This window comes from Euphorbia lathyris, chromosome 2 (genome assembly GCF_963576675.1).
Source record: "Euphorbia lathyris chromosome 2, ddEupLath1.1, whole genome shotgun sequence".
NCBI lineage: Eukaryota > Viridiplantae > Streptophyta > Magnoliopsida > Malpighiales > Euphorbiaceae > Euphorbia > Euphorbia lathyris.
Genome location: NC_088911.1, coordinates 54415312 through 54487400, shown reverse-complemented (window position 1 = coordinate 54487400; position 72089 = coordinate 54415312). Strand labels below are relative to the sequence as shown.

The following is a 72089-nucleotide window of genomic DNA, read 5'->3' as shown; positions in this document are numbered from 1 at the left end:
TTTAATCCCTTTTATTTATTTTTTGGATTCGAGTAGAATTTTTTTCTGATGTGAAGTTGATGCAGGTTGCTTCATTGCATTTGGAAACATTAATATAGGGGTCTGGAATGTATATTTTCAGATTTTGTTTCTTTCTCCATTCTTAAAACAGTGGCCTTAACTATTTTTCCTTCCTATGATGTGATAATTTGTGCTATTTCATTTGGCTACAGGAAAAGTTATTCTAGAATCAGTGATTTTAACTGCTGTAGTGGTGTTGAGTCTCACACTGTATACATTCTGGGCGGCAAGAAGAGGCCATGACTTCAATTTCCTTGGTCCATTCTTGTTCGGTGCCATCATTGTGCTTATGGTCTTTGCCTTTATCCAGGTATTGTTATTTTTCAAATTCTAGATTCCTTTGTTGAATGTCCTTCCTCTAATGCTCTGGATTTCTAATAATCGTTTCTGGCTGCAGATTCTTTTTCCATTGGGTAAAATATCAGTTATGATCTACGGGTGTTTGGCTTCAATTATATTTTGTGGATACATCATTTATGACACTGACAACCTAATCAAGCGATATACATATGATGAATACATTTGGGCTGCTGTGTCTCTCTACTTGGATGTCATTAACCTCTTCCTCTCGTTGCTTACTGTCTTCAGGGCTGCTGATAGTTAGACCAATAGCCCCCAAATTCTTTTGTACATTCTACCTCTCCAGTCTGTTACTGGATTATATCAAATTATTGACTTATTTATAAGTATGTAAAATAAGTATGTACTTTATTTTTTCTTTAAATTTCAGTGCTGTTGATCTGGTTGGGAAAATATTATTAGAAAGTAAGTTACTAGTATTTAATAAATGATTCTTTGTTGATAAAAATATTACTACGAGTTATCTGAGTAATATTTGCAGTTTGCTTGCGCTGCGTGCGTGCTAGTATGTGGAAGTTGTGGACTTGTGGATTGGGATTTGTCAAGTCTACTCTCGAGTGGTTCCGACTTGAAGCATAAAGAGTAGATATTAATATCCATTTGAAGCTTATTCTGAAACCCCTTAGGTGGGAAGGAATGTTGTAATGGGAAGAATGCATCTTGTGATGCCTATTTTGTTGGATGAGGAACAACATACCTTCCCCTTGGAAGAAGCAACATCAAGTAGACATGGCTGCTTTAAGGTCCGATTGCATCGTAACTGAATGGAATAACCAAACGTTTCTCTTCATCCTGGTTAAGAAGTGACGTTAAAGGGCCCTTCATATGTCGGGTGCTTACCCTTTTTCTTCTTTTAAGTGGGTGAGTTTTATGAGAAACTGCCTTGCTCATGTAGCACTATGCAGTGTTATAACGGGACCACTAGGAGAAAGAGGCCCATGTAGTAAGGTGGATCCAAGTAAGAACCCAAAAACAAGCAGCTTTTTACATGAAAATATAAAAATTACAATTATATTTAACTATGTCATTATTTTTTATATTATCAATTACTCTAATTTATAAATTATATACACCTTTGAAAATTCATAAATTCTACCTCTAAAATATATATCCTACAATCCTTTAGTTTCTGTTGCTATTAAATTAGAGATTTACAGCAGGGAAATTTAATATATATATATATATATATATATATGAAATTACTATTAAATTAGATTATAGAGAAATTTAAAAATATATATATTTTTTAAATACTTGCAAAAACCTTTAATGAGGCGGACATACCTGAATAGTCAAGTTCAATCACAATACAACTCATGCATGCATAAATACGGTGTTTTTAAACAGAGATCGAAGGAACCATCGAAGGAAATGCCTAATATTTGCATTTCAAAATCCGGAGTTTCGATAAATATTTGTATTTCCAAAATTCGGAGGTTCGATAGAGTTTCAACACCGAGATGGAAGGAACCAGAGTTTCAACACCTAATCATTCCTCTTTCTCATTGAACAGCTTTTGCTGCGTCAGTTCAGGAAGCCATCGATCCTTGACGTGTTATGACGGCCGCTATCTCAATGTTCAAGGGTATTTTTTGAACTAGGAGAGGTTTCCCACTTGTACCTTTGTGTTTCCTATCTCTTCCTCATTCGCTTACATTGTTGAATTAAAGTTGCATTACTTGGAATTAAAATGACTTGGAATCTTTGGCACAAGCTATAGTTAGAAGCTGATTGATGTTCAGAAATAAATCGTTTACAGTTCTATAGAGCGTCCCATAAGAGTCGATGCAATGCTTGGTCTTGTGCTCTATGATGCAGTTTATTGTTTCCTACACTTTTCGAGAATGTATCATGGGTGTCAATACCCTAACTCAACGTGGCATGACCGTCTCTCAATCCAAATGGTGATCTCCAACTGCTGATTTTTATAATGTATGATTTCTGATGATGTTTCAAATCTTTAACAATATAGATTTCATCAATCTTCTTGTCATTGTACTTTTTTAACTTTATTTCTTTTTAATAACATTTGGATCGGATTTAGTTATGTGTTTCAGATGGTATTAGCTTAGTTGGATATTAAGTGCTAGTTTCCTGGTAGGGAATTTGACAAAAGACGAATACTGTGTGTTGAACAAGGATTAAATTAGCATTTCATGAAATAGAGAATTAGGAGGAAAGTAAGTAGCTAAAATAGCAACAACACCATTGGCTTTATAGGACAAAAGATAAGTCTTATGCATGCATCCATTCCTGGTTACCTAACAGCTCTTTCAATAGAGAACTTTCTTCAGCTTGGTCAAAACGACATGGAAATGACTACATATATATATATTATAAATCACCTAAATCTCAGCCTATGCTCCCCTCCTCTAATTCTTATCTCCTAAACTCATAACTACACTATTAGTTAGCAGAAAAGGCCAAGGCAGTGAGTGCTATAATGTCCTCTTCTTCCTTTGGGATACAGTGGAGAGAAGCTTTGAAACCCCTTCCGTCCACATATCATGTTCTCTTTGGTTCCTGCACTCAAATTCTACAATCCCTCTTGCTGATGTTTTCAACCCAAAGTATCTACGCTCATCTCCCCCATCCAACAGGTGTCTTCCTGGCCATGCTGCCATGTCCCTGCATACATCTGTCACCACATCTGCACTTGCAATTACACTTAACTCTGTCAAAACCCCATTTCACTTTCATATTTTTATGTTCAAAATCAAAGAAAGACTCACTCTTTTTCTTTTTGGTTATAGTCCCTGCAACATGTTTGCTCTTCATCTTCAGCATCACCTGACCTGATCGGTGGATGTAAACAGACACAATTTTCCAGTGCAAATCACCTGCAAAATCAGATTGACATTCATTATATTATATTGATAAATACAAAGAAAATGCACAAGAAAGAACAAGCGAGGGTTAAGATATGCCTTTGCGGGTGCGTTTTAGAAGATCACTGCCTCTGGCTAGGAATTCAAGGTTACAGGCACCGAGAAAGTTGTCTGCACAGGCAAGCTCCCCGCTGTAATTGTTGTTAGGATTAGCATTAATTCCTGCACCGCAGATTCCCATACCCTTCTCTGTTGGTATCACAGCCGCCACGTTTAGAACATCTTTCAATGCTCTCGCCTTCAATGTTGCTGCCCCACGAAGAGCTGCATTACATGAAATGAAAACAAATTCAATTTAGGATTCAAGAGTTCGAAAGCTAGCTGCAGACAAGTCTTAATTACCGGTTGCAGCTGCTGCAGTAAGAGTGGTGATATCATCGTGGGATTTAACATTGACAGCAGAGCTAACTACTGAAGCAAGATGGTCACGCTCAGCCCCCATAGCCTCTGCAGCCTCCACACACTGAGCAGCCACTAAAGTCGCTGCCGAAGCAACAGCCATATCAGTCTTGGCCAGCTGCTCGTTTCCTCCTGATGAAGAAGAAGAAGCCGTGGCCGCTGCTATAGCAGCTACGCTTGCAGCCACTGCAGCTACTGAAACAGCAGCATGAAGTTGTGCGTTATGGGCTCTGGTTTCTTCTTTCTTCTTCTCTTTTCTCTCCTTCAACCATCTTCCAACAGTCTTCGTCCCACCACCGGCAGCTGTGGCTCCGCCTCCGTTACCGGCGCTGGCGCGACCGGTATTGAATAGGGAGTTTATGGTGTTGCGTGAATGCAAAAACTGCATAACAATGCAATGATTCATCAGAAAAAAAATGAAACAAAAGTACAAAGCGGGGTTTTGGGAAAGTTTGAAACTTTTTTTTATAGTTTTGAGCAAGTTAACAATGTTCATTTCTATAGCTACGAAGGGTAAGAGATGGAAGGAAGAGAGTGATGAAAACGAGGGGGTTGGCCAGAAAATGCAATCTTTAAGCACGCAAATTGAATTAAAAGAGTGCCCTGCCCATACCATACTGATAGTTTTTCGAGTTTTAAGTGAGCCAGGGGAATTAGAGTGTGCATGTGGTATTAGCTGGAAGGGGAAATGATTTACCAAGGAGTCAATCAAATTGCAGTTTTCTTCAAATGACCAAGACAACCAAATATTACTTAATAGACATGACTACACTATTTCTTGCTCGATACTCGCCCTGTTTATTAAATTACTCTTTCACCATTATTTTCTTTCCAAAATCCATTATTTCCAAAATTTTGTTTATTTTCAAAACCTAAGTGGCACAGCAAGAGGTGTTTTGATTAAATTCAAATCTACATCATTTTAAATAAGTTTTTTGGGTTAATTATATAGTTAGTCACTTTGAATTCAAAATGGTCACCGAACTTCATTTTGTTTCGATAAAATATTTGAACTTTCATTTTATTCCAAGTAAGGGATGTTTGTTTCAACTTTTCGGAAAAGCGTTTAGCGTTTCACTCCAAACCGAAAAAACTATAGCGTTTGATTAGATTTATATAACCGCAGCATTAAGCATTTTATCTGTATTGTTTTAGAGTTTTTCATGAACAACTGTTTTGTAGTTATTTGTTATTGACAAAATTATATTTTTTATTATTAATTCTATTTCTATAACATAACTAATGAAAGAACAAGAATTTTGTTGAGTTGAATAATTTTTTTTAATATTACTTTTATTAATTTATGTAATACATTTTTTATTTTATAATTTATTTATTAATTAATTTAAAACATGTGCGTAATCAGCTATCCGCGAGCAATGGCAAACAGCTGAACCAAGCAGACCTAATTGTGAGATGAATAGACCAATCGTTGGTTGGCGCAGTGGTAGCATGGGGCTGCGCTTGGTAGGGCGGTCTCAGGATCGATCCCCCACAACGGCGATTGGGAGGGGTTTAAATACCGTAATCCTTGGACCCGCCCTGAATCCGGATTAGTCGGCCAATGTGGTTCGAAGTACCGGATGGTTTAACCAAAAAAAAATTGTGAGATGAATAGACATGAACACATGCTTTCAAAGTCATTTAAAGTAGTATAATGCATTGATTTTATAGATGTTAACTAATGTAAGTAACATGTTTAATTTGGAATAGATTGAGTTAGGAATCTTCAAAATCCGGGAAGGAAAGGGTTCTTCTCTTAGGATTACTTTTGAACCTAATGCTTGGGTGAACACAGTTAATATAACCGAATTATCTTTTAACCAAGTCTTACTCTAAATATATTTGTAGAACGAGCATCATTGAGACGAAAATCCTTGAAATAAAGAATGAACACCATTAAACTTTTTTTTTTTTCTTTTTTGAAAGAGAACAGCATTAAACTTAGTTGACAAGACATTTCAAAAAAAAAAAAAAAGTTTCATTGGAAGAAGACAAAAGTTTCTCCCTTGATGAATAATAAAGTTAAAGAAAGATGAAGTGGCAGTGGCAGGCAGATGAAGGAAGCAAACAGAAGCGTTAAAAAGAAGGAAGAGATTGTTACCTTAATGACATCATCAAACTCTTCAGAAGGAGAAATGGGAGGACTATCTGATTCTGTCAAGTTTAGAGGTCCACTACTGTGTGAGAGCCTACCTGAAGCCAGCGGTGACACTTCCTGCAAAATCAATTTAACCCATGAAATGAAATGAAATAAAAATCAAAATTAATTAGTAGGTAATGAACTCACGGATTGAGACATAATACGTTCGAGAAGAAGCTGGGAAGTAGCAGAAGAGGCGAAAGAGAAGTGGAGGTTGGGATTATGATCGAAATGGTCAGTTTCAGAGGCGATATCTTCGAGAATAGAAGAAGTAGTGCAGGAAGATGTAGATTTATTAGAAGAGAGAGTTTTGGAAACTTCAAGAGCAGAAACACTCCATGACCTTGACAGGAATTCCATCGGAAGTTTAGGGCTCTCAGGTAGCTGCATTATATTAATGGCCGAGGAAACAGAGGTACGCTCTAATCTTCGAGGGGTTAAGAGAGGGATATCTTCCATCATGAGCGTTTTAAGAAGAAGAAGAAGAAGAGCTGGGGAACCGAGCAGCGGGGAGGGGATAGCATAGGGGTGGCTTTATAGACAGAGGGCAGGGCACAGAGGGGGAAACAATGCCATTGGCTGGGATTGCTCTTTTTTCCAATGGACCCCACCTTTTATGCCAGGTACATAGCCGTCTTAAGCCGTCGCCGTAAATTTATTTCTATTCAATTATCTTCAAAGTTTTGCTCTACTTTTTAGATAGAAACTCCTTTCTAGTCACGGTGCACACAGTTTAGTGTCCATTAACCAAAATTATTAAGGAATCATATTTTAGTTAATTTATTATTTCGGTCTGTTAATTTATATTTCGGTTTGTTAATTATTATTCTCTCTGTTCAATTATATAGGTCATTCTAGTAAATCAGTAGTTTTTTTTCCTAAATATAAGTCATTTTAGGATTCCAATAACTTTTAGTTTAGTTTTTAGATCCAAATATTAAAATTTTTGTATTGGTACATGTGTTTTTTAATATTCCAATGCTTATTCTCCAATAGTGACATGAGAGATAATTTTTTAGTTAACCAATATATTTCTTGAGCCTTGGCGCAACGGTAAACGTTGTTGTCGTGTGACCAAGAGGTCACGGGTTCGAGTCTTAGGAGCGGCCTCTTGCCAAATAAATTGGCAAGGGAAGGCTTGCCCCAGTACACCCTTGTGGTGGGACCCCTCCTCGGACCCTCGCTCAGCGGGGACCGCATGACTTATATAATGGAATGGAGGGAGTAATGATTTTTCATAGCCAATATCATTTTAAATTTATAATTATTCACTTTAAAATAAATACATAATTAATTAAATAAAAATATTGAAATTCAGATTTAATTAACAAAATAGACAAAATAAATAAATTTTAAGTTATTTTACTATTTTTAATTTAAAAATTAAATATATATATATATATATATTTACATATTAATAATTAAATTTCTACGTATATTTATATTAGTTATATATATATATATATTGTTTATTTTTCGATTTCGGTTAACTATCATTTTTTGAATGATTTTTTAGTTCGGTTTCGGTTTCGGAAATCATTTTTTTCGATTTCCGGTTAGTTTTGTACAACCCTATTTTTAGTAATAATTTATTAGTAATTTAGTACATTTTATGTAGGGTAAATTATAAAAATGGATCAAATGGGAGGCTCATTTACATATTTAATCTATTTACTCAACCTACTACATATCTAGATTGATTTTGTGTGACTTTTCCATAATACCCTCAATATTTACGCGCGTCTGTCTCCCTCCTGTCTGACTTCGCAGATTCGATCTTATGCGAAGCCTGCGAAGCTAATGTTTGAGTTTACTTGATGAATTTAATCAGCATATGTGAAGCCTGCGAAGCTAATGTTTGGGTTTAGTTGATGAATTTAATTAGCATATGCGAAGCCTGGATGTGTTTTGAAGCTAGTTCATGAAGTGGTATATAACAAAAAAATGTCAAACAACAACGGATTCTAACATTAAAATCATAACATTATCAAAATTTACAACAAGATTGCCACGATAAACTCCTAACAAATCGCTTCATAATACATAGGCTCATATTCACTACTAATGGATGGATGTGTCTCACAGTACAAAACAAGATTGCCACAATAAACTCCTAACAAATCACTTCATTATACATAGGCTCTCATTCACCAGCGATGGATGGATGTCTCACGATACATAGGCTCTTATTAACCACTGAGGGATGGACGTGTCCCACGGTGTAAACTCCTATTCACCACTGATTGTTGGAAGTCCATGCCTTTTGGAATGGATGTCTCTCATGGCACCCTAGCACGCCGGCTTCTAGGAATGAATATTATGTATTCAACCACCTTCAGAAAAATTTAATCGTGTTAGTCAGAAAAAAGGAAGATTTGGCTTCGCGAAACGATGATTCGCTAAGTATGCGAACATAAATGTGCAAGGAAGAGGGTGATTTTACTTAGCGAAACAATGATTTCACGACATCTGCGAGGAGGAATGTCACGCTCTGACTTCGCGAAATGATGATTTCGCGGAGTCTGCGAGGAGAAATGTGACGCTCTAACTTCGCGAAACAATGATTTCACGGAGTTTGCGAGAGAAATTTATCGAATTACCTCACAAACTTCGCGTAATCATCGTTTCGCGAAGTGAAATCGAGAAATTTCTCCCCACAGACCTCGTGAAAACCGCATATGTTAAGTGGATTTATGGAAAAAATGCAGAAAAAACAGTATATACTTACATTTTTTTAAGAAACCAATATGATAAACTGGGAAAAACGATGAAAATAACGTAGAATCACCATTTCTTCGATGGTCACAAGAAGAAAGAAACCAAGAAACGAGCAGAAAATGGAAGAAGAAGAACCATGGCTTCGTTTTCTAAGATTAGAAAGTTACAGAATCAAGAGATGAAGAGAGGAAGAAGATAAATACATTGTGATTTGGAGAAATGGTGCAGATTTCGTGCAATTTAAAGGAAGATATGAAGATCAAAAGTCTTGAAATCATTAATGGAGGAGCTGCCACCCGTCTCGCGCAACCAAAGAGAAGAGGGGAGAGACCGTTCGCGTTTGGGGAAGTGGGAAGGTTAGGGGTATTATGGGAAAGTCACACAAAATCAGTCTAGATATATAGTAGGTTGAGTAAATGGGTTAAATATGTAAATGGGTCTCCCATTTGACCTAGTTTTGTAATTTTTCCTTTTATGTACTACACTAACTAGTTAATCCAACAGTGTAATCCATTTCATTGAAAACAAACTAAACAATTCTTAGTTAAAACTATAATAAATAGATTATTCTATGGCTAAATTTGGACCTAACTGCTAATTTAGTCTTAATGTATGAAACAGTCTAAATTTAACTTTAATTTTATCACAACGTTATCGAAAATTTGAAAAAATTGGTTTTACTGTTATTTAACTGTCAAATCGGACCTTCCAAACATCAATTACGTCTAAAATATTTAATGTGTCACTACCACAATCATAAAAAAAACTTGTTAAAATGCTAACAACTAAATCTGACACATACAAGTTAATTATAATAAAAAAAATTCAAGGGATAAGTACAAAAAAAAATGCCTGTGGTATACGCGTTTTGCGAACTCGAACCTGTGGTATTTTTTTTTGCAAACAGAGATCTGTGTTACAAACCGTTAGGAAACAGAGGCTAAATTGACTAACGGTGTTAAAATTCAAAGAGAAAAGAGTTAATTTGGTCCTTGTATTTATTTATTTTATAAATTAACCCCCCTAATTATCTAATTATCACAAATAAACCCCAAAATCAAAAATAAAAATAAAAAATACCTTCTTCTTCTTCTTCTTCTTCTTCTTCTTCTTCTTCTTCTTCTTCTTCTTCTTCTTCTTCTTCTATTTTTAAGTTCCGAAATCTGGAAATTCCAGATTTCTGGAAATTTCCAGAAATCTGGAATTTCCAGATTTCCGATTTGATGAGATGCAGATCTGACCCTGTCAAAATGGCTGCTCTTGCTAACAAATTCTAGGAACCACATCTTCTTAACGATGGAGATGAGCAAGACAAAGTAGTTGAACAGAGTACTAATGCCGTAGAAGAAGAAGAAGAGAGGCAAGTTGAGGAAGAAGAAATGGAGTGTATCAGTAAGGAAAAGTGGGTTCCCTGTGATACTGTTGAAGAGTGTCAAATTCAAGAAGCTCAAGTTATTCCAGAGACTGAAGATATCCATGAAAGAAACACCGACATTGAAGAAACTCAAAATGAAAATTGAAGAGAATGCAATCGAAGAAATTGTAGAAGAAAGCAATTTGACTGATAGTTCAGTGAATTTACAGTTACAATTAGAGTCCGTAGAACCAATTTCAGAAGAAAATGGAGTAACAGAGCAGGAATTAGAAGACCATGAATCCAAATCAGAAGCAGAAAAAGAATCAGCAATGGAAGAATCAGAGGAGCATATAGAGGCAACATAGAATAACTGCGGCGAGGAAGACGAAGAAGAACAAGAGACATTGACATTGACCCATGAAAGATCTGAATCCGAAGAAAACCTAAAACCCGAAGACGGTCAAGAAGGAATCAAGTCAAGAAGAAGAAGAAATTAATGGAAGAAGAAGAAGAAGTTAATGGAAGAAGAAGAAGAAGAAGGTATTTTTTATTTTTATTTTTGATTTTGGGATTTATTTGTGATAATTAGATAATTAGGGGGGTTAATTTATAAAATAAATAAATATAAGGACCAAATTAACTCTTTTCTCTTTGAATTTTAACACCGTTAGTCAATTTAGCCTCTGTTTGCTAACGGTTTGTAACATAGACCTCTGTTTGTAAAAAAAAAATACCACAGGTTCGAGTTCGCAAAACGTGTATACCACAGACATTTTTTTTGTACTTATCCCAAATTTCAATGTGTCTAAAATATATACTGTGTTACTAATTTAGTTACAAATAATAAATAAAAAATATATGAAACTATTCAAGTTTATCGATAAACTGGTTTGGAAGTTCCAATATGAAAGTTAAATCCTAGTCAAAGAGCTTTTTCAAAATTTCGGTAAAATTGATCTTGTTTTGGAAATGTTATAATTAAATTTGTATCATTCTATACGTTAAGACTAAATTTGCATTTCTTCAAAAACATTCGAGTCACATTTAATCCTTACCTCATTATTCTTATATGTTTAACTATTAAATCACTTAACAACGATTTAGATGGGGTTTGAGAGAGAGACGCCATTCCTTCACTCTTCCTTCTTTCTCCCAAACCCAGCTCTCTTCCTAAAAAAAAAAAAAAATCATTGCCCCACTCGTTCATTTTCTCTTTTTTTTTTCTTTATTTACTTTCACTCTAGCCTTCTAACTGAATCTACTAGAACTATGTTTTAGGGTTATTTTTAACTTCACATTTGCATTTTCTTTGATTATAGCTTCAGCTGGTTTAAAATCTATTATCTTGTCGTATTTCTTTTTCCGTCATATCTTTCAGTTATACTTCTTTAAGTTTTATTAGTAAGAACGGAAAAGTTCATTTTATTCGTAGATCTATAGATTTGTGTGGTTGCAAAAAAAAAGGAATGTCCGGAAAAGCCTAAATGATGAAGAATGGATTGCAGCGGCTTTTCAACGGGATTTGACAGACGAGAAGTGTATGATTTATATTCTCTTTGTGTTAGTTTTACCTTTTATGGTTTTTATTGCTCTTTATAGTCTTTTTTCCATTTATGGATCTTGTAATGGCTTTGGCCTGTATGGTTGTGAGGTTTAAATCCTCCTAATTTCGTGTTATATTTGTACTTTTTCATCTAATGAAATGATATATGGCATTTTATAAAAAAAACTATTAAATAACTCTGATTACCATATTTGTGGGAGAAATTCTACTAGGTTCACAATTCAATACATTTTATCAATGAAAAATTAATGATGATGATATCATACAATTTATCATAATACATGTGAATTAATATGACATCCCCTTCTCAACAGTTTTTTATGGAGCCACTAGACAAATTAAATGAGATCTCAAGGTTATGCACATTCTTATATGTATTTGACGTCATGATTTGCGGAATCATAGGTGTTACCATTACAGCTGATTTTAATTGACACCAAGCTATCACCATTGATTAACTGTCATGTGGATCTCTATCCTTATTTAGGACACACCCTGATTCTCATATAAATCCAAAGTACACAGTACACTAAAATGTACTAAATTCATTCCCTCTTCTCACCAAAACTGTACATACTACTTAATAATCTTTTTCATCACTGACTTATACATCGGAGCGGGATCGTTGATGTCTGGCCCCTCCTTGCTCATTTTTTTTATCTTATTTCAGGCACTAAAGAGTCCCATCAAGCGCAACTCACATTATATCAGGTGAGGTGAGTGTGATCCGCAAGATTTACACCATTACTTAGTTAAGCGGCTTCATGATTCCACCACCCTCTGACGTTACTTCGATGTCAGCTCCGCCATCAAGGAATGGAGTCCCAGTGGATGAGAATGACAACCCGCTAAAACCTCTTCAGGTCACTCTAGAGTTTGACCAACAAATAGAAGCATGTTTGTGTTGGTCCCGTGTAATGTAATAGGATTAGTTCCAAGGGGGGGGTTAGGAACTAATATAACTTTTTCGCTTAATTATGCTGACTTAATTTAATTCTTTAAATAACTTCACTCAGTTTTGGTCAGCAAGGCTGAGCGTGATGTAAGACAGCTTTAGTCAGAGGCTGACTAGAACTGTTTCACTTGTGAGTTGGGAAGTAACGCTTAAGTTAGTTTCCAACTCAGCACTCTGATTACTCAGCGTCGGCTTTTATAAATTATATGCTGAGTAGATTAAGCAAGCAACACAAACATATATATATATATATATATATATATATATATATATATATATATATATATATCAAGAGAAGGGTTAGAGATTACTCAGCAGTCTTATCCTGGTTCGGCCTCACCGCCTACGTCTAGTCCCCAAAATCCTTCCGGGCTTTTTCAATCCACTACTGAGCTCTTTAAAGGTAGAGCACAAACCGTTCACAAAGCAATTGAGTATGCAAAAGTACCGTCCTCTATTCGTCTACTCAACCCTACTGAGCGTTATGACCGAACACTCAGATTTTCTCTACCGCTGAGTACTAAAACCGAGTACTCAGCACCACTCTCTCAATCTTTACAATTGATACAAATTTGTTCTTTTTAGATGAAGAACACTTTAGATGAATACAAATTCACTCTAGACTTTTACACAGAGATTGGATTTGGGTGTAAGAACTTGCTTTTTCTAATCAGACAGCTTCTCTTTTGGATTTTCACTCTTGTGAAGATTTTCTTTTCTATCTGTACTTGCTTTTTCTTTTTGTGATTTGGCAAAGGATCCAAGTGATGAACTTGTCCTTTTATAGTAAAATCTGAAGCTTCAATCATTTGAATTCGGACATATCCGTTGAATTCAAACGATCTTCTTGCGTCATTCATTGGTCAGCATTCAGATTTGCCAGTTTCATCTTCTTGCGCCAGGTTTGTCTTCTAGCAAAACGCCAGTTGATCTACGCGTCTCGAAAAGGTCTCTTGGCGCAATTCTGAGGCTTCTGAATTGGTGCAGACCTTTGTCTGGCTTTGTCTTCTAGTTAACGGATCATTGGTGCTGTCCTGAAGAACACTCAGCTTGACTTGACGTTGCCTTCGATCTTTATCTTTGACGAGGCTGCGTTACATTCTACTCAGCTTATTTGGTCAGCTTCGTCTTCAAGCGTTTGTTCTGAAGAAGACTTTTCTTCTATGATGTTGAGTTGTGTTCTACTCAGCTTCTGTGGCTCATGCTGACTTCGTTTTGTCTTACTTTTTATTCCTGTTCTCATTTATTAATATACTCAACATTGAAAAACACATTAGTACAATTAAATCAAAGCACTTAAATTTAATTATCTTAATCATGGGATTAACTTAAATAATTTTGTCAAATCAAAATCATGTGGAAAGGTGTTTCAACAGTTTGGGCTCTTTATATTCAGAAATAATGAAAAGTTCATAGATGGAATAACCAAACAACTCATCTACGATGTAAGTTCAGTCTAAGAGTCGATGAACGTTCTTAAAATCGAACATGCAACATAAATGACGGTTGTTAAAGAAAAGTTAAAGGAGGCAAGGGAAGCAAAAAAATGTCTTGATAGGCTAGATTTCACCATTTGTTCTACTAGACACTATGTCATTCGTACTTGCCCGAGAAAGAGGGATATATCCTCAGATTCTCGCTAGGATGTAACTAGAGGTAGATCAAAGGGACAAGAATCCAACCTTTACCATAAAGGTGACATAATTCCGGAACACCACATTGTAGGCATCATCACTACTACAATGAACCCAATTCCTCTAGGCGCAAGAAGACAGCCCGTCAAAAATCTACTGAATCTCACTAGACATACCAAAATGAGAACTGATTCAAAACTCCATGTCCAAATTTTAACGATCTACAATAATCCAAATCGGATCAAAGAGCTAGAAGTGGTGAGGCTCATTTTGTCAAAGAGGAAATGTACTGTTAAGCCCAAAAATACCTAAAATATCATTAATATTCACGTCAGTTTTGTCATGAAATCGTGCTAATTATATCTATTTAGAGTACTTTTACGTCCGAATATGTTTCTTTGATGCAAGGTACCTAAATATTTGGTAAAATCCAAATAGGAGCTAAAACGGATCAAAAACGAAGGAAAAACCCTAAGTTACGAGCCGAAAGTACGAGAAAATCAGCGCACTGATATGAGGAGACGGGAACGAGGCGAGATCGGGAAGAATAACCCGTGTCGCGACCGAGATTCCCATATCTTGGTCGCGACACGCTGTTTTCAAACACAGAAGACAAGTTCGTTCTGAGGAAATTTTTACTCCTCAGGTCGCGACTGAGATTCCTGAATCTCGGTACGACCAGCAGCCAATCCAGCACTGATTTCACATGTCAAAATTCCAAGAAACGCATCTGTTTGGGTGGATAGAAACGACTCTTCACAGCAGACACGACCCTTCAAACATGACCCTTCAACATCTATAAATAGAGAGTTGATTTCAGAGTTCAATGTTGGTTAAGTTAATTAAGTTTTTAGAGAGCAGAATTTATGTAGAAATTCTGATTCAGAAGTGATTCAGAGTTAGATTTCGATTATGTAAAGCAAACTTGCTGGTTGTTCTTAGATTATTACAAACACAGTAGCGATTAAGTTTAGATTAAGAATTGTTCGAAGACGAGTTTTCATTCTGGTAGTAGACGATCCATCTCTATTCTGAAGATTCAACAAGAAGAACTAATGGCTGAAGCGACCCTGAGTCTGACAAACTCCACGAAGTTTGAGGAAAGGATTGACAACCCGGAACTCAAATTAGTTAGAGTGCTATCCATGTTTATTTTTCTCTGTTAACTTGTGAAGATTCACAATTCTATAATAAAACGTTTACATAATTCAATAAATATTTATGTTGTTACTTTGATGTTACCTTCGAAGTAAGGTTTTGGTGTTTTCATTAAAACATATTTAATTTCATATAATTACAAGGAAACTTAGTTGAACACTTGAAAGAATTAGTGTTTACGGAAGATATGATCGTTAGGTCGGCTTATCGGAAATAAATACCAATTTGATTAAGGTAGAAATCTACTCCGATCCAGAGAGATTTCTACGGTTCAAAGCATGTTAATTGAACGAATTTACGATTTATTACATGCCCATAATCTTTCCAAAGTTAAAGTTGTTTTCTTTGCTTAATGCGAATAAGTTTTATGCTTTCCTTATTTTAAATGCTAAAGTTTATGTCTCGTGATCAAATCTCAGATAGAATTGTTTTTTAAATTTCTAACATAAATTTCTCATCTGATTCTGATTAATTCAATTCAATTCAATCCAATTCAATTAAATGATTTTCTATAATATAAACCTAAAGACGTAGTCTAAACTGTATTAAAATAAGTTTTTGTGAAAAAACGTTCCCTGTGGGAGCGATATCTTTTTATTACTACAAGCGAAACCGTGCACTTGTGGAAATTGCTCAACATGTACAACCTTATTTGTAAGGAACTTCATAATGATATGGTGATATTTGAATCCCTGAAATTACCATGGTTATCAAAACCGAACCGGTCAAAGAACCGAAAAGGAAAAAGGGTTAAGGGGGTTTAATCGAGGTTCAACCGGTATTAAAAAAAATTATGTAAAAAATAATATTTTATCCATATTTTAACATATAAAAATTATATAAATAAAATTAAAAATATTAAATTTATAAATTCAATCATGAATTAAAGATATAATAAAAATTCAATTTATAAAAAGACTAAAAAATATAAATAACATATTTTTTAAAACTAAATAATTAGTATTATGAAATATTTAAATATTAATAAAATATTATGAGTATTGAAATGATAACATAATATTTGTATAATATTTATAGAAATATAAAAAATTTGATAAAAAAGAAATATAATAAATAATATCTTAAATATTTACTTTTTATAATGATTATATATATATCTATATTGTTAAGATTAAACACAAATTAATAAGTGGTCTAGTGGTTAAGCAGTCATTTCAAAATGTAACCCGATCAGTCCGGTTAACCGCGATCGGTTCAGACGGGTCACGGTTTAACCGTCCGGGTTAGACGGTTCTGGCCGGTTTTCAAGCATTTAAAAATCGAACCACCTCCGGCCCGGAATGATGATTGGTTCCGGTCGAATCGGGTTGAACCGGTCGGTCCGGTTCGGTTTTCAAAACCATGGAAATTACAGACACTAAATTAATAGACTGGCAGATCATATTGTTCATGTCAAAACTTTTTGAAGGTCTTTAGAAACTACCACTGTCACATATGCTCTTATGTGCAGACTTTTTCTTGCCACACTCAAAGAGGTTGTCGTTTACTCGTATGAGCAAATCTTACTCGAATCTATTTGGACGTTCAATCAAATGGCAAACGGTTTTTTGGAACACTTCATTACATCTATACTAGAGAGAAAAATCATGCAAGACTTAATTTATTTGGTGCTAGAACCAATAGACCTTCAAAAGTGGATTGAAATGTTCCAAAAGATTATGAGTCAAATTTGTCAGTTGAATATAGACAAAGCTTTTGATGCCATGGAGTCTAATGGTAGAAGAAAAGAAATGTCGAAAGAGCTCACAACCCGATGACCTAAAACATTTCCAAATATCATAAAATAAGATAAGGACTTCGTGAAATAGGATGGGATAGCCTAAACCCTTCTTTGAAAAACAAGTCGAGTCTAGTTAACACCTCAAAATAATCCAGAAATGGCAGAGATAAAGACTAAATGAGACCACGAGATTAAGTGGAGCGTGACTTTGAACCATTGAACGCTTCACAAAAATAAATATTATATTAAATTAAAAATAATACCAACTGAAGCTCAAAACCTCTAAACATCCCCATAATGGGACGTACTATGAGTTTCTCAAGAGTGATGGCCATGAAACTGAAGATTGTTAGCAGTTGGCTATAAAATTCAATAAAAGGCAGAGCATGGTAAGTTTGATAAATTCTTGAAGAACCCAAAGAAAATTCTTAAACAACGTGACAAATGCCTTGCCAAATGCACGCCCAGGGGAGTTATAAATGTCATTTTCAGAGGGCCGCAAGAAGGTATGTCTATAAAACAAAAAAGGATCTTTGAGGACAAAGAGTGATTGTACGAGTCTAATTCTGACTTATCATTCCAAAGTGTGAAAAACTTGCTAAGGTAGTCCCATAAAGATACCTTATTATTTGAAATGTTGATTGAGGACTTCAAAATTTGAAGAATGTTCATAGATACGAGAATTTCAGTAAATATCATCACTAAGAAAGACTTTGAAGCCCTAAAGATTGATCTGGTATGACTAATGCCAATATTATCTCCGTTAATTAATAGTCGCATGATACCTTTTTTAGTAAGTATGAAAATGAAGGTCACAATCGGAGATGGCTGGAACAAAGTGGCATAATAAAGCAGAATTCCTAGTGGTTGATACGGTCTTATCATACAACATCGGTGTTTCCTCTAATATCGGTGGAAGGAAAAACCTCAATGTTTCCTCCTATAGTTATAGGAGGATAAAATTTGATATTATCCTCCTCTGGGTTGGCCTCTTCCAGAGCATGCAGATGAGCTAGCATGTTGGTACAAACAGAAATGTTAGCAGAAGTACCAGCATCCAAAACCAAAAACAAAGAGGAAGTTGAAAAAACTAATCACCTTCATAGATATTTTGATAGCCTTTAACATCCCTATAAATGATCCTCCCCTTCTTATTATAAAGGGTTGAATGAACATTTGTTAGTACCATCTCCAGCATAGTGGATAGTTCAACTTGGTAAAATATTTTAATAGAAACTAGCGACTGGCCTTTTCCTCTTCAGTCAGATTTTGTGCTAGCTTCTAAGTGCTCAAGTTATAAGGGTCTTCATTCTAATTGGTTTGAAAAGGAAACCCACTGGAATAAACCCCTTTAGGAATGGTATAGCCCCTTCAATAACAACCATTTTGGCTTAAACTCTTTCACACTCTGCACCTTGCCAATCAAAAAAGCCCTTCGATGACTGGTCATTTTCTAGTAGATCATATCGTCTGTTGTCTTTTTATGGGCTTCCATAAGGACCAAAACAAGGGCCTGATCAAGTTAATATCTAAATCTTCGCAAAGGCAAGAAACTCTAGAGATGCATTCGGTAAAATTTGGCAGGGACATAGGTCACACTCCTTCAGCACGTTCAACATCCCATTGATAAGAGGAAGCCACATCCCTCACTTTATAAGTTGGGCAAATGATGCTTGTAAAATATATAGCAGTTAACAGGACAAGTGTATTCTATCACAATAAGTAATATTGTGCTAAGCACAAGATCGAACACAATGACTATTTGTTACAAATTGATAAATCTAATTAAGTTGAAATAATTATTTAGAGGGTTGAATAAAATTGGGTTAAGTAATTAACTACATGAATTGAAATGATAAAGTAAACAATTAACAAGGTAAAGTTTGGTGAAATAATGATAGGTACAATCTAGAATGTGGGATCCCTTGATTAATTCCTATGTGTGATTTAGGGAATTGAGACTTATATTCTTGCTATCTATTGACGGTAATCACCCTAATAAGCAATATGTATATGATCAAGACCTATATAACCTATTTACATGCATTTGATTAATAGCTTGGTTAGGCAATATAACCTAGGTCATGCAAAGCATTAGGTTCTTTGGTGATTAAGTCTAAAGTCGTAGCCCAGACACAAAGCCGCACTCCTAGTGTCCTAGCGAGGTCAATTTATGCAGGTTCAGACTAAATAATCTCCTGTCGATCTCATATCTATCTAGAATCCTAGCTCCTATCGGTCTCAAGGCATTAAGCATACATAAACTGATCAATCAATAGCAATTATATAAACCCTAAGTCCATATGCACACATATTCATACAACCAATCTCACCCCATCCTAGATTGGATGAGGATTAATTCATAGACAAGCTAATCAGGCAAATAGAGTAAATGTAAATGATAATAAACATCTCCATTAAATGTAAAAGCAAAAGATAATAGGGAAAGAGAGATCTAAAACCCGATTATCGAAATTGTTTACAAGAAGGAAGATCGGCCTCCACCCGTCAATTGTTCTTCAGAAAATGAAATACAAATTGAAAAACTAAAAGCTAAAAAGAAAATGGTTCTGAAATATAATAATGAAATATAATAACCGATAGAAAAAGTGGATCCTCCATTACAAAAGAGATATCTCCCTATTTATAGTGTTGAGGAGAAAACCATAATGTAACAGAGGTAAAATTGGCATTTCCCAAGTCTTTAAAAGGGTTTAGGGAGCATCAGGCCGAAATGTGGAGATCAAGGAGGCGCTTGGCAGTTCTTTGTCCGTCTCGTCTCGGCGAGACAAGGGTTGTCTCAGCAAGAGATGAAATGTCGCATCGAGATAACTTGTCTTCAGCCGCCCAAAAATAGAATTTTCACTCCTTTGGTCCTCAGCTTCATCCAAAAGTGCTCCAATGGTCCCCTAAAGTCTCTGAAATTACTAATCATGCCATAAGAAAGATAAAATAACAAAATCAACCCTATACTATTAAATTAAGATAAAAAAATAACCAAAAATTAAACCAGAACAAGCTAAACTAGCACTAAAAACACTATAAAATAGGGAGATATCAGTAAACACCCCCAAGTACCCTAGAGGAGGAAAAAACTCCTCTTTACTCCTCAAAATGAAGGTTGACATCCATATTATTTAATTCAGGACAAGAGGCCACAACCCTTATTAGTTCGTCGACTGTTAGAGTTGAAGGCTAATCATAAACCAATGTATTCACTTGATTGGAGGAGGCATTTTTTTTATGTTTTGGGTTATTTTCATCATCTTTGGTGAACTTTGATTTTTGAGGATCCATTACTGCATTGTGTATATTTAAGAACGAGATCGAATCTTCAAGATTTTCAAGGTGGGGAGATTTTTTGGAATTCTTTTCTCTCAAACCTGCTATACAACAACAAAAAAAAATTAAAAAGCAAAGGAGTCAGAAACTCATTGTTTCAAATTCTGAAGAAATTGGCAAAGGTAGATGAGAAAAAATAGAAAGTCCCCTTGAAGCTACTTCTCCTTTTTATAGGCTCCTAGAGGAAGTTTATGAGATGGCACAATTAATAAAAGGGTTTTTAATCATTACATTGTCCTAAAGAAATCCAAAAGTAAAAAACGACAGTAATTAGTACCACTGATTGACGAGAAACAACATGATGAAAACAATACATACTAGAAATTCAAAACATCAACGGTAAATGTAGTAAAGGTGACGCCATATTTTCAGTTTCACGTGGTCTATCAATAATTAATGCTACTATAACACATTTTAACTACTTCTCCCTTAAAACAAAAGACATCAAAAAAAAAAAAAATATGTGATCAAAAGATTTCTCAAATCACATAGAGATTTTCAATAGTTCAACTAATAACTTTGTCCATTCACGAGATGAACCTTATCCTCATATGAATGCTACCTTCGGCCTTATACAAGCCAAGGCCCACAAGGATTCGACCTTTGGTCATCTACCACAACGAATTCATGAAGCACTTCGGTCTGGAGACTTCGGTCTGGAGACTTCGGTTGGAGGATGGGGACACATGATATATATAATTTATCATAATACATGTGGACCAATAAGACATCATTCATCTAACTTTGTGATTCGTGGAATCGAAAATGTTATTGTTACAACCGTTTCTATTTGACAATAGTCTCCCACTATTGACTGACTGCTGCGTGGACCTCTGCGCTTATTTAGGACATGCACCCTGATTCTCCTATAAATACAAGATGCATAGTACACACACAAAATATACTCAATTCATTTCATCTTCTCGCCAAAGCTTTACATACTACTAATGTGTTTACAGATCACATGTAATTTTACCATCTCTATTAGGGATGACGACATGTAAAAATACGAGAGGTATGAATCGTTTTTTCAAGTAATAATAATAATTTTCTTATTTTTATTAATTAAGATGACATGCAAAAATATGAGAGAATATGATAATTGTTAAATATCCCCAATGCTAAATTTGGAAGTTATATAAATATTTATATATGTGAAGCAATCATCTCTATTTGAACACCTTTTGTGCGTTAGACTTTGTTTACATTATATTAGAGACGTGGCTATTGGTGGTGTCACATTTGATATTTGCGATATACACCAAATAAATTAGACGTGACAAGAGCGTGACAAATACCTCACATTGCTAATTTAGGAATCTATGACTCTGTATATATGTGCGTCAATTTTCTTCATTTGAGGTATCTTTACGTGCTAGTTAATCCTTTATTTACAATAATTTTAAATATTCGTATCATTTTTGAATTAGTAACTCAACACTAACCCAACCCAAAAAATTTAGTGTCAACCCAAACTAAACTCAAATACTAAATTGCATGTCAATTTTGTATTGTAAGATTGGATCTATGTAATTTTATAGCCTCTGCTCCAATGTATGCTTGTTTTGTTTTCCTTATTATTACGGGCAGAAACATATTAAGCCCATAGTTTTTTCAACTTTCAAGATTAAACCTTTTCATTTCAAATAAACAAATTAAACCACACATTGACCATTTAACTAACTTAGTTACATAGCTCGTAGTGAGGAATTCTTATATTAAGCATCCGGTTTTCCATGTCATTCGGAGGATCCCCAATTCATATTTGGATACGTGTATTGTGACTTCATGTAATAATTAAAATAGTGAGACCTCTTATAATATGCGTGTGTCCATATTACATGTGTCAAAATATGTATGAAAGGTCCTCCAATTGACATGGAATACCAGGTGCTTCTATTAATTTACCCTCAGTGAGAAGTTAAACTTTTGGAGTACCGATTGTGCTTCTTCAACATTTATTCACCTTATAATAATTTGGGTAATTAATTTATTAGTCCCTATATTTTGACAAAACACACTGTTTAGTCCTTGTATTTTTAAAAACATACGGTAAAGTCCCTAACTTTTTTCTCGATGAACTGTTTGGTCCCTAACGTTTTTCTCGGTGAACTGTTTAGTCCCTGCCGTTAGACTCTCATGAAGATTCTGTTAGTCAATTTGGATTTGAGTCAAATTACACTCACCATTAAGAGTAAGAGGATTTCCACCTTCAATTCTAACAGGAAGAGTGAGCATGAGTGATTCAATTATGGGTTAGGGATTCAATCATTTCTCCATTTTTTTTATGAGCGCGAGTTGTGAGAGAAAGACATAGAGGTGCGAATTGCTTTTGATTGATAAATAGTAAAGGGTAATTTAGTCATTTTCGAATTCATAAATGGTAAAAAATCTAACAAACAGACGGAAGGACTAAACAGTTCACTGAGAAAAAGGTTAGGGACCTTACCATGTGTTTTTGAAAATACATGGACTAAACAGTGTGTTTTGTCAAAATATAGGGACTAATAAATTAATTACCCTAATAATTTTAACTAAAGTAATTAGCAGCTAATTCAAGTAGTAGTTAATTAAATGCTTAATTACAAGAAAAATACAACAAAGACTATTGTCATTTCATTAATTTGTAAATAGAGAAATGCAGTATCTATTTTTATAAAAGAAAATACGTATAGTATTCATTTTGATAAAAGAAAATATGCATATTTGTCATATCTTCAAATCAGCAGCGTGTCATATTATTATCAGGTTAATATTTTATGGTCTCAATTTGACACATCATCGAAATCAAGTTTTTTTCCTTTTTTACCTTTCCTTTTAATTAATTACTATTACCATTTTATCTATCCTTTATCTAAAAGCTGGTAAAAAAAAAAAGTAGGTAAATAGTACAATTTAGAATGAAGGAATGCATTTAGCAGTAATGATAATCGGGTTGTGGGATGAAACTGAACTTTCTTAATCCCTGAAAAACAGAAAGTGTGTCACATATTGAGATGAAGAAACTGCAAGGAATAGTTTTGAAAATGGGAACAAGTATTGGCAACATCTAACCCCGACAAGCATGGACTTCCAAACAAAACTGGTTTCTTCTTCTACAAACCAACGCCTGTCCTGTCCTGCCCTGCCCTGCCCTGCCTATCAAATCTTAACATGCGCGTGCTTATGTGCGTCATCACCACCACCACCCCATTCATACTCTCCTCTGCTCTTTTGTAATTTTCTCATCTCATGTCTTTTTCATCACACACAAAACATGCTTTATTAAACGTCTTTCTCTTTCTGCTCATACAAATTACTCTTTATTCCTTTTGCCTCTTTTTTCTTTATCAATTCCTTTTGGTTTAATACGTTAGGAGCCCCTAAATTTATCCAAAAACTTGATTGGCTCTTCAACTTACAAAGTGTCTTGCTATCCCACTGAACTTGCTTAAAGTGATAAGGCTCGCTTAGCAGAACATGATTGAATTTGAACAAATTGAAATTTATATCACTTAATCAAGTTCAGAAAACTAATAGACCACACAAGATCACTATAAGCAGGTGATCAACAAATCACTTTAAACAAATTAAGGTAACCAAAAAAATTAATTTAAAAAAAGTTAAGAAAACTAACAAGACACTGTATAAATTCAGAAAGTCAGTCAGTTTTTTAAATCAAAGTCCAGAGGGATCTTGTTTATTACCCCATTCTTCTTTTTCTGTATTTGAATTACTCTTTTTCCCAGTTTTATTCGTATAATAGAATATTAATATCCCTACCCTAGGACTAGGAGCAAATTCTTTTGAAGATTTTAAATTCTTTTAGATCGCCCTATATGAACTTTAAAGTGCTACCCTGCCATGGCTTTTGTCACCATCAAGTTTCCAATGAAACTTAAATGATTGAGGAGCCAGCCTCCATTTTTAATTGCTTTTTCCTTTTCATTTTCTTGGAATTGGGATCTTAAATTAATTACGCTGCCCTATGAGAATCTATCTCTATGAGAATCAACAAAATATATCCAACTCCAGTGTTTCAAGTTTGAGTTGGTTGAACCAACACTCTGCCTCTGGTACAAAACGAACCAATTAAATCTTACAGGCCAAAAGTGAGTACAAATTTGTTTAGAATTTAGTGTTAGATTATTGAAGTTTGTGAAACATTTTTGCATGGTAGTAGGCTACTTTGCCTACATCACAAATGTGCATACTTGAGGCAAGTTGATACACCAAAAGGAAAATACATCCTTTATCCAATTCTGACTCGTTGACTCTTTAAACGTGATTACACTCGAAATTCAAGCATATGTATATCTCAAAAGAGCATGCTCGAAATCTCTAAAAAAAAGCAAACAATACTTGTATAGCCAATTAAGATTCCTTAAAAAGTACAGGTTTCAAATTTCTACTCAAATTAAAAAAACCACAAGCCAATAGAATTCCGTACATACCTTAACAAAATCTTACAATCCAGCACTTGTTACAAGAGGTAAGCCCCATCGACATGCACCTACAATATTAACTCAATCAAACATTTGAACAAGTATATTAAAGCAGCTCCAAGATTACAATTTTGTTGATGTGACTAAAATTTTAGATACTTCATACAAGCATATGAACCAAAGACAGCAAACACTAATTTTACAAATGGCGGGATCAGAGAATTAAGTGTCCAAACTAGAAGTAGATGCTGAAAATAAAAGGATAATGCAAAAACCGTATGGAATTCAATAAATCGATTGGTCAACAACAGGATGTGCTACTAGTTTATACACTTGGGAGTGATAATAAGGAACAAAACTAGACAGAAACATGAACAGATTTGTACATATGAGATAATATAACATATTCAAATAAAAGCATCAAGCAATTTGGTATAAAATAAATGATGGAAGAACCTTAACAAAATTGCATTCTATATCATACAGAATTGCGAGGAACTATCTGTTAGATTGTAAACCACTGCCACCGTAGTACTGCTTGGTAGTTTCACGTGAGAACTCTGCGAATGTCATTCCTTCCTTCAACCGTGACCAAAGCGGTGGTATAATTTTAAGAATATCTTGCGAGAAGTCATTGGAGTCTTGCTCGACATCACCATTTCCCTTGCTAGATAAATGATCAACAGACTTGCAATGTTCCCCAGCATAATCTGAGATTGTGAAGGTTTTGTTCCATGATGGCTGCAAAAACACGACAAAGGTTTCTCTGCTAATATTTTCTGAGTTTAATGGTCTGCAAACAGAGTGTAAGGTTGATTTAAGCTTTCCTTTTGATAAAATATCAGCAGATTCCCCAACCTGAATGATGAAACTCTCTGGTGAAGTTTTTACCATCACAACATTATTCTTCTTGGGATCAAAGATCTGTAAATACGAATGCCCATTTGGATAAGTGCATTCTTGATCACACGATGAGATAAAGTGATCTTTCTCCATATTTTCCGATGAATATGAAGACGAAAGAAACATAGGTGCGGTCAAAACAGTGAATATGCCATAATCATAATGCCATTGCTGCCATAGATCAGAATAATTTAGACATGATCCAGTCTTGTTGTTGTTTGTAGTCGACTTTACCACCTGTAATTGTTTTTGCTTATTTCCTAAGCATTTTGCTTTGTCCTCTTTGGAAGTAGCCTGTTCTTTGGTGGATCTCCTCCTTCTCCCGTATTCTTTCATAAGAAGGTTATCTAAGACTGAATGATAATGTATAAGGCGCCCCTTTGCTGTGCCAGATTCTAACAAGCTACGTTCCAACTCTTTCCCGCCAATGAAATCATCACATATTTGAGCAAGACGGAGCCCCAGCTCCATCATGCAATATCCAAGCTCTTTAAATGCATTGGCAAGGTTATCAAATTTGCCACCCTGAATATTTCCTACTTTATCAACATCCAGATGAATTTGAGTTTCTTCAGAAATTGAGTGCAGATGAATGCCCTGGTTTGGCTTACCAGGAGCAGATTCCAGAGCTTCTGCGTATTTAAGTTGCATTGCAAAAGAAGACACACTTCTGTCAGGATTTTTGAGAGGAACATCACCCCCCAAGTTGTGCTCCTGGATGTTATGAAACAAAACAGCAATATACAACACTCTTAGAAAAACTTAGATTAATACAGATATCCACACATAAACCACAAGGTGAAGGTAACAGAAGCACAATGATTGGAAAATTATGCATATGATAGGATCTTCATAAAAAAGGTGTTATCTTTCCACACATATTCACTGTTATCCTTCATAATCAACTTGTCACAGGTTAGACTAAGGTGGTGACGATTCCAGTAATAACTAGTGCTTTATGTGATCTATGGGTGATCAATTTATATTTTTTGGGAGCTTTTGAAGAAAAAAAAAAATCAAGGCTTTGTACACAGCTTCTAATAAGTTTTACGACTACCAGTGGATGCTCAAAACCCCTGGCCCCGCACGCCCCGATCCGTCACTGAAGTAAGGGAAGGTAATAACAGACTTCTGGTTTTAGAGTAAGCTAAGAAAAGTGAGGCCGCATGTAGTCAATTTATTCAATCGTCAGTTAGCTTAGTTTCCTCCTATAGCCACAAGTAGGCAGTAAATAAGATAAAAAAATAGGTAGATTGGAAACATTGACAAGAATTCATTTTGATCTCTTCCTCCGTTCTTGTAGAATTCTCTTCTCCTCCTCTCAACTTCTTCCTCGGCTTTCATTCAAACAGTTTGGCCTCGTGAGTCCAGGTTGTAACAATAGTTTCAGCAGGAAGATGAGGTTTAACCATGGTTTCCTCATTTTTAATGTGAAAGCAATCCATTAACACACCTCATTTTTAATGTAAAAGTAATTCAACATAAGCCCTATCATATGCAATTAGAATTCAAATTATTGCAAATTAATGAATGCAAAACCAATTTTTTTAATTTAATACAGTGGAAGAAGCTACTGAGATTTTCTCTGTCAATGCCAAAACAGAGCATTGAATGTAAATAGTTCTGATCAAAGTCCAGAATCGTATAACTGGAGTGATCCACACTCTGTTATCACATCAATCCATAACCCAATCATTAGAAAGTAGAAACGCAGGATTTTGGATAAATCAAATAAATAATAAGAAATTTTCAGCAGTAGCAAATGCGTCATTATGACATTAATAAAGATGAAAAAAAAACCTTGAGAACGTTTTTGCGGCGGTCGTTGTCGAGAAGAGCAAGGTCGCGAGCCAGAGGGAGGAGGTTGCGGCGTAGAAGAGAAGCGTTAGGGACACCGGTAATGGAGAGGAGACCCGAGCCTTCAGGGCCTAGGGTTTCCACTACGGTTCTCCTAATTGTTTCAAGTCTCGTTTGGTCTTCTGTTGAAGATACCAAAACATCGCATTCGGAAGCGGATAATGAAGAAAGTAAAACAAGATCAGAGTAATGAAGCTCGTAAAGCTCTAACACGTCAACTTCCTCCATCTATCTTCTTTGGTTCGACTGTACACTACAAATCATGAAATACATGCATCTTGCTTGAGAAGATGCAATTAAGTTCCTGCCACTCACATAAAAAAAAAAAAAAACTGGCAAGTGATAATAAAATCAATTTGTGCAACTATGTACAATTTGGGAATTCATTTTGCAATTTGAATTTGGCCGAGATGTGATCTTTTTTTTCTTTGAGGAACACCTACCAATTGAATTAGACACTCGAACAAACTAACTACCATGATGTGCTTGCAAATAGCTAACTAATTGGCCTTCTTTTCCCAAGTGCGCACTTTTGGAATACTTTTGGCATAAATTTAAATTTAATGGCTGCAATAAAAATTTCCATAGCAATTCCTTGAAGGTTGAATACATGCCTCGATTAACTGCTAAAGAAATTAAGCTACATGACATATACAAGTGACAACAACCACGAGGAGATATCAAGGTCATCTTCTACAATGCAGTCTCTTTGAAGCTCTTTGCCAACCAAATTGCAGTTTCTCTGGGAGAAACCTTTTCAGGTCCAAATGGCTTCAACAGCACCCCCAGCTCTTGAAAACGTTCCTGCTGCAAGAGCCTTGCACTGAACTCCAGTAACCCTTCCAATGCCTCTGCACGCTGTTGGTATGACGACGTGTCGAACCTGCGATGCCGTGAATCCAAAGAGGAATTACTTGAAATAGTAGTTGTTGGATTATGCTCCGTGCAATCACTTCCATTCTGTCCAATTTCATTGTTAGGTTCAGACAAATGAGGCTTGGTAACAGCTCTGTCCAGAACCTGGATAGTACATTTATCCTTTGTAATTGAGCGGTCAACACTGCCTGGAGATGAAGAGCATTGTGCTGAATTGGATGATGTTCCACGGATGGGAATGAAAGGATCTTCTGATGAAACCAATGGAAATTCGGCAATCTTGTCAATTCTGGGAGCATTGACAGAAACATCTGGAGACTCCATACTAGGAAGACCGGCATTAGCCTTGTATGGGGTTGGTGAGTTTCCAGCTCTTCTGGAGAATGGAAGAGAAGCTCTGCGTGCAGGGTGACAAGATTTGCTTGCTGGAGTGCATGACACTGGAAGCTGCAAATACAAGTATGTCATAAATATAGTGCAATCACAATGCTAGACACCCATAACGTTGTTTTACTTGTTAGCTTTATGGATTGAATTTTGGTATGATACACACAATATTGCCTAGGGATTCCAAAAGATGACAGCTGAAGCCCATACATCGGCACAAGTTACTAGGCTGCCAAAAGAGAGCACCAAGACCAGCTGCCCCAAAACCAGCAGACTCTAAGTATTTAACTAACCCACCCTTTTTAAAATCAAGGTTTCTTTTTTCGCAAGGGCATAAAATAAACTATTAAGGCATTCAGTGATCCATGTCAATATAATGTATAGCAGCCATCTTTTGACCATTCACAAGCTAAGTAACGAAAGAAGGTCCTAGGTTCTAATCATCCGCAATGAAATATCAGAAGCTAAAATAGAGTATATTGGGAAGATCGTCCCACAGCTAAAATAGAGTAACGAAAGAAGGTCCTAGGTTCAAATTCTATACTTTACAGTAGACTTACCAAGTCACGCTTAGAACCAGTATGGGGTATCCTTGAAGTTGTCATCTGCCTCCTTGGAGTAGCAGAAACTTTTCCTGGCACCATTCGTGGAGTCTTGACAGCTGTGCACGAAGCTTTATCAATATTACTCTCCTTATGAACAACAGCAACCGGTAAATCTGTGAAATTTTGATTTAAGTATCTCGGAATATGCTCTATTCTTTGTGAAGAATCTGAAGAGTCTAGTTCATTTTCAGATATACTAGGATTCAATGCTCTGTCACTAATGAATGATCGCCGTTTCTCTCTCTCAGTAAAAGTAGGAACTGCTTCTGCATCAGAGAATCTAGTTTTCTTCATAAAATTGGAGTCGGACCAATGGACAGGAAAAGTATACCGCCTAGGGTTATTCAACTTTAGTTGAACCTTGAGAAGGTGAGGTTGAAGATGTGGATGATTGAGTAAGTCTGCAGCCTGGCACATAAAAAGTGACTTTTAAGCAAGACATACAAAGATGAAACTTGGAAGCCTGAAGCTCATCATACAAACTTACTTCTTCAGAAGTAAATACAGTGAAAAAAGTTCACCCTAGCAATAACATTTGAGCTCAATATGAAACAAGATGGACTTTGCCAAAACTTTACTAATCAAAAGTGTCACCGACAAAATTTCAGGCCCAAACTGCGAGTATGAATTTCAAACAAAGTAGTTCAACAACCATATAAATGAAAAGAGTTCTAGCCAGCTAGATGTCTTTCCTAGTCTCCTATAGATTTTCATCAAGTAGTTCATAATTTAGGTTTCCTAATATTCTAGCCAACACAGGTATGCATTTATAGACCCAGAATTAACCCTGCACTTATAGGTTTATCAAGAAGGACTTGTGTTGAAATTGGCTCCTAACAATCAGTTTGGACTAGCAGCTGATTCCATAGTTATTCAAGGCCTACACTCAGAGTTGAGGTTTTTAGATATTAATGCAGATCTTTTTTGAATTATTTTGAATTAAGAGTCATAGATTTAGCTAATAATACCAGATTTTTGGTATTTTGTTTTCTCTGCCTATGTGAGAAGGCAGGCTAGTAAACAAAAAATACGACTCTTTTGATTTCTCTGCTATTATTTTGTCCTTTCCTTTTACAATGTTTCACCTATTTAGCCAACAAAGGTGCCAAAAAAAAAAAAAAAAACTTCAGAACACAAGACACCTAAGCTTATATAATGAAACTGCTAACAATAAATTTAATCTAATATGCATGAATTTACAACCAATGGTTTCTAGATCAATAAAGACTAATGAAGATGGATAAGAGACTTGAAATAGCAAAAACTGCAAAAGCAATAATAAGACACTCACTATCAACCGCAGACCTTCTTGACCATCATTATCATCAATTTTCTTTTCCTACATCCATCTTCTGTGCTCTTCAAAAATATTTCCTCATATCATACTCGAGGAAAGGGTAAACGTTGTTGTCGTGTGACCAAGAGGTCACGGGTTCGAGTCTTAGGAGCGGCCTCTTGCCAAATAAATTGGCAGGGGAAGGCTTGCCCCCAGTACACCCTTGTGGTGGGACCCCTCCCCGGACCCTCGCTCAGCGGGGACGCGTAGTGCGACCGGGCCGCCCTTTTATCATACTCGAGGAAACACTGGCCCTAAAACGGAAGATGATTTTACCATTTCCAAGTACTAGAAGGGGAGGTGGGCATAACATTTATGCCACTAATTGATCTGGTACAGTAGGCTTCTTATTCAACTCCCTTAAGTCAAGTTATCCTATCCTATGTCAGTCAAACAATAATTATATGACATATCCAATTAAAGATTTCCCTCCCTCTCTCCCTTCCCCAGCCCCAGCCCCACCCTCTTCCCCTCAACTCTTTTTTCCTTTTTGGCTATTTGTTCTGTTGATTTGATATGGCGTAGATGGAAGTATAGTCTGGTGAGGTCTTTTTCTAGTTCAGAACTTTAGATAAATGATGTAGGTAACTTGACGTACTATATTTAATAATAAGTGTTACAGATGGTCATAGCTGTAATTAGCTACATGATAGGCATAATCATAGGAATTGATTAGCATTGATTAACTTTCCTAGTTTGAGCTCTAATTTGGTATATAAATACCTGTACCCTTCCTATACAATATAGAAAAGATTTTTCTCTCAATTCTCTCTGTTACAAAAAGAATAATAAGAAAAGAATACAAGGACAATCTTAACAAGACATCCTTTTGCTATGACTAAAGCCAAACACCTCGTGAGTGTAACTTTCCAAAGCTGAGTCCTGAGACTAGGGCCTAACAAAAACCTCTTAATCACTATGGCAGAAGAGAAGTGGAAACTAATAATATTGCGAATAAACCTTTTCATTCATGTTAAATTTCCATGCAGATGATTATATAATACTAAAAGAATGAATTGAAGAAAAGAAAACTTACACTTGGCCTAAGTTCTGGATTCTTCCGTAGCATACTTTTAATAAGACCTCGGCTGAAAAGTTATACAAAACTAAAACAGATCAGTACCCTTAGTATATCAAAGTTAAGGATCATAGAAAATAAATAAGAGGAATGATGCCTGTTCAAAATGCATAAACAGGAAGATGCACTTTTCTTTGTATTACTATATTAGGATGACTAAAGATCTCACAATATATAATTAATAATTATAGATTTTTAAACATTACTGACACATACTCACTTCATCTAACGAATATGTGCAAAAAAGTGCATTTTTGACGTCCCATAAAATATGCACATAACTAATTTTAGCTTGTTAACTAATGTACCCTTAATTTTGATGGCTTAATATTATAAAAAAAATGATGGCTTAAATTCAATCATTAATTATTAGGATAATTATAAGTTACTTTTGTTAGTAGTAGATTTGTAATTTCAAGACATTGAAAATGAAATACCATTAATACTTTTGCCCCCATCTAAACCATTTAAACCCATAATTTTCAATATTTTCATTTTAACAATTCCTTTAACAAATTTTTTTTTTAGCATAAAATTTCATTTGAAAATGTTTAAGAATCTTTGGCTCTAATTTTAAATTTTCACTTTTAAATTTTCATTCTCCAAGAGTCTTGGCTCCATATAAGGCCTAGATTGGACTTCAAAATGTGTTATTAATGTATAGTTCCAAAAATTTAATTTACTTGAGAAAGAGAAACCAAACAATTAATTAAATACATTGTTTATAGCAGAAGGGTAAATTAGGAAAATTTTTAAAAATGTATTACAACAATAAAGCCTTAGTCCCGAAATGATTCGGGATTTTAAAAATATATTATTTTGTTAAAATTAACTAACTTTTCTTGTTCAGCGTGCACACACTTTTTTGCATATATTCGTAATTCATGGGACGGATTGAGTATATAACATGTAAAATTTCAAACAGACAGATAGGATAACACATTAATAAAGATTGAGGTAGACTTACAACGGCCCAGAGTAAACTGTAGGTAAAGGAGCCACTATAGACTTATTTATTTTGTTAATCAGTGCTTGCATGTCCTGTTTCGAAAGGAAAACCAAACATAGTTATTGTCTGTGCAGAATAAATACAAGAGAAGAGGAAACAAAAATAAATGGTTAATTTAACTTGTATTGTAAGCATATCCGTATTAAATCTGTAAACAGAAAAAGCAGCAACTCACAAAAGCTTTAAATGCTGGTTTGTGAGCAGCCATTTCATATATGCAGCATCCTGAAGAATGTTGCGTTAGGCATAGACCAGTTAGCAAAAATAAATTCCCATCAGCCAAGCTTAGATAAGCTTCATAGTTCAACAAATAATGCAGCTTACCTAAGGACCAAATGTCTGACTTCGAACCATAAGGTATATCTGCAAGAAGTTCAGGGCACATATAACTGGGGGTTCCAACAACCTGTATCAATAGCAGAATTAACATTATAATCAAATTGACCAGGTGATAAACCGACAGATATAAGCCAAATGTAGGCATAATACTCACAGAAGAAGCCAAATCATCAGAAGTCAACATTTTAGCAAGACCAAAATCGCCTGCAACCAATATGTATATGTTTTTAGTTCTCAATGATTAATATAGCCAATATTACAAATCAAAGAGCTGGATTATTTTGTACAAGCAAATTTAAACAATCACAACTGATATTTAAAAATGTAACGTTTATTTACCTAGACGAATGTCATGATCTTTTGTCAAAAATATATTTGAACACTGCAGCAATCAGCAAAAATATATTTACGACATGTCAGACTTAAATATTGGAGGCTGAATAATTAACTAACAAAAAAAAAACAGAATTTACTAACTTTGACATCTCGATGGAGTATGTGATTAGCATGCAAGTATTCCAATGCCATTAGTAGTTGAACTAGCCACTTGCAAAGTTTCTGAAAAAAGGTTAACATGAAAACATCAATGAGGCAAGATAACATTAATCTTAACAGCTACATGAACCCACAGGTAGTTGAAAGTTAAAAGGAGGTGTGACAAAAGTAACTACCTCCTCGGGAAAATGAACACCATTAGCTCTTTTTATAGCTTCCGCCCTGCATAAATAGATATTCAAGATCAAAGACCAAGGATTCAACATTCACGAAACACAGACCTAAAAAGAGTGTCTAGAAAATGAGCAAGATTCAAAACTTACATGTCTCCACCTTCACAGTATCCTATGATGATGCATACATAGCATCCCTGGAAAAAGAACACCAAATTGTCAAACTCACGAACAATACACACAAATTCCAAAAGATAGAAATGGGATCAGGAGAACACATAAACATTGCAATGTAAAAGAAGCATAACATTTAGCATACCATTAAACAGCTAAAACATTACTAAATAATCAGCAAAACCCAAAGAGCATGAGATAAATAATCACGGATAGGTACTAGAGACCCATTCATTGATGACTCAATAGCACAATAACATAGTTAAAGTCACAGGTGCAGAGTACTTATGCTCACCTTCTCCACCCAAGAATCCTTATACTCCACAATGAATGGATTTCTAACTCTTGCAATAAGCTCCATCTGCAGGAAAAGAACAATATAGCCTATTACATTAAAAACCAAAAGTTTAGATAGATATAGGCACCAAACTTTTACATAAGAAATTATAGAGCACCAAAAAGGAAAAAAGAAATTGAGCGATTGCATATCCTTCAAGTTTTCTATTTTTGGGATAATAACGAGCAGAACACCCAGCAATCAAACTTAAGTACCTACAGTGTAACACGCATGTATTACATTCCCATTCTAAACTTACCTCTTGTCGGGCAGACCTGCGGGCTCTATCAGTCTGACGAGCTAAACGGATCTTTTTCATGACATACCTAGAAGGAAAGAAGAAATGATATAACAAGTTACTATATAATGAATTAAAAAAACAAAAGATCAGTCATCCATCTCACAAGGTAGACTTATATAGAACATGGGAAAGATTAAAAAGAAATAGATCCATTTACAGAAAAAACAGGCATAGCAAATGCATGCACATTAATATGTCAGAAACAAGCTCACTTCTTCTGTTCATGTCTATGCCTCACAAGAAGAGCTGAACCAAAGGAACCTTTGCCTATCTGCTCTAGAATTTCATATTGCTCCATGGTAAGTTCAATGAGCCCCTTCCAATCCTTCAGGCATTCAAATGAACTTCCAAACAAATAGCATACCGAGCACCAAGTATCTGCAACAACAACAAAAAAAAAAAAAAAAAAAAAAAACTCAAAATTGTAACCCATAAATAAAGTAAGTTAGAGAGTGAATCACACTATAGAAAATAATTATAAGCCAGCTTAAACAATAAATTCAGATAATAAACACGGCATACTGGCTGATTTAGTAAAAAAATATATCCAAAATTAGTTTGCAACCAAATAGTGGTCTGTATACGATCGCAACTGGATCTTACATTACATAGTGAAGTTATAATAAAAGCAAGTAAAGCTCACACCATAGCACATAAATGCACAAAATAGTACATAACCACTTGGACACATGTGAATCAATATAGAGATCTGAAATGGCACATAAAGAGCAAAAATTTAGATGCTTGAGATAAGCAAACATATGAAGTTGAAGATCATGGCATGACACTGACAAAGAAGCCCTTGAGTAGTGCCAAATTTGAACTTTACCAAGCTCAGTAATCGCAATGACGAAAGTATCAAAAATCAAACTTCAATGAGCGAAAATGAATTGATTAAATAAGACCTTAAAGAGTATCTAGCTGACCTCAAGAACCAAATAGATAAATATAGATTGGAAAAAGTGCCAGTGAAACCAAAGATAAAGAAGCAGATTGGCAAGAACTCATAAAAGCGTGCTGGAATTTTCTATTTATTGCTTATTATTACATCCTACAACAAATATACAAGCTCTTCAAACATGTAGAAACAATATCTCAATGTACCCAACAGATGAATGACAGTGGCCTGCACTTGATGATACGTCTAAGGACATTCATAATTTGGGATTAATTTATAGGTCTTAGTAAAAGGACAAATCTGTAATGAATTTTTTCTTTCTTTCTTATGCATGTGAAATACGAACAAGAAAATCGATCAACCACCTCGAGAATATACACCAACATAACAAACAGTTGAAAGAACCGAATGCAAAACCAGCAAAAGAAAAATCTACAGTAATTTTTTTTGTAGAAATCAAATAAAGCAAAGTGGAATAATGAGAAAAGACAAGGAACCTAACTGAAATAACATATATATAAAAAAAAAGGAAAATGAAACAGAAATAGAAAAGGAAAATACGGAGAAAAAGAAATGAAAAAGAGAAGTACCTGAAATTGTAGATACCTCCTCCCTCCACAAAGAAAGAAGTAGAAATTGTAGGAAAAGAGAGTGAGGGGAAGAAGAAGAAGACTCGTGTATAATACTACAATACAATACAGTAGTAGCAGAGAAAAGTTCACCTACTAAAAATGATTACTTTATTGTGTAATAGAGAGAGGAAATGAGAATTGAAAAGAAAGGAAAGGAAAGGAAAGGATTTAAAATTTGAAAATGAAGGAGAGAGAAGTGCAATGTCATCATCAGTACAGTGTCTCTGTTTATGTATTCTATTTTTGGATTCCATTCTTCAACTGAAAGGGACTTTTGTTTGATTTCAAATTGCGCACGCACGAGTGGGATCATGAGTTTACATAATATCCATCTATGGACTCGTCTTTTAAAACGACGTTGCTTCGATCACCATCCTGCTCTTTCTTCTATTGTGCCCTTTCCTATCATCATCCCGCCCCGCCCACTTTTATTAACATTGGGCCTCTTTTGGGCTTAACCTTCCAGTTTTTACTATCACTCATTGAATGAATTATTAATTAAAAATGATAAAGCTACCAATTTATTGCTATCTTTTTTTTTTTAAGGAAAGTAAAGTTAGCTTAACGTATAAAGCAAAATTAATTTTATCATTACAAAATCAAAAATTGGAACGGATTAATTTGACGCTTCATTAACATACAGTATTTATTAACTGTCACATCAAACTTTCTAATATTAATTACGCTTCTAAATCAGTTAATAATAATATAACAAAATGAAAATAAAAAAGTCTATAATATGAAAATTAATCACAAATAAAAATCGCCAAAGTGCCTATAATATTAAAGTATAAAGCTTATTTAGCCTGCTAAATTATAGAGTTAAAATCAATTAGTTGTTTGTTCTCCTTAAATCACTAAGGGGCGTTTGTTTTGAAGGTTTCAGAAAGAGTAAGGGAATGAGAGGTTTTCTAACCTTTCTAAAAGACACAAACGGAACCCAACAACTTTAAAACAAAAACAGAATAAACCATATCATCAATATGAGTTCATGGTATAACTATCCAATTCTCTCCAAATTCAATCCATACAAAAAGTGCTTGGTTACTCAATTTTTTTTATTTACCTTTTCACTTTAAAATAAAGAGTTTTAGATGTTTAGTTAGATATCTTCTATTTGACTTTCATAACTGAAAAAAAAACTTTTTATAAAAATAGAGAATTTCTGCTTTTTAAAAAACAGTTTTTTCCAACAGTAAACTGTAATAGCAAACATCAATATCAAATAGTAGGTAAATCAAACGAACTCTAAAACACTTTGCTTCTCCAACTAACATTTCGAGTATGTTTGGTTCAGTTGTTAACTAATAGCTGTTACAGTTGCAGTTGATGTTAGCTGTTTGCGCAGTTGCAGTAAGCTATTAGCTGTTTGTTATTAACTGTTTAATTATTAGTGTTTGGTAAAATTATATTGAACTATTGCTGTTCGGATTTAAAATGCCTAATATGGACATGTTTTAAATTAATCAATAAAAAAAGGGTTAATACACATATTTGCCCCTGTGTTTTCTCGGAAAAACAGATTTGCCCTTAAATCAAATAAACCCACAAAACTATCCTTGAATTTTTCACAAACCTACAATTATACCCTTATCTAACAGAGCTGTTAAACGACGTTCACATCAAACTTGTTTGTCTCCAGAAAAACTTCAGAAAAGAACAACCAATCACAAACAGAAAAAAATATGCACATTCAATTTCGATTAAAAACAAGTTAGAAGAACAGATTGGTCAAAATTCATTTTCATAAAAGCTCAATCAACCTAATAAAACAGCGTCTAAACCTCCTAATTAATCCAAAAACAATAGCAATAGAAAACAATAAGAAACCAAATGAATTTTGATTGTCGTCATCCAATTTTTTTGGAGACAAGAAGGTTTGATGTCATCGCCGTTTAGCAGCTCTGTTAGATTAGGGTATAATTGCAGGTTTATGGAAAATTCAGGGATAGTTTTGTGGGTTTATTTGATTTAAGGGCAAATCTGTTTTTCCGCGAAAACACAGGGGCAAATATGTGTATTAACCCATAAAAAAATATATGTTTGTGATTTGTTATTAATAATGATAAAATTATGCACATGTTAAGTGTAGATGGCAATATTCATAACCAAGAAAACAATTTGATGAATTATTTCTCAAATTGACCCAACTTATCAATCTTAGGGGTAAAATTGTTTTTGACTACCAACATTAGGGATATTTTTGCATCTTATTCTATTATAAAATAAAAAATGTGACACAAATTAATAAAAATAATCTATATAAAAAATAAAAAATAAATAAAAATTTATTGAATGCAACAAAACTTTGTTCTTGCAGTAATTATGTTGTAGAAATATAAATAATATTAAAAAAACATATTTTATGGTTTCAAAAAAACATATTTTATGGAAATAAGAAGGATAATTTTGTCAATAACAAATAACTACAAACAGTTGTTTATGAAAAGCTCCAAAACGCTGCAGTTTCCAGAGAAAATGTTAAATGATGCGGTTATATATATTTTATACGGTTTGGAATGAAACGCTAAACGCTTTTCCGAAAAGCTGAAACAAAGTGCATTACAGACTCCTACTTTTGGCCGATTCGTAAGACAGTTCTCGTGTTTTAAAATATTTCAAATAGGGGTATATACTTTGTGAAATTTTCAGTTAAAGGATATATGAGTCAATTTTTCGGTCAAATAATACTTATTATTTAGTTAATTTGCAAAATCATATCTTGAAATTTTTGGTAATTTACAAAGTCAGTTTTTTTAATTACTCCAAATTGTTCCCTTTTGGAGTAAATAGTCACGATAATAATTTTTAACGGAATGACTGAATTTATAAACTACACAAAATATACACTTGTTTATAAACTTTTATGTTTTAAACCATATAGACTATTTAAAATCAGAAGGTTTTTTTTTTTTTTTTTGAACTTTTCCTTCAATAGATTTCCTTCTATTTTTAGATACCAACTTGCATTTATATTTTGTATTGGCATTATTCATTGTCCTTCTTTCCCCTTTAATTATCCATCGCTACTAGGGGTGAGCATGGTCCGGTTAGGTTCAAAAACCGAACCGAACCAAATAAAACCGAACCAAATAGGAGCAATTTTTGTAAACCGAACCAAACCAAATTGTAATTCGGTTCGGTTCAAACCGAACCAAACTATTTCGGTTTGGTTCGGTTTGGTTCTATTTCAAACCAAATTATAGATAATTAAATAATGTTCTCTGAATTTTTTTCTTCTTAATTTTATAATGTTTTACATTTAATATTTGATCAACAGAAGTTATTTCAACTCAAAGAAAAGAATAGGATCTTCCCCCGGAATGGTAAGAAGCTTTGTCTGCCTATTATGTGTTTGCCCGGCCTTTGTCTAATTCCAATATAAACTTATAATGTTCTCTGGAATGGAATTAAATAATATTGTATAAATTATAAAACTTATATCAAACATTGATGTTCCTTTCTTTCTTTTTTATAGTGTTCTGGAACTTTTTGTTTGTTGTGCTTATAAATTATACATCTCAAATAATAATTCTAAATTAATTTAATATATTCTTTTTAATAACCAAATAATATAATATCATTCCAATTCTAATAATATTTTAATTCCTCTTTCTCGACTTTTATATTTGTTACGTTATTTTAATATCCAAATAATACTCTAATTCGGTTTTTTAGGTTTTTTTGGTTTATATCCGAACCAAACCGAACCGAACCAAAAACCGAAGTTGCACAAAAATGAGAACCGAACCAAACCAAATTGCAATTTGGTTCGGTTTGGTTCGGTTTTTTCGATTCGGTTTTTTCGGTTTTCGGTTTTTGGTTCGGTTTTGCTCACCCCTAATCGCTAGTTACTACCAAATAACTTCATTGTCTTCCGTTTTTCTAGATTATATATATTATTCTTTTCACTTATGCTCTTAAATTAAACTTATCCATTCTTTTTAATATTTTTTGCGGTCCAAAATTTATGAATTTGGGGTCTAAGAAATATTAGGATTTAAGATATATAAATTAGGGTCTAGGATATATTTTTTAGGATTTAAAATTTGTAAATCGGGATCTAAAATTTATAAATGATGGTTTAAAAGCATATATATGTAACGTATAAAAAATGACATATTGAAAATTAATTTTATAAATAATTTAATGGTTTTATAACTAATTATGATCTTCATGTAGAAAACCTCTTTTTATTTATTTATTTTAACTAATGAATCCATTTTATAAGAAAAACTAATGAATCCATAATATTATTAAAGACTATTGAAATTTTAATTCACATAACAAGATGAATTTTTTTTAAATTATAAAAGAAATAAAATATATTTTAAAATTTGAAGTAAATTAAAAAAAAAATTAAGTAAATTCTCATACAAATTATGATTCATTGGTAATTCTGATTCTAGTGTTAAAATTAGAAAGAGGCAAAACAATATATAAGAATAATTAGGGATGTGAATCATAAAAGAAAAGCAAAGAGGCAACTAAGAATGTACAAAATTAAATTGGGACCATATCATATGATATGATATTATATGCATGGTGCCGCATGACAAGTTAGAATGAGAAATGGTTTGGTAGCCCCAAAAAGATTCTATTCCAAACAAACAACATTCATACTATAAGTGGGGAAGTTAGTTAGGGACTTGTTTTGAACATCCCATTAACATATTCTTCCTTTTCGGACCACTATATTTTCTATCACCTTTCCACACTAAACTTATTTGGAAAAAAGAAACACTGTTAATCTTATTTGATTGAGTTGCTAGCTAATAGTTAACTTATTTATTATTAATTGATTAATTTTATAAGGTGAAACCAATCATTTAATTAAATCTGTTGCAATTATATCTTTAAATCAAAGTGGCTTATGATCAAAATAAAAATAGTTAGTATTGGAATAGACATGCCTTATTACTAAATGTATTGTCTTGTTCGTTAAATAAGGGATAAACGTGAGTGAAAAATCAGGATTTTCAACAAGAATATTCTTACAATCTAAAAGTAAAGCACCAAAATCATATAAGTCAGGGGCGGAGCTAGCCCAGAGCCCGGAGGGGCTGCAGTCCCTCCAGCCACCGGCTCCGTCCTTAAGTACTATTAGTTTTATCTCGTGTAGCCCCCCTAATATTAGTATATATTTAACCTATTTAATATTAGGGTAATTAATTTATTAGTCCCTATATTTTGATAAAACACACTGTTTAGTCCCTATATTTTCAAAAACACATGGTAAAGTCCCTAACGTTTTTCTCAGTGAACTGTTTAGTCCCTAACGTTTTTCTCAGTGAACTGTTTAGTCCCTGCCGTTAGACTCTCATGAAGATTCTGTTAGTCAATTTGGATTTGCGTTCTTCTTTTCCTTTATTTTCCTTTCCTTTAAACTCTAATGCATCTGAAATCAATTTTGAATGTTCTTTTTCTTGATTTTCTTCTTAATCGTTCAAATTCGTAAGCATTGTATCGGTTCTTTTTCTTATTCTCCATACAAATAGCTTCTTCTTCTAAATTGGATTTCCTCTTCTGAAGTTTGAAGGTAAATAGTAAAGGGTAATTTCGTCATTTCTGAAGTCATAAACGGTAAAAAAATCTAACAAACAGACGGAAGGACTAAACAGTTCACTGAGAAAAAAGTTAGGGACCTTACCATGTGTTTTTGAAAATACAGGGACTAAACAGTATGTTTTGTCAAAATATAGAGACTAATAAATTAATTACCCTTAATATTATTACAAAAACAAAAATTGCAATACACAAATCTATAAAAATAATCTAAATAACTAAATAAAATTTAATAATAATAATTTATTGAACGGGATAAAATCTTATTTTTTCGGCAATAATATTATAGAGATAAAAATAACGTTAAAGAAGAAATATATTTTATGGAAATAAAAAGGATGATTTTATCAACATTAAATAAATATAAATAGTTGTTCATAAAAAAGTTCTAAAAAATCTTTTTCAAAAAAAGTTCCAAAAATAAAAAATTTATTTGAAAAGCTTTAAAACGCTACCATTTCTATTAAAAAAAGAAGCTAAAAGCGGATGTTCTATAAACCAAATCAAATAAGATATTTTCTACGGTTTAAAATAAAATGTTAAAAACGGTTTTGAAAAGCTGAAACAAACGCTGATTCAAAATGTAAAATTAATTTCAAAACTGAATTTGTTTAAAACAAAAAAAATTTATAACCACATCAAATGTACAAAAATTAATTTCAACTGTTAAAATAACAGTAAATACACATTCAATTGAGATTGATGTTTGTAATTAAGTGTCCGTTTGGCTACTTGCTGATTGTTCAACTACAAGAAAAAAAGCTATCACCGACGAAAACATCTGTTGGTGATTGCCTAATTTGTGTCGGTGAACATGATCACCGACGGAAGACCGAAACATATTAATGTGTTGGCGTTGACCTCCTCGGTAAGCAGTTGCGACAATTTTTTACCAACACAAAAAATCACCGACACAATTTGTAGTCGGTGTTTTGTGTCAGAAATACCAACTACTTTTAATAGGTGACTTCTGTCTGACATTCCGACAACATCACCCACCCATATTTGTTGGTGACATTTTTCAAAATATTTATTTCAATATTGTACCGACATAAATGGCGTCGGAAATTGTATCGGTAATTGTAAATTAATTTCAAAATTATTTATATATATTATTTTTAATAATTATTTTTTTGTTTTTGAATTAGTTTTTTAATAATTATTTGGATGGAAGGGAACTCATATGTGTGTGTGTGTATATATATATATATATATATATATATATATATATATATATATATATATATATATATATATATATATATATATAAATAAAGAAGACTAGCTTTCCATTGCTTTAGGCATTAAAAATAAAAATTGCTTACACAACAACAACAACAACAAAGCCTTAGTCCCGAAATGATTCGGGCTCGACTAAAATAATAATGTAGAAACATTAACATAAACAGGCCAAGTAACAATTTTCTCTAAAATGAACATCCAAATTATAATTTAAGGTTAAATTTTTGGTCATAGTTCAAAACATGAAGTCTATCGTAAGTCTAGCTAAATAAGCACTGTAAACATTTATTCAGATAAATCAAAAAGAGACAAACTCTTAGCTAGAAATCATATTTTGACACTAAGAGGCCTTATTCAAACATAAAAGAAGTTTACTACAGAGCCTCGTAAAAAGCTAAAGTCAAAAGAGTACCAATAGATGATGCTGAGATAAGTATCAAACATAAACTCCACATGTTGTATAGCCCTAGCAAATCCAACCAAAGAAGAAAAACAGGTTGTGTGAAGGCACACAACTGGAATGATGCAATAATTCCCCATATAGCAATGAGCATTCGAAGGCTTCTTCAAATGGATAACTACATATGAGGTAATTCTTGTCAGAAACAAGTTATGACAATGAAGAGAAGGTGCCACGTTGAAAGAATTCATATGGAAAAGTACTGATATGCTTTTACCAAGTAATATGATAAATTAGACAAATTATTCATGTTCATGAGATTCTTCCGTTATCAAGATTATGAATCTATTCCCGCTGCAGACCAAAATTGAACAAAACAAACATTGATTACTCCCTAGTTTTTTTTCCTTCGGCACCTAATTCAGTTTTAATAAGGAGAGTTTAATCAATCAATCAATGAGCAAAAAGGGATTTCAAATACATCTCGTATACAAAAGGATAGAGCCCTACTGTCAAGCAGTTAACTACATAAAAATAGTCATCCTTACTAACAGAAAATATGCTATCAACATCAAAATTCTATTTAACCAAGCTTTTAAAGTGAATCAAGAGAATTACATTGATGAATAAAATATTGAAGCCAGATTGAAGAAAAAAAGATATCACATTATGCATAGCCACTAGTTTATCACTTCAAACTCATCAATCGGGTAATTAGCCGCTAGTTCACTTCTACATAACAATGCACATGCCTTATCTTTATTTCTATAATCATTTTTTTTCGAATATGGACTTATACATTGAACACAACCCTGTCATAGGTCTAGGATCAACTTTTATATGGAAACAATATGATTTTCGGGACTGAACAAACCATGTTTCAATATGCAAGCTAGCTTACATTTCTAATGAATTGCCTACAAATCGCACAATCTGGAGCTTATCAAACATCACCTAAATTTCATATAGAACTAACACAAGGTGAGATGAATGGAATTAACACATGCAGTTACTGATAATAGAAGGCTAATCTGAGAAAAGACGTGTTACCATGAGTTATTTGAATTTCCTTTGCCAAAACAATTGGTTTGCATCAACAACGTCGTGATGCTACCTTCATATATAAAGACCAATAAAATATTATAACAGAAAACAACAAATGAAATACATTAGTCATTAACTATAAAATTACAGCTAACCATGTTTTCCTCCCTAAGAAGGTGACGTCGGCTACTGCTGCCTACACCACCCCCTCCTCCTTCTGTTGCTCTACTAAGCCCACTTTTGAAAAGCTCAATGAGCCATTTCATAAACCGAGATTTCCTCTTTGCCTATGAAGAAACAAAGTCCCCTGCTTAACTTAAAAGGTTCCAATACAAACCTGCACAAATTCAGATAATAGAAACAATTAGTAAAAAATAAAACACAAACCCATTTACAAAATGCTAGTTAACTCAGTATTCTATTACTATTATGCAGCAATATACACAAGTGAAATCAGACTGCATAGACGTAGAAAGGACGATCCTAATTAGTTAGGCAGGGAGGGTGGAAGAACATGAACAAACAAAGGGCTTTAAACAACTTAACAACTGCATCATCTTACAAATATGTCAATATCCTTAAAAGCATGTATTTAATCAACTAAAAGCCATCTGACTTCAATCATCTTCCTAAACTAAGACGATAAGGAGATATAGGTTTTATACTTCATACTATTAGAAAAGCAAACTGTTCAGTTGGAAAAACAAGAAGCAAGCTTTAATTTATGACATTCAGCATCTTAAAACGAAATAAAAAGGAGAGAAAAGTGAGATCGGTACATGGAGAGAGTAGATCGAGCACAAGAAAAAATATTTGAGGTCAGACCGAGCAGAGGTTGAGAGAACCAGAACAACATCACAGTGAGAGGAAGAGCAGGGAAAGCAGCGCCTGTGAGAGACGGAGTAGGGGCGGCGGTGCCGCTGAGAGGAGGAGCAGGGGTAGCGGCGGCGGTCTTGGTGGATTCAAGCAAGAACACACACTCGACATTAGAGAGGTTAGGGTTCCAATTTCTTTTATCGGGGAGGAAGGGGATAACTAGATAGGGATTTTGGAAACTAAAAAAGAAAAAAACTTTATATATTTATTTTTTTTCTTTCTTTTCAATAATTTTTTATAGGACTATTCAATAATTTAATAGTAGCTGTAATTTTATTTTTTTAATATTATATTTACAAATACATTTTTTTGGTTCATAAGTAAGTTTTGTTGGTGTTATCACATATATTTGTGATCTGATATTAATGAGTAATAAAAAGACACAAATGTGAAACGTAGATGACTAGATTGATGATCGAAAAGATAGTTTAAAGAATAATTTATCAAATTGACCCAACTTGTCAACGTCAGGGCGAAAATTATTCCTAGCTCCCAACTTAGCGGTAAAATTGCACCATTTTAAACGTTAGAGGTAAAAAATTTCCTTGTTTGTAAACGTTAAGGGTATTTTTGCGCCTTATCCCTAAAATTATTAAAAATTATTAATTTTTTTTTAATTTTTATATAGTTTGTCTGATTTCTCAATTCGAGACTCGTCACACACCCTTTTAAATCATTTCCCAAATTTTTTATTAATACTTGTTAAAATTATACATTATATATTACTTTGTTTTGTTATTTTTTTATTAAAATAAAAATAGCTTTAATTTTATTTTTGATATTATAATCACCGACACATATTGTGTCGGTCTATAAACAAAATTTGTTGGTGATATCACCAACATTTATAATCACCGATAATATATGTTAGTGATTAAGGCAAAAATAATCCTGCTAACAATCACCTACACATTTTAGAAATGTGTAGGTGATTTCTGACACATTATTTGGGTCTGTATTCCATCGGTAATTCCTATACAAAATATTCTGTCGGTGAGATCCGTCGAAAATAGAGTTTTTTCTTGTAGTTGCTGATTGTTGTTCCTGTTTACTGGTTGCCTTTGGAAAATGCTGCTTTTTCAAAAAGCAGAGATTTTCTGCTTTTGTAAAAAAACTACTTTTCAGCTGTAAAAGGCAAACAAGATGTGTCTAACCAAACACCTAAAACTCTGCCTTTTAAAATGAAAAGCCAAACAAGAGGTGAAACATAGGTAAACAAACAACCTTTAAGTATTATTAGTCAAAAGGGTTTAGAGCTTGGCTATACTTACTTTGTTTTTGACAAATAATTGGACAACTTAATTTGAAAACTTAGAAGATTATAAACTTAAGACCTAATGCTCCCCCATTCCCCTTAACCTGTCCAAATTGGTCATTTTATCCCTCCAACTTATTGAATATCCTATTTACCCTCTTAACTCTATAAAAGTGGTATTTCTCACCCCCTTAATTTGTCCATTTACCCCCCACCCCACTTATAGAATGTCCTATTTACCCCCTTAACTCCACAAAAGTGGTATTTCTCACCCCTTACAACCCGTTATCGATGCTTAAATTGATACCATTTTTTTTAACATTAAACCTATATTGGTGCTTATTTTGTACGTAGAACTAAATTTATACTTTTTCAAAAATCATAGATCTATTTTGACATCTTATCTCTACATACAACGTTTTTATAACTTGTTTATATTAATGTTCTCGTTATTTTTATCTTTTATTCATTCATTCTCTTTTCAACTTTTTTGGCTAGTTATATTTTGATTATCTAATTATTGTAATTAGACCTGTTCATAGACCCGCCCAAGCCCGTCCATCATGGGTTGGGTTTGGACATGTATATTCATTATTTGACCCAACCCGATCCGAGCCCATACAAGCCCGTATATAAAATGGGTTGGGCTTGGGATTTATTTTGAAAACCCAAATTGGCCCGGCCCAGCCCGCTCCACCTTTATACATCTATATATATATATTTATATTTGAGCTTTTTATCTTAGAATATCAATTTCTGTACTGATTATTTTTTATCAATTGAAATTTAATACTATACACGTACATTATATATGTATAATGGTTTACAAAAATTTATATTATATTACAGAATGTACGTTATAACTATTTTTTTCTTTTTTGATAGTAATTACTGTTTGTTAACTTTTTTTTTTTTGTTGAAATTAACAGAATTACAAATATAACTTTACATTACACCAGTACACATTAATAAATTATTTTACTTACAATTTTATCTGTTAGAATTATAATTAATTTTTATTTTTAATTTTTTTAATATATATTAGTTGGACGGGCCGGGCTGGGCTTGGGAAATCATTTTTTTAGTCCAACCCAGCCCGGCCCGAGCCCAATGTGAATATAATACGGGCTGGGCTAGGCTTGGACAATGTAAATATATGGCAAACCCGATTAGGCCCGGCCCAACCCATGAACAAGTCTAATTGTAATATAATATTATTGTAATAAACACATGAAGGATCAATATAATTATCAAATTAGACCTCCTGCATCGTCTAGGATTCTCCATTGCCTCTCGTTGTGTTCTATGTGGTAGGGATGCTGAGTCCATTAACCACTTATTCATTAACTGTTCTTTTGCAGATTCTCGTTGGAGGGTCCTTGAGATTCATTTTGACAGCTCTTTCTCTCGTCATTCCCAATTCATCCACTTCTTCAGCACTCTTCGTAGCATTCATTTTAGCTCACAGGTGTCGATGATCTGGCGTGTTGTCGCTGCCACTTGCATCTGGTTAATCTGGCATTGCAGGAATGAAACAATCTTTAAGGAAGTTTCTCCTTCTATTTAGCACTCGAAGATCACCCTCTTTCGAATGATTCGAGAGTCCTTGGCCACTTTTAAAGGTTTTTGCTCTTCTCGGAGAGATGCTGCTATCTTATCCCGTCTTCTGGCTTCTCCTAGGCCGCCTCCTAATCCCAACATTATTCTGGTCCATTGGCTTAAACCTCCTCCGGGCTGGGTTAAAGTCAATGTGGACGGCTCTGCTTTTGGCACTCCTGGTGAGGTAGGAGCAGGAGGTATTTTTCACAACTATCGTGGCTTTTCCAAAGGTTGTTTTGCTTTTTCTACCCCTCCTTCTTTTGCTTATATGCCTGAATTGAGAGCCGCTATTTTCACAATTGAACTTGCTTGGGAGAAAAATTGGCATCAACTTTGGGTTGAGTTAGACTCAATGTACGTAGTTAATCTGCTTAGACATCGCTCCATGGATGTTCCTTGGAGTATTCGACAAGAGTGGGTGCATTGTCTCAGCATTTGCTCTAGGATGAACATTATCTTTTCACACATCTTTAGGGAAGGAAATAGAGTTGCTGATGCATTGACAAAGTTTGGAATCTCTTCTTCAGTGATCAATTGGTGGCCTTCAGCTCCTACTTTTTTCCACAGGTTTATCAATGATGACATTTGTAGTATTTCACGCTTGCATTTTTCTTGACTTTTCCTATCTTTTCTCCTCCCCCTTCTTTTTGTTTGTTCTCCTTCCTCTTTTCTTGTTCAAACACTCATTTTTTTTATTTTTTTTATATATTGGGGGTTTGACAGTTCTTGGACCATGGGTGCTCACCTTGCCCTAGTTCTGTCTCGTCCCAATTTCTATCAAAAAAACAAAATAAAAAAGTTGATATTAAAAAATATATTTTCAAACTCACTTGAATAAGTCTTATTAATTTTGCACTATAAAGGGGTAAGAAATACCACTTTTATGGAGTTAAGGTGGTAAATAGGATCATAAGCAGAGGCATCTCCAGCATTTTAAAGGCCCTAGGCAATTTTTGTACTCGTTTTTTTGCATTTAAATTTAATATTATTTAAAAATAATAAATACCAAATAGTAAAATAAGTATTTTATTAACTATATACTACATATTAATTATTGTTGGAACGAACTGCTTTTTGTCTTTTTTTTTTACAAGGAAGGAAGCTATTTGAAACAACAGTTTTGAGGATATTGTTTCATCTATTAATAGAGAGGATGAAGAGACTCTTAGTGATTTGAGGAGCCACTAAGAGGCTCTTGGAGCTCATTTTTAATTCTCACTCCTCAAATTTTAACTTAAGAGCCAAACTAAGAGACTCTTGAAGATGCTCTTACTGAACTTTTATGGTTATCTTAAAATAGTTACTCAATTTTAAATTATCTTAATAAAATCATTCGATTTTAAATTTTATTTTAATAAAGTCAATTTGGCAATTTTAAGAGCAAAACGACACCGAAAAACTAACGTAGCTACCACATCAGCAATAATCAACTTTCACTATTAATCGAAACGATATGCGGCTGCCACCTAGATGACATGGGGTTGCCATGTGTCAACGATTTTTATTAAAAAATAAAAATAAAGTTATAAAATTATACTATATAATCTAATATTAACATTGACAGCCACATGTTGTTTCAATCAACATTGAAAGCTGACTAATGCTGATGTTGCACCTGCATCACTTTTTAGGTGTCTTTTTGCTCTCGAAATTGTCAGAGTGACTTTATCATAAAAAAAAGTTAAATAAATGTATATATTGAGAAAATTTGATATTGGACGAGATAAGAATCAAAGTTTAGTAATCAAAGGTGCATTTACTCCGTACTTTTTTTTGCTCGAAATATTTATTATACAACTGAATGCTAGTTCTTGAGATGTCTCATTTTTCCTTTAAAGCTATTCAGTTATATACTTCATGAGCATTCCAAATTGATATTGAAATGCTTGATTTAAGTAATTTGCTGTAAGTTAATAATTTTTTTTATATATGATTATCAATTTATAACATGCAAATCATGTAGTCCTTAAGCATGTATGTAATTTATATTTAAGAATTTATAAATTGCCACAAAGTTTAATAATAAAATGAATAGAATAAGTTCAAAGAATTTAGTTTGTATTGTAATTTATATAGTGTCAATTTTTGTTTTTATAGAATTTAGTTTATATTGTAATTTGTAGTCAACTTTTGTTTTTATAAGAAATTTGGTCTCCATGATAATTGAGTAGGATTAAGAGAGAGAAGACAATAGGTGTTTCATGTAAAAAAAAAAAGTGGGCAAGCAGTGTGTTTTGTCTGTTGTGATAAATTTTTTATTTAAAAAATATAAAATAAGGCCTAAGGCTCTGTTCTTTTTGACTTAATTTCAGCAAAAGTAAGTTCAGTTCAGCAGCATTCAGTTCAGTTAAGTTAAGTTAAGTTCAATTAATTATTTGGTATAGTTAAGTTAAGTTAAGTTCAATTCAGTAGCATTCAGTTCAGTTCAGTTCAGTTAAGTTAATTTAATTTAATTTAATTTCAGTCAAAAAGAACAGGGCCTAACATCAGCAATCAACAGTGTAATTAGAAATTTTAGTCCAAGCAAAAGAGAGAAAAAAAATAACATTGCGGCCTCACAAATTGTGAGGCCTAGGCGCCGGCCTAGGGGAACTTTCTCTGGAGCCGGACTCTAATCATAAAAAGTAAGAAATACTATTTTTATGGAGTTAAAGAATAAATAGGATATTTGAGGAGGGGTAAAATGACCAATTTGGACAATTTAAAGGGGTGAGAAATACCATTTTATGGAGTTAATGAGATAAAAAAGACATTCGATGAGTTGAAGGGATAAATTGACCAATTTGGACAAATTAAGGGGGTTGGAAGAGAATTAGGCTTAAACTTAATCAATAAAAACTGAAAAAAGCAGAGCAGCAGATGGTTTTTGTAATGCCGTGTCCAAAAATTTAAAATATTTTATACTCAAAATTAGATTATATTATATATAATTGTATTATTATGGTTAATTTAATATTTTAGGTGTAAATTAAAAGATTTGTATAAATAAAACATAAATGATTTTATTAAGTATCAAATGTGATATTAACTAATATTGTTTTGATGAAGTAGAGGAAAATGTATTTCAAAATTATTTTAATATATAAATATATATATATATTATTATAAAATAATAAATATATAAATAAAAAAATATATATATTTAAGGACACGTTGCCATTAGATGTCCTCATTTAACCAACATAAATTACATGTGTCAACATAAAAAACATGTGTCACAATTTTAAATTTATGTCCAAGTTTAGATTTGTGGTTGAAGTATATAAAAGGGGATTAACTATAGATATAAAAAAAAAAGGAGAGGAGAATAAGAATAAACAACCAAAAGAGAGTGGATAATTGGGTGCACTGTTCAATACCTAGGTGGCTGCTAAGATTAATAGTATTATCATATCATGGAGGGACATACCAGACAGAGTCATTTGGAAAGGCACAAAAGATGGACATTACACAAAAGTCGGGATATAGAGCTTTGGAAGAACAAGCTAGGGGAGAAACCGTTGATGTAGCATGGAGTAAGATATGGAGCCTAAACATTCCCCTAGAATTAAAATGTTTATGTGGAGGCTGTGCTCGGGATGCTTACCACTGAGATCCTCCCTAAGAGCTGGACATATTAATATGCCAAATAACTGTGTAGTATGCGTGACAGACGTGGAGTATAATTGGCATCTGTTTTGTATATGTCCATATGCCGTGAGCTGTTGGCAGGTGGCATGCATAGCAGTACCGGAAGGAGAGTTTGATGATGTTGTGGCATGGCTGGGGGAGGTGGCGGAAACAGAAGCTGAAGAGAGACTGATCAGAATTGCATGTATTCTGTTCAGTATTTGGCAAAACCGGAATGAGGTGCTATGGCAAAATTGCACGAAATCGGCAGCTATCAGATTTTCCTATGTTTATGATTTTGTGCAGGAATGGCAAGAAGCAAGGGTAAGGAAGATGGGGGTCGATGGAGAGGAGGCTAGAGGCGGGGAGACCAGCAGCCGAACTGAAGCCGCGGCCAGGGGCAAGGTGAATAGCAACCAGTTATCGGACGGAAGGAGACAAGGGGCAGCAACAGCGGCCCGGCTCCAGCAATCGGCGGACCTAGTTCAACACATTTCGGCTGGAGCGCAGTAGACAGCAGCGGTGCCGCAACAGCTCCCTCGTCGCCAGCAAGAAATCCATGGATGGAGGCCCTCGAGTGAGGGTTGGATGAAATGCAACGTAGACGGGGTGACTTTCCAATCTGAAACCAAGTGCGGCTGGGGATTAGTGGTGCGAAGTGATACTGGCGCCGTCATGGCGGTAGCATCAGGTTGGGTGGAGGGCAGACATGCTCCACGCATTGTTGATGCGTACGCACTACGATCAAGCTTGATTTGGGCAACGGAAAATGACCTTGAACAAGTAGAGTTTGAGACGGATGAGAAACAAGTGGCTGATGGAATAAACAGGAAAGTATGTGATATTTTCTTGTGTGGGAGTTATTGATAGATTGTCAGGAGATAATGAGAAATAGAGCGTTTAAGTAGCTTATGTTTCGAGACTAGCGAATAAATCGTAGCTAGAAATGCTTGTTCCTATGCTCGTTTATGAGCTAGAAATGCTTGTCCCTATGCTAGTTTTAATTCTTTATTTGATATGCTATTTGATATGCTAGATTGGTTTAGTTCTGTAATTCAGGAGGATAATTATACCTCAGTTATTTAAGTTTTAATTCTTTATTTGATATGCTAGATTGGTTTACAGAAAATATGCTAGATTGGTTTAGTTCTATAATTCAGGAGGATAATTATACCTCAGTTATTTAAGTGATCATTCATTAAAAAAAAAGAGGGGATAATTTCTTATAAAAAATGGTATATCCATTTTGATATATCTTGTTATTTTTACGTTTTTTTTAGTGGTGTGAACTGACAACCTTCAACACGGATCACACATATGAATTTTCGGTGACTGACAATGACATTTTGGGTAACTGTATTTTAGATTGAAATTAATTTTATAATGTTTTAAGTATGATTTTGAGTAAGTTTTGTTACGGTTTCGTCAAATTTTAAAGATTTAGATTTATGATTAATAATTTATCGTCTATGGATTACTAATAAAAAATATAAATTTTAGAGTAGTGGTCCTTTAGATTTATTAAAGTGAAATTCGGTATTAATGGGTTTTTAGTAGCATCACGAGTTTAAAGATAGAATCGGTCCAAATTAACTATAGCGGTTTAAAATTACTATTTCAGTGACAAAAAAATAATCCAAGTAGAGTCTGTATATAGTCAAATATAAAATTAGTACAGATATACTCTTAACAGTGTCATGAGTCTAACTGAATCTTCGGACAGAATTAACGATACCAGTTTAGTGTTACAGTTTACAATTTCAGCGACGAACTTAAATAGTCTGATAAAAATATTGGTTTAAAATTAAATTTTATAATAATTAAGCGACGTTAATTATCGAATTATAAATTAAAATGATTAATATCAATATTTGCCAATTAGAGTCGATATAAAGTAGAATATACAATTGAATATACAATTGGTACATGAATTTGAATGTAAAATTAGTACGAATAGACTTATGATAATATAACGAGTCTAGCCGTATATTCGGTCTAAAATAACGATATCGGTTTCATATTACACGTTACAATTCCGGTGAAAAACGAGAATAGTACGATAAAAGTGTTTGGTTTAAAATTTAGATGTTTGTGTAATATTTGAGTGACCTTAATTCTTGGAATTCGGTGAAATTATTACGGTACGAAATTTTTATGGATTTTGAAGACTGTATATATTATTTAAAATATTTGAATATTTTGTAAAAAAAAAATAGTTCAATGATTTATGATTTTTCTTCTTTCGAATTGAGGTCGAGGAAAATGAATTTGAGAATATTATGCGAATTGTTTTTAGTTTGAGAAAACTATTGCGGTTGTTGCTATTATTTATATGATTTGGATTTAAGTCCAAATATGATTTTTATGTTGTGATATTTTGAAAGAAAGATAAAATGGTTTTATTCATCTAGGATTGTCCGGGGTAGGAGTTGTAAGAATTGTAAGACCATACCTAAGGGTGGTATGACCAGAGTGCACGGCTGGTAGTCCTAACGTTAGGCAGGGCGAGATATGAATGAGATATCTCGATTATTGATATGATTGATGTTATGATAAGCTACATGAGTGGAATTCGAGGATGGACACACACACTCAAATTTTGTATTACGTTTTTAAAATGCTTGATGATTTGAAATATAATGTTTTACGTATGTTTGATACGAGTTGGTTTGTTAAAGCAATTTATTTGATTACGAGCTGGTTTGATAAAACGTTTATTTGTTTACGCCGTTTGATAAAACGTTTATTTGATTATCGAATTGGTTTGATAAAACGTTTATTTGTTTATGAACTGGTTTGATAAACCATTTATTTAATTTGATTCGTTTTGATAAAATGATTTATATATATAAATTATAAAGTAATAAAGTAAAACGTACAATTAAATCATTATCGTGTCAATCAACGTGTTAATAACTTAAAACGAGTCAATAAATTAAAAGAACTACCTAATTTAAGAAAACTATATAAAATAGGTAGAACTACGTGGCTTTGATTTCCGATTTAAAGATTAAAATATGATTCGGGATACGTAGGAACCTTGATAGAATTATCGAGTCCAAACCAAATAATTAAATAAACTTTAGGTAGTCTAAATAAATTTTTATCTAATAGAGAATAGGTTCGCCTTTCAGATTAAGTTCATTATCTTATATTCCGGTCATACCGATATCGTTTAGGGTTGAATGTTACAGTTTTTTTCTGCCAAATTTGTTAAGGCGAAAGGGATATGTGGAAAAACTTTTCATTGGAAAGACAAGAGAATAAAAGTCTCTTTTAATAAGAAACAGAGAGCAATGGTTCATGCACCTTCTAATTCTTTTCTGCTTCATATACTTTTTGTTGGATCCTATGCTAGACAAATTGTAATGATAAACAAAAACGTGCAATATATATAACTCAAAAGAGAAACGACTAGTAAAAAATTCAATAGTGTTACAGATAATTAGTAATTACTAGTTATTCATCATCTTATAGGTAGTTAATGATGATTGTTTATATTCCTTTGAGTAAACTCTGAAAAAAAAATCTCTATTGCTTTCACTTTTTTTTATCAAATTGGTACTTAAAAAGAATTGTTCTGATGATGACTCTGAGTTTTGTTTTATTAAAAACGAGTTTGATATTATAAAATAATTATTAACGATCTCAAAATAAAAAATTTTCAAAAAATAAAGTTGTTTAGTGCAGTATTTACTATGAAATCAAATTCTTTTATTTTTCAAATCATAATTCCCGGAGCTTTTTTCTTTTTCTAAACATTCATTTTTTCTATTCTCACCAAGCAACATTCAAATGACCTCAAAATTAAAAAATTAAAGTTACTTAGAATATAATCAAGTGCATTATATTAAAAAATATCATCAAGTCTTTGAATTTTTCAATTTTAAGGTCATCAACTCTCATTTTAATTTTGAGATCCTTATTTCTAGTAAAGCAAAAAACTTCAGTTATCTATTGTCTGCAAAAGAAAATCACAATCCTTGTCTATAATTTTTTTTCAAGTACCAGTTTGACAAAGAATGAACTCACATAGTTTTTTTTACTTTACCCTATTCCTTTTATTTATCTCCTAGTATTAGGGTCCGTTTGTTTTATCTGCTGTTTGCTGTTTCCTGTTACGGTTTGCTGTTTGCTGTTTGAAAAGGTCGTTGTTCCAAAAAGCAGGGATTCCCTGCTTTTATAAAAAGCTACTTTTCGGCTACAAAAGGCAAACAGGAGGTGTCTAACCAAACATCTTAAACTCTCCTTTTCAAAGTGAAAAGGCAAACAGGAGGTCGAAAAGCAGCTACCAAACACCCCCTTAATCAATCTAGGTCTCTTGTAAGTGTGTATATATATATATATATATATATATGAGTGAGATCCAGTGTGACAAGGGGTTAGGGTGTGACAAGAAGCTTATTGTGTGACATAACAAAACTACGTAGTTTTGATGATAATTGAAAAGGGAAAGGTGGCAAATTTGTAAATAAAAGGAAAGAGATGATAGAAAAAATTGTTTTATTTCTTTTCTTTAAAATACATTTTTCCGACATCTCTAACATCGTTTTTCGAAAATTTTTATATTATTAGACTCGTCTAAACTAGACGGTCATTTTAAGATCCCTGAAGCTCAAGTAAAAAAATTTCGGTGAACGGAATCCAGGTGGACGTTTTCCGGCGAGAAAAATAGTGCCCAGAAAATTCTCAAAAAATCCATAAAATGTAAAACATTATTCTAAGAAACTTTAATTCTTGGTTCGAAGTGGGATTTCTTACGGTTTAGTCCCAATAAAACTTTTTCCTTAATTTTATCCATTTTACACGCTTCAACAATTTGTTGGGTCAAAACCGTAAGGAATCTCACTTTGAGCCAAGAACTAAAGTTTCTTAAAATGATGTTTTAAATGTTTTGGAATTTTTTGATAATTTTCTGGGCATATTTTTTTGTCCTACTTACATTGTTCCAAATCAGTGTATCATTTGTTCCAACATAATATTTATATTGTTCCAACAGAAAATTGTTTTATTTCTTTTCTTTAAAATACATTTTTCCGATATTTTTAACCTCGTTTTTCGAAAATTTTTATACTATTAGACTCGTCTAAATTAGACGGTCATTTTAAGATCCCCGAAGTTCAAGTAAAAAAATTCCGGTGAACGGAATCCGGGTGGACGTTTTCTGGCGAGAATAAAAGTGCCCATAAAATTCTCAAAAAATTTCAGAAAATGTAAAACATTATTCTAAGAAATTTTAATTCTTGGGTCAAAGCGGGATTTCTTACGGTTTAATCCCAATAAAACTTGTTCCTTAATTTTATCCATTTTACATGTTTCAACAATTTATTGGGTCAAAACTATAAGGAATCTCGCTTTGAGCCAAGAATTAAAGTTTCTTAAAATGATGTTTTACATGTTTTGGAATTTTTTGATAATTTTCTGGATACGTTTTTTGTCCTACTTACATTGTTCCAAATCAGTGTACCATTTGTTCCAAATCAGTGTACCATTTGTTCCAACATAATACTTATATTGTTCCAACAGAAAAATGTTTTATTTCTTTTCTTTAAAATACATTTTCCCGATATTTTTAACCTTGTTTTTCGAAATTTTTTTATACTATTAGACTCGTCTAAATTAGACGGTCATTTTAAGATCACTAAAGCTCAAGTAAAAAAAATTCCGGTGAACGGAATCCGGGTGGGCGTTTTTTGGCGAGAAATAAAGTACCCAAAAAAATTCTCAGAAAATTTCAAAAAATGTAAAACATTATTCTAAGAAACTTTAATTCTTGGGACGAAGTGAGATTTCTTACGGTTTTGACCCAATAAATTGTTGAATGATGTAAAATGGATAAAATTAAGGAAAAAGTTTTATTCGGACTAAACCGTAAGAAATCCTACTTCGACTCAATAATTAAAGTTTCTCCAAATAATGTTTTACATTTTCTGGAATTGTTTAAGAATTTTCTGGGCACTTTCGGGTTTTTTTTATCGGAAAACGCCAATCTAACCGCCGGATTCCGTTGATTTGGGACTAAACCGTAAGGAATCTCATTTTGAGTGAAGAATTAAAGTTTCTTAAAATAATGTTTTACATTTTTTGGAATTTTTTAAGAATTTTCTGGATATTTTTTCTCACAGAAAAACAGATCGCTGGATTCAATTCACCGGAAATTTTTTTACCCGAGCTTCTGGGATCTTAAAATGACCGTCTAATTAAGACGAGTCCAACGGTATAAAAATTTTTGAAAAACAAGGTTGGAAAAGTTGGAAAAATGCATTTTAAAGAAAAAAATAAAACAATTTTCTCTTTCCTTTTATTTATAAATTTGCCACAACCTTTTGGTTAATTACAAAATTGGTCCTTATCACACAATAAGACTTGTCGCACTATAAGCAATGTGTAACACCTGATTTCTCATATATATATATATATATGGTAAAAAGCATCCCGAGACCCCTGATCTTTCATTGTTTGGTGCATTAAGCCCTCGATCTTTTATTTAGACACATTAAGCCCCTGATCTTTCATCATTTGGTGCATTAAGCCCTCGATCTTTCATTTAGACACATTGAACCCTTGATCTTTCATATATGAATGTATTAGGCCCTTCCGTAAATCAATTAATATATAGGTTTATTAAAGGCATGTTTGGTTAGGTTTATATAACTGCAGCGTTTCGCATTTTCTCTGGACACTGCAATATTTTGGAGCTTTTCACGAAAAGCTTTTTCATGAACAGTTGTTTGTAGTTACTTGTTATTGATAAAATTACCCTTCTTATTTCCACAAAATGTGCTTCAATTTTAACATTATTTTTATTTTTAGAACATAATTATCGAAAAACAAGGTTTTATTATGTTCAATAAATTTTTTATTTTTTATTTAAATTATTTTTATTAATTTGTATAATATATTTTTTATTTTAGAATTTGTTATTTTTAGAACATCATTTGTTGTCACACCAAACATGCTCTTAATAAACCTATATATTAATTGATTTATGGAAGGACCTAATACACCCCCATATATGAAAGATCAAGGGCTCAATGTGTCTAAATGAAAGATCGAGGGCTTAATGCACCAAATGGTGAAAGATCAGGGGCTCAATGTGTCTAAATAAAAGATCGAGGGCTTAATGCACCAAACAATGAAAAATCAGGGACCTCAGGATGCTTTTTGCCTATATATATCTATATCTATATATATATATATATATATATATATATATATATATATATAATCAAAGGAATACTAATTATCTTTGACCACTTCAATACTGATTGTAACATGGAATCAGAGCCTAACTCTCCTTCCTACCCTCAAATTTTCGCCGGCAGCAACCCAACTTCTGCGATCTCCGTCGTTGCTTCCCTCTCTGGTTCAAATCGAATTGTCGTGAACAATGTGCACCAGTTTGTCGCAGCCACTGCTTCCTCCCTCTTCTCCGACAATATGCCATCCGTGGGTGCAGTCTCTCTATAGATCACCATTCGGCCTACCTTATGACTGCCACTGATTCCTTTTTGCCTCCATCAACTCCATGGTGTTTTATCTCGTTGTTTATCTCCCAACAACCTGTCCAATCCTCTGTCACCAGTTCATATCTCTTTTCAAACTGGCAAAAAAAACCCTTTGCCCACCCACAAACCCCACCTATATTTACTTTTCCTCTTCCTTCAAATAATCCAATTTCACCTTCTCATTTTGTTCAAACAGACTCGTTGATTCATCTCCACCTTTACCACCCCCCTATAATCATATTTCTATGATCCTCCATTCAGAACCTCCTCCATCATCCCATCAGCATTACCAAAATAACCCACCATCATTTTTTCAAACACAACACCGGACCTTATACCTTTACTTTGTCCAACTCTAATAAACATTACCATTCACATCAAGCATACACCTGACAAATATCGCTTGTGGAGAATGATCATTGAGGTAATAATCGAGTCTCGCAAATTATTTGATCATGTTATCATCAACACACCTCCACCATCCCAATATTTTCCTCGTGCAGCACATTTCTCCACTACTACTAACTTTGTGTTAAATCCAACCTTAATGGAGTTCATGCTCTATTGTTGAACGCAATCACTAAAGAGGTATGTCTTGTTATCACTAGTTTTAAATTCTCTTATGATATCTAGCTTGCTCTTGAAGAAACTTATGGAGTTGTTTCTAGGACTCGGCAATTTTAGCTTAGTATTGACCTTTATAACTTAAAGAAAAATGACATGTTAGTTACTCACTACATGCAAAAAATCAAAATCATTCTTGATGATCTAGCAACTTCAAGAAATCCATTCCTAGTACAACTCTTACCCCTCTACGATTCAAATTTTTGGGAGATGACTATTATAGAACAATCTAGTCTCTTATTACACAAAAAGGGATTATCTTGATTGTTATGATCTCTATGATTGTCTGGTGTCATATGAAAAACGACTAAACAATGCACTAGTTACTGCCATCCCACCATCTGCACCGTCGATTCCTAAGGATAATATTAGTATCGTGCATTCTGAACAACAACACAGGTCTAATAATAAGAAAAAATTAGTAAGTGTTTCAAATATGGAGATGTCAACCACTGGGTAGATAAGTGAAAGCATCCAAATACAGGTATGTATGCTTCTTTTCAACCATACGACCCTCTTCCTCAAGCCAACTTTTTCCGGCAACAACCAAATGACACATTCATCGGATCACCATAGCCTTAATGCCCAGACACGGGTGTCACACATCACCTGACAACTGATCCAATGTAACTGTAACAATTTAACAAATATATCCTTATCAGGGACATGACAATGTGTAACTTGGCAATGGTAAAAAATTGAACATTTCTCATTTTGGGCATACTAAAACTGCAAATTTAAATGTTCGAGATGCTTTACTAGTACCTAAACTCACCAAGTCTTTCTTACCTGTTAAAAAATTCACAAAAGACAATTAATGTTATTTTGAATTTTGGCCTAATCAGTTTCTTGTTAATGATCACAAAACTCGGGCAATCCTGTTTCAGAGATCAAGTAAGGATGGACTGTACGTGCTTCCAACCACCCTCAAACATGCACTTATGAGGGGAAAATGTGTCATTTGAAAGGTGGAATGCGCAATTAGGACACTGTCAAAACCAAACCATTCAGAAAATTGTCAAGTAGAACCATCTACATACTTCTTCTCCATTCAATAACTGCCCCTATTGTCCATTAGGGAAATTTTCTGGGTCACTTTTACCTTTTACTAATAGTTCTTTTGCTTTTGAAAGTTTACATTCTAATGTTTGGGGCCCTATCCCGATTTTATCTACTATTCGACACCGTTAATTTTTTGTTATTATTGATGAATTCTCCCACTTTGGTTGGTAGATCCTTGTGGATCGGTATTTTATTTACTTATATGTATTTTTTAAACCGTTAAAAGCATGTTAAAATTGCATCAAATCTTATTCAATAACATAACAGAAAGAATTAGGACATGATAATTTCTTTATCTCAACATAGTGAATATACATACTTTGTTTTCAAATTGGTTGGAGGCCTTGAAATTGGTCGTGAAGGAAAATAGGCTAACGTTTGGCAGCGGAAATATAAAAATTTTAACCTTTTTCCATTAACCCAAGATCCGTTAATCGTTATTTCATATAAAGAGGGATAGAAGGAAATACCTTTCGAAGTTCTATCTACCGTTGCAATCGAAGTGCCCACAACTCTTACTCCGAGTTCCCGAGCACAAGACAAAAACACAATTCAAAATCAAGTTAGAACTCAACCGTGTATAAGCAATCAAGAGTAGATTGCCTCTAATTAATCAACACAAGATCAAGGAATAAAAGAAAGAGATGAAAATCGATCGAATCGGAAGGAAGCGGTGAATGATCTCGTCCTCAACAAGGGGGTCAAAATTCTCTCTCTTCGGTAGACTAGGGCTTGGCCGAAATTCTCATATAAGGGGGTATATATACTCTCTTGTATCTAAACCCTAGTTAGATAGAATTACGTTACTGAATAAGAATTTAATTCGGAATAAAATTCTTATTAGTTATTATCTATAATTATATCTAAATATAAAGATAATAATAATAACCTAACAGGATAATAATAGAAGCAATTTAATCTCATTAAACCTCCTAACTTATTTATCCTTTAATTAATTTAATTCATAATCATAATCTAATTAGAATTGTTAAAAATCAAATTAATTATTTATGTATTTTACATACATAAAATCGCCCCCCTTATGTACTGGGCCTTAGTGGACTCAGTTGGGCTTCCATCAATTAATTAACATCTGTTTCTCTTTTGGGCTCCAAGTCTTATGTGTGACCCATTAGGTTCTTATTACTTCTAACCGTATGCAACTATTAAATTAATTTTCATAGAATTATATTTAATCTTTGCATAACAGAATGAGTACGCGAAATGTGATTAACAAATCTGAAACATTCCCCCAGAGCTATAAGAACACATGTTGATTCTGTCGTTGACCTTTCCGTATTAGTTACAGTATAATTTGATCCTTCATCAACTACATCCTTGAACTGAATCTTATGACTATGGATAATATCAAGTCACATATAGCGAGACGTTCATTTTACTTGTACAGGCCGAGTTAACTCCAATTAGATAGGTTAAGTGAAATCTGCATTTCAAGTCTTAAGCTATCACCTTGCAAGGATTTAGAGTCAAGTCTTCCACAAGCGATCCTTGGACATATCTCCCATTTATCGGGAGTGACAAATGCTCAATCCAATGTATAACTATCCTGTAATTACTTCCTGTGATACCCAACGTCTGCCGTTCACACCCCAAAGTCATCTCTGTTATGGATCGTGTTACAACATGATCAAAGCATCACATTCCATAATCCAGAATCACTAATTAACATTCCTTTGAGTCTTAGGATTACTTATACCTATTAATACCAATGAGATGAACAGGTGACAAGGATAAATCTACCCATCCTGTTATCTCAAGTCAGGTCCCAAATCCTAATGAACTCTCTTTCATCGGATCCATGTAACTGTCCATATATCTGCATATCTGAAGCTTGTGAGATCAGCTCTCTGTCTCGACAGAAGACATTGTTACATGCAAGTCTCAGCTATGATATGTCAATCTTATTTCTAAACATATTACTTGATTTGGGGTGGTTTTAAGTTTATTAGTTTATTATAAAGTTTTGTCTCACTTCATGCTTGTATGAACACTTTATAATCACTTTAAACAAACTTAGGGATTTCCTTTTATTAGACTTATTTAGTTCTTAAAAGAGGTTGCCTTTGTATAGTTATGAAACCATATCTTATTAAAACAAATGATATAAAGAACACTTCATTTACATTTAGTTCATATCCTAGAACAATTGTCTATAGGAAACTAAACCCCAACATACTCCCACTTGGACTAAAGCCAATTGTTTCTACAACTTATCCCAGTAGAACTTAGATGACAATTGTGTACTTTCTGGGCTAAGGGCTTTGTCAACGGATTTGCAACATTGTCCTCAGTAGGTACTCTTTCTATTCTCACATCTCCTTTTGCCACAATCTCTCTTACAATGTGGTATCGCTTTAGGTAATGCTTGGATGCATTATTAGACCGTGGTTCCTTTGTTTGTGCAATGGCTCCATTGTTATCACAGTACAGAGTAATGGGATTTATAATGTCAGGCACCACACCAAGTTCTGTAATGAACTTCTTAATCCAAACCGCTTCCTTTGCTGCTTCCGCAGCAGCGATGTACTCTGACTCGGTCGTAGAGAAAGCTACGCTTCCCTGCTTGGAACTCTTCCAACTGGCCGTGCCCCCATTCAAGATAAACAGGTATCCTGATTGGGATCTAAAATCGTTCTCATCTGTGAGATGACTGGCATCTGAAAATCCTTCTATTTTTAGATCCCCTTCTCCGTACACTAGGAACATGTCTTTATTCCTTCTCAAGTACTTAAGAATGTTCTTGACGGCATTTCAATGCTCGTCTCCTGGATTACCTTGATAACGACTCGTTATACTTAACGCGAACGCTACGTCAGGTCTAGTGCAAAGCATAGCATACATAATCGAACCTATTGCGCTGGCGTACGAGATTACAGCCATGCATTTCTTATCATCTTCGGTTTTAGGACATTGATGATTGCTTAACTTTACTCCATGTACCATGGGTAAGTTACCTCATTTCGATTCAAGCATGCTAAACCGCTTTAGCACCTTTTCAATGTATGTAGCTTGTGAAAGACCAAGCAGTCTTCTTGATCTATCTTTGTAGATCTTTATACCAAGTATATAAGCTGCTTCACCAAGGTCTTTCATGGAGAAGTTACCTGATAACCATACTTTCACCGACTGTAGTAGAGCTATATCATTTCCCATCAATAATATATCGTCCACATATAATATTAGAAATGCAACTGAGCTCCCACTTACTTTCTTGTAAATGCAAGCTTCTTCGCAATTTTGCTCGAAACCAAATTGTTTTATGGTTTCGTCAAAGCGCTTGTTCCAGCTTCTCGATGCTTGCTTGAGTCCATAAATGGATCTCTGTAGTTTGCAAACCTTGTTTGCATCCTTTGATATGAAACCTTCAGGCTGCATCATATATACATCCTCAAGCAGGTTTCCGTTTAGGAAAGCTGTTTTCACATCCATTTGCCAAATCTCGTAATCGTGGTGAGCGGCAATAGCGAGCATTATTCTGATTGATTTGGACATAGCCACAGGAGAGAAAGTTTTGTCATAATCAATTCCTTATTTCTGATGATATCCTTTCGCTACTAACCTAGCTTTGTAGGTGCTAACCATTCCATCCATGTCAGTCTTCTTCTTGAAGATCCACCTGCACCCAATGGGTTTTATCCCTTCGGGTGGATCAACCAAAGTCCACACTTGGTTGGTGTACATGGAATCCATTTCAGAATCCATAGCCTCGAGCCATGCTTTAGAATCTGGACTGGTAAGAGCCTCTTCGTAGTTTTTGGGTTCGTCGTCTAACACGGGAACCTCATCATCATCTCCCACTAGAAAACCATATCTAACTGGGAGTTCATGAACTCTTTGTGATCTACAAATAGGTGGCACTTGAGTCTCATCCAATGGGACTGCTTCGGGTTCCTCAACCGACTCTGTTGTTTCAGTCGGTGTTTCTTATTCTTGAACTTCATCAAGTTCAATCATGCTTCCCTTTTCTGTTTCTTTGAGAAACTCTTTCGCCAAGAAGGTAGCGTGCTTGGATACTATTACTTTCTGATCATCTGGATGATAGAAGTAATACCCCATAGTTTCTTTAGGGTATCCAATGAAGAAACATTTATCAGATTTAGAATCTAGTTTGTCTGACGCTACGCGTTTGACAAACGCTGAACAACCACATACTCTCATGAATGAGAGTGTGGGTTTCCTACCAACGAACAATTCATATGGTGTGGAACTATCGGATTTAGTTGGTACTCGATTTAGGGTGAAGAGGGCAGTTTCTAAGGCATAGCCCCAGAATGTCTTTGGAAGTAATGCTATGCTCATCATAGATCGTACCATATCTAATAAGGTACGGTTCCTCCTTTCGGATACACCATTGTGTTGTGGTGTATAGGGAGGTGTCCATTGTAAGCATATCCCACATTCACTTAGATAATTCAGAAAATCATCTGAAAGATATTCTCCACCTCGATTGGATCGAAGTATCTTTATTTTCTTTCCTAATTGATTTTCTACTTCATTCTTGAAGCATTTGAATTTCTCAAAAGCTTCGGACTTGTGCTTCATCAAGTAAACATAACCATATCTGGTATGGTCGTCTATGAAGCTTATGAAGTATCTGAATCATCCTCTTACTTGGACTGACATAGGACCGCATACATCTGAATGTATTAATCCTAGAGTGTATGATACATGCTCACCTTTATTGCTAAAGGGTGTCTTTATAATTTTACCTTTTAAACATGCTTCGCATGTTTCCAATGATTAAGAATCAATTGAATTTATAAGATCATCTTGATGTAGCTTAAGCATGCGTCTTTTGTTTATATGGCCTAAACGACAATGCCATTGTTGGAAATTAGGCTAAGGTATAGCAGCGGAGGTATAAATTTTTTAACCTATTTCCATAAACCACAAGATCCGTTAATCATTATTTCATATAAAGAAGGATAAGAAGAAATACCTTTTAGAAGTTCTATCTACCGTTGCAAACGAAGTGCCCACAACTTCAAAAGAGATAGAAACTGTCTACCAATCTGCCCCTATCCGAAACAGACCTTCCAGACCTCCGAACGACAATCCCTTCGGTGGAAACGTGGAAGAATATGTCTAGAAGCTCCTGTCCAAAAATCGCGACGATCCGACGGTTAAATCTCCGGGAATCCGTGAAATCGTGAACTGACCTGATGTAGAAGTAGTAAAACGAATTTCTCCCTTTTGTTTGTTTTTCTTCTTCGAGTTCCCAAACACGAAATAAAACACGGGAAGATTAATTTAGAATCAACCGTTGAATAGAAATCAAAGTAGATTGCCTCTAACTAATCAACACAAGATCAAGGATAAAAGAAATAGATGAAAATCAATTGATCAAACGAAGCCGTAGAGAAATCTCGTCCTCGAACTAGGGGTGTCGAATTTTCTCTCTCTTGGACTAGGTGAATTTCGAAAATCACAAGTAGGGTATGGCTTGCTTGTATCTCGAAAATCTCAAGGGAAGGGGTATTTATAATCTCTTGTATCTAATCCCTAGTTAGATAGAATTAGGTTACTGAATAGGAATTCCATTCGGAATAGAATTCCTAATTATTATCTCACTATATATCTAATATATTAAGGATAATAATAATAACCTTATTGGATAATAATAGGAGTATATTAATCTAATTAAAACTCATAACTTAATTATCTCTTAATTAATTTAATTCATATTCCTAATCTAATTAGGATTAACAAAATCAATGCAAGTATGATGCATCCGGCATGATCATCATCAGCCTTATGCTTCTAGTAAGCATCAATTTCCTCAATGGGAGCATCATCAGCAGGGAGAGGGGGTATCGATGTATCAAGTACATACCCTATTTTATCGAACTTCAAAACAATTTTGAGGTTACGAAACCAGTCGGTGAAGTTTGAACCATTCAATTTGTTATCGGTAAGAATGTTTTGCAGATTGGTTTTAGTCATGATTATAAGAGTGGGTTTAATTAAACCTGAGAGTGAGAAAGAGTAAACATATGTCATTCATTTTCTTAAGGTATATCAATCTAAAATTATAGCCTTTTAGTTTATTTTAGATTGCTCCCACTATTTTGCCAAATTAATAGTCCTCCATATTAATTCGAAGAATTTCACAAATCCTTTAGTGAGCTAGGATCCTAACTCCTGAGATTTCGCCTTGAGTTTACTCAACAAGCTAGTCTCATTCATTAGGTAGATTCATGTAATCAATCACATCTTTAATGTGATTTCTAGGTTATTGGGTTACTAACCACATTAGTAACTAATATGCTATTCATATTAATCCCAACCGTCTTACCCATTAGTTTATGACAACATGAGTTTACTCATCCAATTATCATAATCTAATTTAAGTATTACCCTATATTCATGAAAAATGATTTTTGATAATTCAGGTGTTACCGAAAGGACCCCGAGCTTGAGTTTACTCAACAACCCAAAGGCCCTCAGCACTGCCGGCTGAATTATAATATTAGGGAGGGGCAACCGATTTTAATAACTTGTTTATTTACTTAACTTTTTAATGAGGGATTTTATTTTAGGTCTCATAATCTAACTTAGTCTTGATTTGCTTTAGCATACATCAGACACATACATTCACATACATTGGCATTATGGACATATCATCTAAATTATTCCGTCGAGCCAGAGACGGAATAAAAGGGCAAACCTAAGGAAATACTAACTATTACATATTTCTCTTTAGGTCCTCCGTCTTCTCCATGGTGCCTTGAAATTACATATTAATTTCTATACTACTAAAGAAAACTTCAATTGAATTGAAGGGAATCAGATGAGAGGAGAAATTACAATAGATAGTAGAAAGGCAGGACTCGCAGGCCCTATTTCAAAAATACCAAAAGACTAAAAGAGGGTCCAAATATGTCCATAACTCCAAACATGCATAGACTCAATTAAATAAATTTAATTGGTTGATTACATAACTATCTTATGTAATATTTATGTTAATCACATTAACTTATCAAATTAACTTTCATCCAATTTTACTTCTAATAGTTTCATATCTTTTATATTAATATTTAGATTAACATAACTATACAAAACTTTAATTATGCACGTCCCAATTATTTTGATGTTAATTCATTTAACATTTTGATTTACAAATTGGTAAAACAAACTTTTAAACAAATTTTCATTCGATAATCAAAACAGAAAACTATCAATTTCAGAAACATATATTAAATATAAAAACGATTTTAAATATATATATATATCAGTTCTAAAACGGTTTTAAAACGATTTTCAGAAAATAGGAAAAACTACTATAGATTTCCGTTTTATCTTTAGAATTAATAAAACTGATTTTATCAATCTAACTATAAAACTAATAGATTTCGTTATCATGATTATCAACCAAAATAATTAGGAACATACGCATAATCTATTTTAATTAACAATTAATTAAAACTTATTTATCCTTAGAATTAATTAATCAAAACAATTTGTTAATTAATCCTAACTATAAATATTTATTCAATCCTATTGAAAAACTTCAAAATTTTCATATATGAAATAACGGATTTAACGATGACTCTGATATCACTGTTGGAAATTAGGCTAAGGTATAGCAGCAGAAATATAAAATTTTTAACCTATTTCCATAAACCACGAGATCCGTTAACCGTTATTTCATATAAAGAAGGATAAGAAGAAATACCTTTTAGAAGTTCTATCTACCGTTGCAAACGAAGTGCCCACAACTTCAAAAGAGATAGAAACTGTCTACCAATCTGCCCCTATCCGAAACAGACCTTCCAGACCTCCGAACGACAATCCCTTCGGTGGAAACGTGGAAGAATATGTCTAGAAGCTCCTGTCCAAAAATCGCGACGATCCGACGGTTCAATCTTCGGAAATCCGCGAAATCGTGAACTGACCTGATGTAGGAGTAGTAAAACGAATTTCTCCCTTTTGTTTGTTTTTCTTCTTCGAGTTCCCAAACACGAAATAAAACATGGGAAGATTAATTTAGAATCAACCGTTGAATAGCAACCAAAGTAGATTGCCTCTAACTAATCAACACAAGATCAAGGATAAAAGAAATAGATGAAAATCAATTGATCAAACGAAGCCGTAGAGAAATCTCGTCCTCGAACTAGGGGTGTCGAATTTTCTCTCTCTTGGACTAGGTGAATTTCGAAAATCACAAGTAGGGTATGGCTTGCTTGTATCTCGAAAATCTCAAGGGAAGGGGTATTTATAATCTCTTGTATCTAATCCCTAGTTAGATAGAATTAGGTTACTGAATAGGAATTCCATTCGGAATAGAATTCCTAATTATTATCTCACTATATATCTAATATATTAAGGATAATAATAATAACCTTATTGGATAATAATAGGAGTATATTAATCTAATTAAAACTCCTAACTTAATTATCTCTTAATTAATTCAATTCATATTCCTAATCTAATTAATTATTCATGTATATTACTACATGAATTTCGACCCCCTTATGTCCATGGGCCTTATTGGGCTCAATTGGGCTTCTATCAATTAATTAACATATATCTCTCTTTTAGGTTCCAAGTCTTATGTGTGACCCATTAGGTTCTTATTGCTTCTAGCCGTATGCAACGTTATTAAATTAATTTTCAAAGAATTATATTTAATCTTTGCATAACGGAATGATGTACAGAGTATGTGATTAGCAAGTCCGTAATCATTCCCCCAGAGCTATAAGAAGACAGGTTGATTCTGTCGTTAACCTTTCCGTATTAGTTACAGTATAATTCGATCCTTTATCAACTACATCCTTGAACTGAATCTTATGACTATGGGTGATGTCAAGTCACATATAGCGAGACGTTTGTTTTACTTGTACAGGCCGAGTCAACTCAAAAAGATAGGTTAAGTGAAATCTGTATTTCTTACTCTTAAGCTATCACCTTGCAAGGATTTAGAGTCGAGTCTTCCACAAGCGATCCATGGATGTATCTCCCATTTATCGGGAGTGATAAATGCTCAATCCAATATATAACGATCCCGCAATCACTTCCTGTGATACCCAACGTCTACTGTTCACACCCCAGAGTCATCTCTGTTAAGGATCGTGTTACACCAGAGTCAAAGCATCACATTCCGTAATCCAGAATACCAATTAATATTCCTTTGAGTCTGAGGATTAGTTATACCTATTAATACCAATGAGATGAACAGGTGACAAGGATGAATCTACCCATCCTGTTATCTCAAATCGGATCCCCAATCCTAATGAACAACGTTTCATCGGATCTATGTAACTGTCCATATATCTGTATATATGAAGCTTGTGAGATCAGCTTTCTGTCGGACAGAAGACATTGTTACATACAAGTCTCAACAGTGATATGTCAATCCCAAACATATCACTTGACTTGGGGTGGTTTTAAGTTTATCAGTTTACTATAAAGTTTTGTCTCACTTCATGCTTGTATGAACACTTTATAATCACTTTAAATAAACTTACGGATTTCCTTTTATTAGACTTTATTTAGTGCTTAAAAAGGGATTGCCTTTATAGAGTTATAAAACATATATCTCATTAAACAAATGATATAAAGAACAATTCATTTACATTAAGTTTGTATCCTAGAACAATTGTCTATAGGACACTAAACCCCAACATACTCCCACTTGGACTAAAGCCAATTGTTTCTAAAACTTATCCCAGTAGAAGTTAAATGACGATCATGTATTCTCTGGGTTAAAGGCTTTGTCAACGGATCTGCAACGTTGTCCTCTGTAGGTACTCTTTCTATTCTCACATCTCCTCTAGCCACAATCTCTCTAATGATGTGGTATTGCTTAAGGTAATGCTTGGATGCATTATGAGACCGTGGTTCCTTTGCTTGCGCAATGGCTCTATTGTTATCACAGTACAGTGTAATGGGATTGACAATGTCAGGCACCACACACTACAACAAATTGTCACTTGTGCCACGGTTAAAATCGTGGCACAAGTTTAAAATTTCTGTGGCTACACTACATAGCCACAGAAATTCTTCTGTGGCACAAGTGATTGTGGCTAAGTAGTTGCCACGGAAAAATAATGGTCGTGGCATAAATGAGTTCTTATGCCATGAGAATGTCCGTGGCTAATCACATCTTTTTGCCACGGGTAAACTCGTGGCAAGAATAAAATACCTGTGGCAAGTAATAGCAACCCGTGGCAATCAACCCAACATAGCCACGAGCAAAACCGTGGCAAAAGTACAATAATTATGGCTAGAAATCTTGTTTAGCCACGAGCATAACCGTGGCAAAAGTACAATAATTATGGCTAGAAATCTTGTTTATCCACGAGCATAACCATGGCAAAATAGAACCTGTAGCTAGAATTTTGTTTAGCCACAAGCATAACTGTGGCAAAAATAGATTCACTGTGGCTGTAATGATTTCCTAGCTACGAGCATCATCGTAGCAAACATAATCACTAGTAATTTATTTTAATTTATTATTATTATTATTATTACTATTATATGATCTTTTGAATGGACGAAGCTCATTAAAATCAATGTGAAAGTGAACAAAGACTCAAATTTCAATCAATCTTCTTAAAAATAATATTTATTAATTAAACATGAATCTTTCTAGCTATCATCCATCAAATGAAAATCCCAACAGGAAAAGAAAATCTATCAAAAGTATCCAATAGAAATATTTTCCCCCATCAGTACCATACAAATAATAATAGAAGAAATCATAAGAAAAAATGAGATTCGCAGCAAGCTTCCAAAGATTGGAGTTACCCCACTTGTAGTTGAAGAAACCAAATGGTTTAATTCACCAACTGTTACAAAATCAACAATCAAAGTTAATACAATATTTATATACATTAATATTACGAACGCAAGCTCAAGTTTCAATCTGAACTAGCTGCAAGTATATGGAAGTTGATGATCCAGATGGCCCTTTCCACCCACAACTACTCATTTTGTTGAAAAGAAGAAGATGGCAAGCTCAAGTTTCAACTTGAACTAGCTGCAAGTGTATGGAAGTTGATGATAGACATTAGACATTGTTCATTCTTTAACTCTATAATTACTTTTACGGTAGTTAAATCTTAGCATAGTTGTCCAACTAGAAGCATCCCAAAGGCAAACTGTACAATCTTCAGATGCTGATATTAGAATGGGTTGAA

At 33.9% G+C, this 72089-nt stretch overlaps 4 protein-coding genes and 1 long non-coding RNA gene across 9 annotated transcripts in view; 1 reads left to right on the top strand and 4 right to left on the bottom strand.

Moving 5' to 3' along the window:
- Nucleotides 1-848, top strand: part of LOC136218254 (protein LIFEGUARD 2-like) — a 2359-nt gene extending 1511 nt beyond the window's left edge. The window contains exons 3-4 of the mRNA XM_066005047.1: nucleotides 213-370; nucleotides 458-848. Coding sequence (XP_065861119.1) covers nucleotides 213-370; nucleotides 458-664 — 365 coding nt within the window. The 3' untranslated portion in view covers nucleotides 665-848. The remainder of the gene's footprint in view (nucleotides 1-212; nucleotides 371-457) is intronic.
- Nucleotides 849-2635: 1787 nt separating this feature from the next.
- Nucleotides 2636-6354, bottom strand: LOC136218255 (VAN3-binding protein). The gene is made up of 6 exons (XM_066005048.1): nucleotides 5998-6354; nucleotides 5812-5925; nucleotides 3651-4089; nucleotides 3348-3572; nucleotides 3153-3260; nucleotides 2636-3070 (listed from the first exon to the last, which is right to left on the bottom strand). Exons 1-6 carry the CDS (start codon nucleotides 6310-6312, stop codon nucleotides 2859-2861), a joined length of 1413 nt encoding a protein of 470 aa, XP_065861120.1. The 5' UTR covers nucleotides 6313-6354; the 3' UTR covers nucleotides 2636-2858.
- A 16924-nt stretch (nucleotides 6355-23278) lies between these two features.
- On the bottom strand, nucleotides 23279-27934 carry LOC136218253 (uncharacterized). 3 transcript variants are annotated; one of them, XM_066005046.1, is made up of 3 exons: nucleotides 27447-27934; nucleotides 25228-26360; nucleotides 23279-24811 (listed from the first exon to the last, which is right to left on the bottom strand). In XM_066005046.1, the coding sequence occupies exons 1-2, from the start codon at nucleotides 27729-27731 to the stop codon at nucleotides 25242-25244; spliced, it is 1404 nt and encodes a 467-aa protein (XP_065861118.1). In that variant the 5' UTR covers nucleotides 27732-27934; the 3' UTR covers nucleotides 23279-24811; nucleotides 25228-25241. The 3 variants fall into 3 exon arrangements, with proteins under 3 accessions (XP_065861118.1, XP_065861116.1, XP_065861117.1); XM_066005044.1 differs by having other exon boundaries at nucleotides 23280-24811; nucleotides 25200-26360; XM_066005045.1 differs by lacking the exon at nucleotides 23279-24811 and having other exon boundaries at nucleotides 25007-26360.
- Nucleotides 27935-28041: 107 nt separating this feature from the next.
- On the bottom strand, nucleotides 28042-36427 carry LOC136218252 (serine/threonine-protein kinase Nek2-like). 3 transcript variants are annotated; one of them, XM_066005041.1, is made up of 15 exons: nucleotides 36102-36427; nucleotides 34826-34991; nucleotides 34572-34638; nucleotides 34271-34336; nucleotides 33952-33998; nucleotides 33805-33850; nucleotides 33611-33691; nucleotides 33473-33515; nucleotides 33288-33337; nucleotides 33119-33200; nucleotides 32970-33019; nucleotides 32753-32826; nucleotides 31744-31795; nucleotides 29327-29779; nucleotides 28042-28826 (listed from the first exon to the last, which is right to left on the bottom strand). In XM_066005041.1, exons 2-15 carry the CDS (start codon nucleotides 34909-34911, stop codon nucleotides 28197-28199), a joined length of 1827 nt encoding a protein of 608 aa, XP_065861113.1. In that variant the 5' UTR covers nucleotides 34912-34991; nucleotides 36102-36427; the 3' UTR covers nucleotides 28042-28196. The 3 variants fall into 3 exon arrangements, with proteins under 3 accessions (XP_065861113.1, XP_065861115.1, XP_065861114.1); XM_066005043.1 differs by lacking the exon at nucleotides 36102-36427 and adding an exon at nucleotides 35877-35959; XM_066005042.1 differs by lacking the exon at nucleotides 36102-36427 and adding an exon at nucleotides 35718-35852.
- Nucleotides 36428-43139: 6712 nt separating this feature from the next.
- Nucleotides 43140-45419, bottom strand: LOC136220511 (uncharacterized). Its single transcript, XR_010684543.1, has 4 exons — nucleotides 45174-45419; nucleotides 44550-44731; nucleotides 44401-44464; nucleotides 43140-43528 (listed from the first exon to the last, which is right to left on the bottom strand). It is a non-coding gene; the product is annotated as an uncharacterized lncRNA (long non-coding RNA).
- Nucleotides 45420-72089: the final 26670 nt, after the last annotated feature.

Coding starts and splice junctions, on each gene's coding strand:
- LOC136218252 (XM_066005041.1), bottom strand. CDS start 34,911: ATGGAGCAATATGAAATTCTAGAGCAGATAGGCAAAGGTTCCTTTGGT. Junction 34,337..34,571: donor GCAGGTCTGCCCGACAAGAG/GTAAGTTTAGAA, acceptor CTTTTCCTGCAG/ATGGAGCTTATTGCAAGAGT. Junction 33,020..33,118: donor GTCAGACATTTGGTCCTTAG/GTAAGCTGCATT, acceptor AACATTCTTCAG/GATGCTGCATATATGAAATG.
- LOC136218253 (XM_066005046.1), bottom strand. CDS start 27,731: ATGGAGGAAGTTGACGTGTTAGAGCTTTACGAGCTTCATTACTCTGAT. Junction 26,361..27,446: donor GCCGCAAAAACGTTCTCAAG/GTTTTTTTTTCA, acceptor CATAACATCCAG/GAGCACAACTTGGGGGGTGA.
- LOC136218255 (XM_066005048.1), bottom strand. CDS start 6,312: ATGATGGAAGATATCCCTCTCTTAACCCCTCGAAGATTAGAGCGTACC. Junction 5,926..5,997: donor AACGTATTATGTCTCAATCC/GTGAGTTCATTA, acceptor TTGATTTTGCAG/GAAGTGTCACCGCTGGCTTC. Junction 4,090..5,811: donor AGTTTGATGATGTCATTAAG/GTAACAATCTCT, acceptor ATTGTTATGCAG/TTTTTGCATTCACGCAACAC.